The following is a 72,089-nucleotide window of genomic DNA, read 5'->3' on the forward strand; positions in this document are numbered from 1 at the left end:
AGGGACTGGATGGAAGATATGGTTGAATTTCAGAGGATCAGTTGGAGGCAAGACAGAGTCAGCATTGTGGGGGAGGGCTGGGGTGGCTACACACTGCCCATGCCTGACCATGCTGGAAGGACTGGCCAGTTATGAACCCTTCAGCACATGCAGCAAGGCCAGAGATCAAGTCTCAAAGATCCAGCTGCACAAGACATCTTGTGAGAGACCAGTGAGGACCAGGGGATTGTTTTCAAACCAAATGCCCTTCTCTTGAGGTCAGGTGAACTGTACACCAGTAGAAAATTAGAGCCGTTCCCCACTCTCCCTACCACCACCAGAGGGAGGGGGAAGAATGACTGAATATTTTTCCAGAGAGTTCTGTATTCTATGAGAGGGACTGAGTTACACCAAGAGGGACAAAATTAAGAGTATTTTCCACTATCGGTGGTAATGAGTCTTCAGAGCTTTTAACTGGTTTTAGAGAAATAAAACAGTTCCATTTTCACATATCTGAGGTGTGATGGTCCAGAAATATGCAGCTAGAAAGAGGGAAGAGAGACCAAAATCATATTAGAGCAAAAAAGCCATAATTGTGATATGTGTATGTATATAAGGAAAGTGTTAGTCGCTCAGTTGTCTGACTCTTCGCGATCCCATAGACTGGTAGCCCGCCAGGCTCCTCTGTCTGTGGAATTCTCCATATATATACATGTGTGTCTGTGTGGATGTGTGTGTTAGTCGCTTAGATCTGTGTCTGACTCTTTGTGACCCCATGGACTGTAGCCAGCCAAGCTCCTCTGTCCATAGAGTTTTCCAAAAAAGAATACTGTAGTGGCTGGCCATTTCCTTCTCCAGGGGATCTTCCTGACCCAGTGATGGAACCCAGGTCTCCTGCATTGCAGGCAGATTCTTTACCATTTGAGCTACAAGGAATGTACTTGTCACTTTCTTAAGAAGAAGAACCAGGCCTTGTAAGGGCTTTTACTGAACTACTCCTATAATTTATGGACATTTCAGGTGAAAATTAGCTGAGCTGCCAGCTGATAGTACACTTTAGATACTGCCCTGGATGTTGGAAAGGCATTTCTCAGGGAGACAGCCAGAAACCTCCCAGTCTGGAGCACAATTGCATACTGTGATTTTGAGAGTGAACAGACAGTTTGAAGACCAGCTACAGTTGAGCCAAAGGAAACGTGCTAGAGAGAGGTTAAATTTCCCTGCTGGTAAAAGACAGCACAGCTCCTGTCCTCGGGCTTTTAGTTTTTCTAACTGTGTTTACATATGTATTTTTCTCCTATTTAATTCTCACCACAGCTCTAGGAGGTGATTACTGCTATTATCCTAATTTTACAGAGAAAGTAGAGGCTTAACGAGGTCCCACAGCAGCCAGCCAGGGTTCAAACCCAGGAAGCTGGCTCCAGGGCCCACGCACCTACCTCTGCAACCCACTGCCTCCCCTAGAATGTTCTGCCACCTTGTATGTGACAGAGTGGAATTGCATCAGGGCACATGAATTCGAAGAGTCATTTTAGCAAAGCCAGAGATAGAACTGTTGCCAAGGGCAGACGATGGATCAGCCAGGTGAGCCCAAACACAGAGTGATCACGAGTTACAATGGAAGATTTGACCCATTGGTAATGAATAGGGGTCAGTGGTAAAGACAGACTCCCTCTCATTTGGTGCAGCGTGTAACACATGCGGTAATTAGTTATTTATGTACCTAAGTTCTTCATTTAGAAAGTCTGTATATAGTTACTTTCTAGGAGCCCTGTCACCTGTGCCCTGCACCATTGTATCCTTAATAGGAGTTTCTGTGGCTTGTCAATTAGTCCCTTTCACGTCACAAAAGAGGAGTGGCTTAGTAAGGAAGAGTCTGAGGCAAGCAGAAAGCTTCAAGTGTTCTGGTAACATGTGGACACTCCCAAGACTCAACAGTGGAAAATTCAACATTTGCCAAATCTCCAAGCCATGTTTATCAGCCGGATCATCTCTCCACCACCTTTATTCATGTTTTCTTTCCTTAGCAAAGTTACCATCAGTAGCAGCTTATGGTAACAATGGGATGCTGATAGTACACGTGTATAATACAGAACCGCAGAATTTATAACTCTTCATGCTGAAAAGCAAATAGGTTCAGGAATACTTCAGAACTTCTCGTTTTAACTTTCCTCCTGATAGAATCTATTTGTATCCCTGGTTTTAGCCTCGCAGACTTGGAGGGAGTGGTGAAAGATGAACGGGCTCAGCCACAAGGGGAGAAGAACGTCACCCAGCCCCTAGAATAGCAACAGCAATAAATATGGTCATGCCGCTCTTCTGCTGAGGCCAAAACGACAGACGGGATCACATTTGCGGCACCCAGCGCCTGCTGGCTCTGTGGAGCTGGCTCAGGGCTTTGGAGGAAACATGCACAGAAGTTGATGCTGACCAAGCGGCTTGATTTTGGAGCTGTGACTTAGCATACAAAGAAGAGGAGTGGGTGGCGGGGTGTACAGAGCCCACCGCAAAGCTAGGGGGACTCAGCACCCTTCTGGTCGCAGGGAGGTTCGTTCTAAATAGGCTTTCCGGACAGCTGGCTCAGGGCTCTGGAGAACTGAGCCCAGAACTTCCCCGCATGTCTGCCTGAGAACTCGCTGTTATCTGCAGCTGCCGTGGCCATCAAGGCACATGCGTAATGAGGAAGGTGAATAAGAGGGCTCTCGTTGGTCATCGGTTATTTAAAGCGCGCCCATCGGATTTCAGCCGCTTCATTGTACAGAATCAGCACCTTTGCCCGGCAGGTCTCGGAGGAAGCAGCACATCCTTGCCTTCAAACCTCCCTGGTCTCCCTTTGCAGACTGAACACTGGTTTTTCACCATTTTTGCAGCTCCGAGTGCTACATCTTCCCATGTCCCTTTTCATGGATACTTAGTTTCATATAATATATGGCCACGTCTCTGGGTGGTTGTGGTTTTGCCGTCTTTACATTCTTTGGCCACGTGGATTTGGTCAAATTGGGCTTTTCCATTTTTTGTAACTTGCATACAGCAATAGTTTTTTTTTTCAGGCTGAAAACAGTTTAAGCTTATATATGGTCCTGACTTTTTTCCATGTGTTTTAAAAACTAAACCATCACCTGAATTTGATGAGTTTTCCTTTTTCTGTTAAACTTTTTTGCTCTAAAAGGATTTCATTTCTTATATGAAGCCCAGCTCCTTCTCTCTGGATCTTTCATTTGGTCTCTCCAACCAGTCCTGAATGTCATGCAATAAGTCATTGGAAATAGGTTCACAGCGGTCATGTGTCACCTGTCTCCCTCATGTAGCTTTTTTTTTAATGTTTAATTTATTTATTTGGCTGTTCCAGGTCTTAGTTGTGGCATGCAGGATCTTCAGTTGCGGCCTGCAAACTCTTAGTTGCAGCATGTGGGGTCTAGTTCCATGCATGCTCAGGCACTCAGTTATGTCTCACTTTTTTTAAGTCCATGGACTGCAGCCCGCCAGGCTCCTCTGTCCATGGGATTTTTCCAAGTCAAAATACTGGAGTGGCTTGCCATTTCCTGCTCCAGGGGATCTTCCCAACCCAGGGACTGAACCTGAGTCTCATGCATTTCCTGCATGGGCAGGCGGATTCTTTACCACTGAGCCATCCAACCTGGGCCCCCAGCATTGGGAGCATAGAGTCTTAGCCACTGGACCACCAGGGAAGTCCCTCTTCATGTCACTTCATAAACACAGGTTCAGTTCCATGCTTTCATCTGTTTCAGTTACTGTACATGCTTAGGAGTTAAATGAATCTTTCTCTGTGGATCACAATATTGCTTTTATTCAGAAAATGCAGTATGTAAAAAGTGAAAGGAAATGTTGCTTTAGACTTTGGTATCGGAATGTAAACTTCAGCGCTGTTTTATTGTCACTATTATCTCATGCTTCTTTAGGATCTTACTAAGACTAAAGAGATAAATGAAGTAGCTTTTATAGCACTAGCTGTCATGTTTGTTCTCTCAACGTCCCTGGTGACGTTGGGTGGTTAAGAAAAAAGAACCACGCTAGTGTGTTGAAGTCGGTGCCAAAGGAACAGGGATGACAATTTGGTGCCTGGGATCTGCTGCTGCCCAGAACCTTATCTGGTCCTATTTATACATTCACAAAGCAAAATCTGACTTAGAGCAATCCTTGTAACATTAGCTTTTCTTTCTTTAAAGCTCATGTCTCTGAGCTTTAATGCCATTTTTCTCATGTGGCCAGGGACAATGCGGGCATAAATTAGCTTCTCTGCTTATTATTTAGTGACTAAAAGAACACAAAAGCAAGGACACTGGAAAAAGAAATTCCAATGTATTATTAAATATTCTAATTTGAATTACCAGGATAAATGCCAAATGATCATAAATGCCTGGAAAGAATCCTATAAATGTACAAAGAAAGTGACAGAAGGAGGTGTCCTAGAAGACAACTTGAATCATTTATTGAGAAGCAGGAAGAAAAGTATCTTCCACAGTGTATGTGCTTAGTCGCTTAGTCGTGTCTGACTCTTTGTGACGCGATGGCTTTTGCAGGCCAGTCTCCTTTGTCCATGGGATTCTCCAGGCAAGAATACTGGTGTGGGTTGCCATGCCCTCCTCCAGTGGACCTTCCCAACCCAGGGATCGAACCCAGATCTCCTGCACTGCAGGCAGATTCTTTACCATCTGATCCACCAGGGATGCCTGTCTTCCATTGAGAGGAAAGCAATTGGTTAGGATGAAAGGATGATCAGTACCTAAGCACACTGTCAATTAGTAAGAAAACATTAACTTCAGGAAACATAACTAATCAAAATGCAATTTCAGACATAAGCAGTAAGTATCCTCTATGGAATATGCTTGTTTTTTCACATCTAAATATCCTTGAGGCTTTCATCACTGCAAACATTTATGAATAGATCTCTCTATTATTGTAACATTAATGAAAGAAATGTTGGTGATACTATTCAAATACCAGTAGAGCAAGCTGCTAAGTGACTCCTTTTTCTTTTTCTCTTTGATTTCTTTGCCCTCATAAATGATATTCACTAATACTAACATAATCACCAAAGTACTTTTTTAGTGATTTACTCCAATGAGCACAATGTGAAGTCCAGAAATGAACATGGTGGGGTGGGGAGGCTAAATTGCAGTTTTGGCGCTTACTTATTTGTATGAGTTTGAAAATTTTCCTGACTTCTCTGTGCCTCAATATCCTCATTTAAAACACAGGGAGGATATCTCCCCTGCTCTAGGGGAGTTTGCAAGTGTTACAATAGAGTCCACATACAAAGTCTTCGACATAGGTCCTGATGCTGCTGCTGCTGCTAAGTCGCGTCAGTCGTGTCCGACTCTGTGCGACCCCTTAGACAGCAGCCCACCAGGCTCCCATGTCCCTGGGATTCTCCAGGCAAGAACACGAGTGGGTTGCCATTTCCTTCTCCAATGCAGGAAAGTGAAAAGTGAAAGGGAAGTCGCTCAGTCGTGGGTCCTAGTGCACAACAAACACGTCAAAAAATACTAGCAACCATATAGTGCAAATGCATCTTTGTTTTAACTGTATGTGTGCGTGCTCAGTTGCTTCAGTTGTGTCCAACTCCTTGGGACCCTATGGACTGTAGCCCACCAGGCTCCTCTGTCTGTGGGGATTCTCTAGGCAAGAATACCGTAGTGGGTTACTGTGCCCTCCTCCAGGGGATCTTCCTGATGCAGGGATTGAACCATTATCTCTTGTATCTCCTGTACTGGCAGACAGGTTCTTTACCATCTGGGAAGCCCTTTAACTGTATACTGGTCCATGTTCATGTACATTTATTCTGAAATGTACGCCATTCATCACAATAGAGGTGGGTGAGATAGGGTGGACAGACCTGTCAAATCCTTTCCATGAGAATTATAGCTCAAAACAAATTTTCTGCTGAAAAATAAAGAATTTAGTGCATTGTTAATATTAGTAGTGTTTCTTTGAGAAACTAGGAAACTAATGAAATATAAATTTACAGTAACCTCATGGTGAGATCTTCCTGAATTAGTAAGTTGCACTTGGTATTACTTATGACTCTTTGCTCTGGGATGCAAAGAGAGCCAGGGGAAGCATTTTGGAGTTTCAGAAGATGGTCTGGTCTATTCTAAGTTCATTGATGCTTTCATCTAGAAGCCCACAGTGGGTAATCTACATTTTTGGAGGGGAAAGCAAAGGAGTCTTGACATCTTGCACTTGTAAACTCTAACTGGTGGCTTGGCTTCCTGGGATCTTACCAGGCTGTTTTGTAGGAGTGGTTCCAAATTATTTTTCTCTTCCAGATACCATAAGGTATCTGGCATACAGGCACTATTCAGCTCTACAAATTTTACCAATGGGGCAAATTGGGCATTGAGAACTAAGATGGCTCATCAGTTATACACTAAACTGGTAGTTCTCAGACTTAACATGCATCAGAAAAGCCTGGAGGGCCTTTAAAAACACTCTGGGTTCCACTTTCAGAGTAGAATGTGCAGTTCTAACAAGTTTCCAGATGATACTGATCTGCTTGTCAAGGGACCATACTTTGAGAAGCACAGTAAGTATAGGAGCTGATGAGAGCTTCGTCGGTAAACTAGTTGGAACCATTGCAATTATATGATCAAATCAGTGTATTTTTGAGGAGCCCATCTTTTATCTCATTCAATTAGATAATTAGTTTTGTAGATGCTTGAGAATATCAGTTAACAGGAATTGTTCACATTTGAGATAAAAATTCTTGAAAATAATTTCTAAATAAGGACCTCTACCCCTTTTCTTATTGTAATTGTAATATATCAATTACAAATCCTATGCTATTCACATGGGTCAGAAAACTGGCAGGGGTTTTCCGAAAGGGCAGGCAAAATAGATTGTGGTTGCTTAGTAGCTATTATTAGGACAAAGTGGAGATATTCTATTTTTTACATATGTATAAAAGATTTTTTCCCCTAATTTTGGAAATTTTCATTTTGAATTAGATAGCTTAATTAGTCATATATATTCTCTGAAGAATATCGCCATTTCAGTTTTCTTATTTGTCAAGAAAAAAAACAATGGCAAGGGATTGATTATTCTTAAAAAGATAGAGACCTCTTGTGGTCATTCATAAAAGTACTTTAAAAAATAAACCTGGAGTATTTCAGTTTGTCAGGTTTCAAGATCTCTGGCTTAGTTGACATACATTAAAAAATGTTTACAAATATGTATGAATTACCTAATTAATACCTGTCAAAATAGGTAATGTCAGTAATAGAACTTTATATAATGACAACTGCATAAATATATATACATCATTCAGCTATAATAGTTCTATATGATAATTTTAAAATTGACTGAAGCATAGAACATAAAGGAAAGTGCACAAATCATTAATTGTTTAGCTCAAGAAATTTGTCCAAACTGAATAGATCTGTGTATCCAGCATATCTGGTAGATTTTCATCATAACTATAGGTAAGGTGACTCAGGTTCAGAGAGAGCATGTGATCTGTTATTTCATAGTACCAATCAAATCCATTTTAACTTCAATCATTCAGTAATATTTAAATGAATAACAAATTTCAATATACATTAACATAGGACTTCCCTGGTATTCCAGTGGTTAAGAATCTGCCAGCCAATGCAGGGTATATGGTTCGATACCTGGTCCGCACGCTGAGGGGGAACTAAGCCCGTGCGCCACAACAACCGAGCCCACGTTCTGGAGCCCACGCACTGCGATTCCGGAAGCCCCTGCGCCTGGAGCCTGTGCTCACAGCCAGAGAAGCCGCAGCAGTGAGAAGCCCTCACACTGCAACGGAGAGCAGCTCCTGCTCGCTGCAACTAGAGAAGGCTCTCGTGCAGCAATGAAGATCCCGTGTAGCCAAGAATAAATCGGGAAAAATTTAAAAGTTAACATAAAAAGCAGTCAATTTACTGAGCCATGATCCACAGTCCAGATTTGTAAGTACTGAATGTTGTCGAATGAAATTACCTTTACACAGAATCTTTAGAGCAGTAGATAGGCTACACTTTATTATTGCTGCTATCGGTGACGGCGGTTAGCTACTCTTTTTCTCAATTAATAAGAAGTTTGGGAGCATCTTTTATGTACAAAGCACTATTTTGGATTCTTGGGGGTACTAAAATGAATAATACTGAGTCTTTGACCTTCTGAGGCTCAAAGTCTAATGCTCAGGAAAGGCATGTGAGCAGTAGTTTGATAGTAGTAGTAGCAGTTGTTGGTAGTTTGTGTTCTAATAGACTTGTGTATATCTATCTATCTATGTGGACTGCTTTTCAAGAAAGTGGCTATATTTTCTCTAATGTCTACTCCAGCTGTGTAAAGCTTGAAAGTCTACAACTTTCTTTCTTTGGTGTAAAGCTAGTATAGTGTTGTAGAAAGAAATACTTGACTAGTAGTCAAAAAGTCATGTTTGAATTGTAGCTCTGTCACTTACTAGTGAAAACATTTTGAGGCCTAAAGAGAGAAGAGCAAGTGTGATGTCTTCTTAACATCATGAAGGGGCTTTTCCACAAATTTCTTTTTGCAGCAACTGCTGTTTTGTAGGCAACATGCTAAGAGCTTTTGAAATGGAGCAGGATCCTATGGTCCTTGCCTCCCATGTCCTCTGCCTACCTTTTGTCTGTGGAATAACTTGAGCCAAAGAATAAGTTTAATCAGAGAAGTGAGAACATGTAGAAACAAAGGAAAACAGTCAAAGGAAACCAAATAATAATAATAGTTTAGCCATTACGCATAGTCAAGGACCTTAGTTCTTGCTCAAGGGCTATAGATAATATTATGAGCCATATCCTGGGAGCTGTCTTATACATACTGAAACCCCTACCAGGTGGAAGGAATTAACTACATGATGACCAGACTATAACCATGACATAAGCTGCCACAATTCTGAGAACTGGTCAAGGAAATGGGAACAAACTGACCCTGAAACTGAAGATTAACTGTACTTAAAACAATCAAGATGATGTTGGTCAGACCACTGCATGACCAATTTCAAGATGACTATCAGAGATGACTGTGATGTTTTGGCATGTAGCCACCCCTCCCCACCCCTGTCCTTCTGTCTATAAAAGCTCTTGCCCCCTAAAAGGTCTTTCCCCTTGATAGTCCAGGGTGGGAGGAGGAGAGGAAGTTGGCCTTTGGACAGGTGGGCCCCTGTTTCCCACTCCCCCAAGTGTTGCAAGCATCCAGAATAAAACTAACTTTCCTTCCCACCAACCTGGCCTCTTTATTGGCTTTTGAGTGGCAAGCAGCTGGACCCCATTTTGGTTATTCTTGATACACAGTCTCTCAAGCAAATGCCATGGCACTCACATATTTTTAGACGCTAACATTTTGTACATGATGAAGTGAAGGCTCAGGAGAGTTCAGGGTAAGAGTGGAGCTGGAGTTTAAACCCCACTCTGACTGATGTCACAGTTTTGCTTTTTATTCTGCTCTGGAGTGTGAATGGATAAATAACAAATTTGGTAAGGACCACTTTTGCTGTAGCATTTGAATTCACTTAAGGGTATAAAAGGGCTTCCCTGGTAGCTCAGATGGTAAAGAATCTGCCTGCAATGTGGGAGACCTGGGTTCAATCCCTGGGTTGGGAAGATCCCCTGGAGAAGAGAACAGCTGTCCACTACAGTATTCTGGCCTGGAGAATTCCATGGACAGAGGAGCCTGGCAGGCTACAGAGTGACTTTCACTATAAAAAGGGGCTTCCTAGGTGGCACAAGTGGTAAACAACCTGCCTACCAACAAGAGGTATAAGAGACTTGAGTTGGATCCTGGGTCGGGGAATCCCCCTGGAGGAGGAAATGGCAACCTACTCCAGTATTCTTGGCTGGAGAATCCCCATGCATAGAGGAGCCTGGCAGACTGTAGTCCATAGGTTCCCAAAGAGTCGGACATGACTGAAGCAGCTTAGCATGCATGCAAGGGTATAAAGAGATACTATAAAAATCTTCAAACAGTAATTACAGAGAACAACAAATAAAGTGTTGTAAAGGAGAGGAGGGACCTCGTGAGATTTCTGTCTCTTCTAGGGGCCTTTTTTAGACCTTTCACTTCTCTTAGTACTTGTGTTTCTTCTTAAGACTGATAGTTCCCATCTCCACTGTGGTCATCTATTTATTTTGTTGTCCCTGCCACCAGACTTATATCTTGGGTGCCATGTGTGAAGAATTATACATCTTTGTATTTCCAGTGCCCAGTACAAGGCTTGGAACACAGTAGATACTCAATAAATATTTGCTGGATGAATTATAACAAGCATTCATTTCATGGTCATTTTAATACATATTCACTAAAAGAGAAATTCTGCTGATTTACTATTATGCTGAATTTTGAGAAGTATATAATAATGACTAGATTATCATAAAATTATGATTTTGACCATGGTTATAAAGAGAATGTTTATAAGGCAACTGAAATTGTACATAATATTTAGTGTCTACAATATGCTAGCCTGTTTTGAGAGTTTAACATTGTATTTAGTTATTTAATTCTCACAAAAACCTTATGGGGAAAATAGAATTATCTCTACTTCAAAAGTTGGGGAAATTGAAAAGCTAGGAAGCAAACCCAAGTAATTCTGCTCTAAAAATTCTGTGTTAATTAGCAGGTGCAAACTATTGTATATAGAAGGGGTAGACAGCAAGATCCTATTGCATAGCACAGGGAATTATATTTGATCCTGTAATAAACCATAAAAGAAATGTAAACAAGAATACACACACACACACATATGACTGAATCACTTTGCTGTGCAGCAGAAACACACACAACATTGTAAACCAACAATACTTAAATAAAATGAATTAAAAAATTTTTTAAATGGACAAAAAATTTCTGTATTTAACAACTAGACTTTTAATTCGCATTGTTAATGAGATTTATTGTTGTTGTTACGTGACCTCATAGTAGCATCTTCTAATGAAAACTCATAAATCTTTTGTCTATCAACCTTCCACCAAAGGCACAGCCTATCCATGAGGAATCCTGTGTCTCGGGAAACGGATGCTTTTGTACCTGAGCCATCTCTACTCCATCTACAAAACCTATGAGTAATTTGCAATTAACACGTTTCATTACTCATCTTAAATAATCAGGAACTCATATTTCAGATCATTTCCCCTTAAAAACGTCCAATTGTGCCTCCCAGGTGACTGCCGCGCGCAGAGACCCGGCCCCGGGTCTTTGCGGACTCGCCCCGCAGCTTTCTCGCCGGCGAAACTACACTTCCCAGTGATCTGTTCGTCCATCCGCGCGAACGCAACTTTCCCGGCTCCGGGTGGCACCCGGAAAAGCTAAACGGCTCGTTGCAGGGCAGTGTGGCTGGAGGAAGTAAAGGACCGACCGGCGAGGCCCTCCCGCGCTCGCGCACCCCGAAATGGCTCGGAGGCAGGACGAGCAGAGAGGGGGTGCGCCCTTGATGGCGGAAGGCAAGTCGGACGCAGAGGTTAAGCTCATTCTGTACCACTGGACGCATTCCTTCAGCTCTCAAAAGGTAAAGGCCTCGGCCGGGCGGGCGGCGCGGATCGGGTTTCAGCACCTGGACAGCTCCCGCTGGGTGCCGCCCGGGGAAGCCCGCCCACCTAGACCTCCAATGCCTCAACCCCTGCGGGCGGGCGCGCCCTGTGGGGCAGGGGTGCGCCTTATATGGAGGAGCAGGGAGAATCAGTCTGAGATGGAAAGGCCATGACTCAGGCACTACCACTCATGAAATGCGACAGAAAGCATCACTTTCGGCGTTGGGGAGGGAGGCTTTGTCTCCGGGGCCTTTGGAGAGTGAGGCAGAAGGAAGCGCCTTCCGGCAACCGCCGCATCCAGGGTTCCTTCTTTTACTCTTGGTTGATGCACCCTCTTCAACAGGCCTAGTGTATCTGTTTCAGGTTCTTACTATGGGGAGACACATCATAAGGTTTAGGACACAAAGAAGAGTAGTGATGAAAAGGGTGACCGTGGACTGAATATTGCCAGAATCATTCTCATTACTTATCTTTTCTAACTTATAAGATTGAGCTGCGAGAATATGTCTCACTTGTTAATTCCAGGAATAGAGTTGAAAGGAGTGTTGAAAATATTAATAACTCAGGGAAGCACAAAAAGGCTGCTTGCTGGTACCCAGGGATGTCATTTAATTAAAAGCCTACCTGTGTTTTGGTAACCAGTGTGAACTCTTCCAGGTGCGCTTGGTAATTGCTGAAAAGGCATTGAAGTGCGAGGAACATGATGTAAGTCTGCCCCTGAGTGAGCACAATGAGCCTTGGTTTATGCGTTTGAACTCAACTGGAGAAGTGCCCGTCCTTATCCACGGGGAAAACATTATTTGTGAGGCCACTCAGATCATTGATTATCTTGAACAGACTTTCCTGGATGGTAATGTTAAGGCTATTTGTGATTTCTTGGATTTACTTTCAACACAAATATATGTCTTCCCTCCTTCCTCCCATCCCTCCTCCCCTCCTTCTCTTCTTCCCTGCTTCCTATATCCTCCCTTCCTCCCCTCCTTCCTTCCTTCCTTTTGGTTTCATGATGGTGGTTTAGTGCCAACAACCTTTTCCATTTCCATAAGCACACAAATAAAAATGGGTCAATAGCATAATTTGTATAAGCCAGTGTGACTCCATCGAAACGATTTCATATAAACTACCAATTTTAATGTTGGAATTTCCCTTTTAAATTCATTGCAAGAAACCCTGCAGGTGTATGATTTGTGGTGGTGATTTATTAGCCTTGAAGTCAGATTCATATTATTAACAGCCTATTCTATGTCAGACATTTTGTAATTTCTGTTCTAGTCAGTCTTTAAAAAAAAAACAAACACCTGAGATAGGCATGGTAGATTAATTATTCCCATTTTGTACACGAGGAAACAGAAACGGGTTGCCTAAAGTAACATAGCTGTTTTATAGCAGAATGGGCTGGAATGTAAGCCTTTCAAATCCAAACCTTCCTATTACATGGACTGTCGCTCATAGTCATTGGCACTTACACATTGTCTTTGCTTCTTCCTTAATAACAAGCCTTTCAGGTAAACTGTAGCTTTAATATTTGCCCAAGATTATACAGCCAATCAACGACAGAACTGAGAACAGAACAGAGGGCTCTTAGCTTTCAGGCTAACAACTCGTCTGGAAAAGGAACTGCATGATAAGATCCAATTACTCTTCATCTGCTACCAGTTATGTGGATGTTAATTAGGCAGGATAAAACCAGACTATAACCTCAAATTACTGGAAGCTGAGAAAGGAAATTTTAAGGCAAAAAAAAAGTCTGAGGTACTTAGAAGAAAGATAGGCATAGGACCTAAATAGGGATGGGGTTTGCCCCAGGGAATTAGATTAGCAACTTCCCTGGTGGCTCAGAGGTTAAAGCATCTGCCTGCAATGTGGGAGACCTGGGTTCGATCCCTGAGCCAGGAAGATCCCTGGAGAAGGAAATGGCAATCCACTCCAGTATTCTTGCCTGGAGAATCTCATGGACAGAGGAGCCTGGTGAGCCACAGTCCACGGGGTCGCAGAGAGTCAGACACGACTGAGCGACTTAGCTACCCTTATTCTTAATCTAAGTGTTTAGTTCCCTAGGATTTTGATTGGAGTTGGCCATCTATCTAAACCAAGGAGTTTAACTTGGTGTAATGAACTTCTTTTCCATCCATCATTATTTGCTAGCCCTTATAAGTCTAAATTCTGGGGACTGTACAGAAAATGGGGGCTAATTGATTTAAGACAAATTTTCTCAATCTTGAGCTTTTTGGAAATGGACAAGTCTGTTAAATAATAATTTGTATTTCTTGGGGGAAGTGATTATAATAATGTGAATAAGACAAAATAATTGCATAAGAATTCTACTATAAGTCATCAAAACTTTAAAAAGATACAGCAAATGAAAATCATATTTAAATATTTTGTTTAGCATCCCTTGAACTATTATTACTTGCCTTTTCCGCCTCCTCTTCCTTACATTGTGTCTACTCTCAGATGTTCAGTAATGTTCAATGTTACTTCATAGTATAGTCATGTTAATGATGATTAGGCTTTATTAAATTTTTCTTTAGGCTTTTTCTTTTTCTTTGACTATGTCATAGCAAAACTGGAATGCATTCTGAGTCCTGCTCAAGGTGAATACTAAGTTCTTACTACAATTTGTTGAATCAGAGGAGAAGGCATTGTGGGCTAAACATCAAGATGAAAATATGGAAACTAAGAACTTAATTCTGGTTGTACTGATAGAGTAAACAGACAATCAAGAATCCTAACTCTTAGTCTGAAACTTGATTTTTCTTTTTGTTCTCTTGGGAACTAGGTGTGATAGTTTTATCAGTTGCAGAGATAAAGCAATCCAAACAACTCTTATTTCACTCTTTGCTGTTTCCCAAGGAGAAGAGTCATTCAGTTGGGAAGGGTTAAACAAAGGTTAAGATTAAGAGAACTAAAATCTTTAGTAGATATGAAGGCAGTAAGAAAACAATTACTTTATATAAATGAAGGCTACTCTAGTTTCTAGATAAAGTTTATCTAAAATAAAAAACTTGTAAGCATTATCACAATGATCATTAACATAATTTATATTTATTATTAAGAATTCATAGAGGTTTGGAAAAGTGCCAGACAAGAGAGAGACAAATGTTATTCACTGATAACATGTTATTTAACATGTATTCCCTTGACCAGCTTCCCTGGTGGGTCAGAGGGTAGTCTGCCTGCAATGCAAGAGACCCGGGTTTGATCCCTGGGTTGGGAAGATCCCCTGGAGAAGGAAATGGCAACCTACTCCAGTATCCTTGCCTGGAGAATCCCATGGACATAGGAGCCTGGTGGGCTACAGTCCACAGGGTTGCAAAGAGTTGGACATGACTGAGCGACTTCACTTTTACTTTCTTTCTTTCCATTGACCAGCAGCATTGGTATCACCTAGGAGCCTATTAGAAAGGCAGAATTCTAGACCCTACTGCAAGTCTCTTGAATCAGAATCTATATTTTAATAAGATTCCCAAGTGACTCATACATACATAGAAGTTTGAGAAGCAGTACTACAAATTATTTTGCATTAAGTAACTGCTTAAGCTTTAAGCAGTGCTGTAAAATATTTAAGTATGGCAGAGTTCTAGAATGTGTTGTCAGAAATTAAAAACAGTATTTTTGAGTATCTTGATTAAAAGGAACCAGCATAAGTTTTACATTACTGGCGAATGTCTCTAACACTTTAAAAAGTGGGTCTGTTGTGTGCTGGGCATAGTTCTTGGTATAGTGTTGCTTGATTTAAGTAGAGCATTTGAGATTGTGTCATATGATAGCCCTGTGGAATGAAAGAGCACGTATGGCTAGATAAGAATAATGCATATTTTCCGATGAATAAACCACCATTCTGAAGAATATTCATTTATAAATTTCTTATACCATGTTACTTATTTAGCTATATTCTCTCATTTCACTCATCCTATGATAATTCTATCACTTTCATTATTTCATTTACTGGCAGACCCTGTATGCACTGTGAAGTCAGAGACAGTGTCTGTTTCACTAACAACTACATTTCCAGTGCCTCGTATGGTGAATGTTCTCTAATGGGAGCTTAATAAATATTTTTGAATGATTAAAATGAATGAAATATTGAAAATAGATATCAACTTGGACAAGGATCTCTACTGGTGTTCTTTTAGGCTTCTGTTCTCTGATTTGAGTCTAACAATTCCATAAATGATTTGAATAAAGGCATAGAAATACTGTTACACTTGTGGATATGTAAACTGCAATAGTTAAAATGATGAGTAGCTTATGAAATGCTTTGCATGGAACAATAACTAAGATAAAGTTTAACAAGGCTAAAAGTAGTATATGAATTTTGTTTGGAAAAATCAGCTTCGTTAATGAAGGATGGGAGCCCTGGCTTGCTAATAAGTTACCAACAGCCAACAATGAAATAAAAGACAAGTGTGACCTTGAGTTGTTTCAGAAGTGTAGGTTCTATCCAGAGCATGGCTAATTGTGACCTACTACATTTGAGCTCGATGGAACATGCAGAATTTTGGTCAATTATGGATGGAACTTTGAGGAAAGTTGACAAATTAGAATGAATAACACTTGAATGAATTTCATGAGGTGTGTAGTTGCCCATGGTTGGAATGAGAGGCTTTAAGTGTATCCATTCATCTCCAGAACAGAGTGTAGTAGTCAACAGGCATTGCTTTTGCTGTTATTTGTTGGTATCTTTCATTAGTCTACCAACTGAGACTGTACTAAAAATGATGGCTTGCTGGCCTGTACACTTTTCTCAACCTTTCTGTGTAATCAGTATTTACATATTTACATTCTTATGCTTTTGGTATATTGTAATCTCTTTTAGTGAACTTTAACATGGCCACTAGATAATTAAAAAAAAAAGGTGAGCATTAAATAACTACAAAATACTAGAATGTATACTATTTATTATTGTCAAATAACTCATTGGTAACCTGGAATCAAGGGTGTCATATGGTAAATATTGAATTTTGGTAACTTAATATGTTATATAACAGTTCTCTGAAGATTATATCCCATGTCTTATGTCCATATATGTCATTTTGAATATTCTTAGGAAAAGAATTTGGTTTGGAAAGAATCCAAGTATCCTGATAGATTAAAGGATCACATATTAAGTCCAGTTAGGAAATGTAAATTTATTTTATAAATACAGTTTTATCAATAGAAAATTAATTCAGATTTAAAAAATAATATTAATTCTGAAATTACTGTTACTTTAAATAATATAAATGTAAAGGAATTTCCAATTATTGTTCAGTTCAGTTCAGTTGCTCAGTCATGTCCGACTCTTTGCAATTATTGTTAAGGTCATAGAATAAATAATTTTATGTCTGTTAATAAAAGGCTCTCATATATAATTGAGTAATATTACATAATTTTTAGCACACTATTGAAATTGCAGATTAGCTCAAAGTGTGTAACTGAATGCAGAGAAAATATGGTATATGGTAAGGAAAAGAAAAGGAGTCTTTAAAACTCCTGATTATGCCAATAAAAGTGGTTTTAAAAAGTAATTAAAAAAACTTTCTGTGATTTGTTCAGTTTTAGTGGATGCCAGGCTCCTCTGTCCATGGGCTTCTCCAGGCAAGAATATTGGAGTGGGTTCCATGCTCTCCTACAGGGGACCTTCCTGACCCAGGGATCAAACTTGCATCGCCTATGTATGTCTCCTGCATTGGCAGGCAGGTTCTTTACCACTAGTGCCACCTGGGAAGCTAAACTCTTTTTATTGTTTGCTCTTGGGGAAACTGAATGTAATTTAAAAAAAAAATCGCCCAGGGCCATTCTTAGTCTACTCAGCAATACAGGGACTTGAGGATATATGGAGCGGATGTCCCCAATTAAATGGATTACAATATGATTTTGTCCTTTCTTTCTGATTTCAAATTTTGTGCTTTTGTTTTCTCTCCTTGTGTATCGCATCTTTCTGCTTTGTGTCTATCTGCTTGTTTCTGATTTGCTGCCTAAATTTAGTCTTGCCTTTGTCCCTACTCAGTGCTTCGACAAAGTCAGGTCTTATGCCAATGTATTTGTTCTTCCAGCTGAGTCACTAATCCTGGCTTCCACTACTGCAACCCTCCTCCCCAGTGCTGGAAACTTCTTTTATTGCTTTTTCTTTAAAATCCTCTGACTGTCTCTCCTGCCACTATAACCCTTCTGTTGTTTTCTCACTCCTGACCAAGATAGACCCAGAAAAGATTTTCTTTTTTAAATATCTTAACAAAAGTGCTTTATGAAAGGACTGGAAAATAAAAGAAGAGGAGAATGAGAGAGAAGATTTTCTGTGTCACTTAAAGGAAATTCCCAATTGTATTTTGAAAAAACTCTTTTTCCAGAGGCAGCTGTCTGTTGCTGATTTGTTGCTGGTGTCAGGAAGATGCTGGTAGTACATCATCATGTGGGCAGGGTGTCCTTGAAGAGAGAGAGTGAGCTTGGAAAAGAACATGGGTTCAGCGGGTATCTGAGCCTCTGTCTGACAAAGTTGTCTTAGGAGATAGTTACATAGTTCATGGTGCACTGAGTAGAAGATTATTTTCAGGCATTCAAACATTTGGATGCAGGCTTGGCCAGATGGACCTTTCCCAGAAAGCAATTAGACATTATTTTTCCTGCTCTCATTCTCTTTCCAGGAAGGAAGTGGTATGCTCTTCTGAAGTCAAGCCCCCAGCCTGGCCCCACAAAGCAGCCAGAGCCAGTAGCCATAAATTTAACAACCTGGGAAGCATTTTAAAATGCTGCATCATTCATGGTTATTAACCTGCGGTTCTTGAACCCTCCCAGAGCAGTGGTTCTGAAACTTTAAGGTTTCAAGGCCCCTTTGTGTTAGAAGTTAATGAGGACATTTGAGAGAGCTTTTGTTTATATGGACTATCTATCAATACTTATCAAATTAGAAATTAAAATTGAGAAAAGTTTAAAATACAAGAACATACAAGTCTCATATCCCATTAACTGTCAGAGCGATGGAGTTTTTACACATTGTGTAACCTCTGGAAAATACCATTGTACACTCAAGAGAGGTTAAGAATGAAAAAGCAATGAACATCTTAGTATTACTATAAAAACAGCTTTGATTTGTAGACCCTCTGAGGGTGTCTTCAGGAAGCCCAGGTGTTTTCAGACCATACTTTGTGAACTGTTACCCCTAGTGGTTCTGTGAATAAAATCCAGGAGATTTACTATCTTAGAGGGGAAAAAAATTACATCTTTGTTTTCACTAATTTCCAAAAGAAATGGATCATTTCCTTCATTTCTAGTGTAGGGAGAATTCAAAGCAGTATCAGAAGTGCCTATGACTTTGTTCACATGTTCACATGACTGTGATGTATTAATAGCATTATTGTTATTGCAGATGTCTTAAAAATATCACTTATGCCCCTCACTACATGAAAATTATGGTAATTATTAGATCTGCTGCTAGATCTTGTTAATGTGTTAATAAAAGACACCCATATTACTATTTTATCATTTAAATTTACTCTGATAACATACTTTAATATAATCAATTTTCTTTGCAATCCTATGTATTTTGTGCATTTAAGAACATTATTTTGGAGGTCAGTGGCAAACAAAAAGTTAAGAACTCTTCAGAATTTCAAGCACCTTAGAAAGCCTCCAGTCTGTTATTCTCATGGGAATGGCTACTGTGCATTATTGGGGGTACTGGTGACATTCTGAGATCCTGAAAAGTCAGTAAGAAAGTGTGATCTAGTTGGGCAAACCCACAGTGTATGAGCAGTTTGCAGCTGACATGTGATCCTCGGTCATTCTAATGCAGACTTCAGAATTGGAGTCGCTAGCAGGGAATTAGACACTTGCCCACTGAGGAGTAATCATCTTCTTTTTTCTTAGAGAGTCAGAAATAGCCTATTCGTTTTTAAAAGCTTGTTCTTCTTGGTCTGGCATGATGAGATCTTGCCTGAAATGCTCTGCAACCAATTCTGAATTGTCAATGCTTATGAATGAGTGTGGGATGCTCAAAAGGATTCTACATTAAATAAATAACCCAAACTAAATACGTGAATAAGCAAAAAGAAATGTATAGAATAGAGGCTGTTCTTTTCAACCATTGGATTAATAAGCTTTTTGGCACTTTTTTAGAGGCAGTTTGAGAGGTAGAAGTGGGAATTGGTTCTGCAGGAACTTAGCCCTGGCCTCTGGATCACGTGGTTTATCTTTATTTTTCTTGGATAGTCTCTGAAAAGTATACCCTTTGAAGATGTTATGATGATGTAATAAAACAGAGCACTGCATTAGAAGTCCATGACTTTGGTTCTCGTTCTGCCTCTAATTAGCTGTGGGCTCTTGGGAGAATGTCTCAGCCTCTATATGTCAGTGTCGTCATTAACTGCTCCAGAGCTTCTCCAGCTCAAATATTCCTATAGCTAGCAATTTGGGGACATATTCATTAATTCATTTATTAATTGAAATTTATTGAACACCTGCTATCAGCCAAACATTATATTAGGCAACTGGGGATTCAACAAAGAATAGTACCTGATCCCTACCTTTAGGAGTCTATAGTCTAGAGTTTAACCAACAAATGAAGATTTATGTAAAACCCACTTTCCAGAGAGAAAATACCAGAATTTCCCAGTGAATTCCATGAAGACTAGCCATTCACATTCACATAGCATCAACAGGATCACTCTTTTTTAAAAAAAAAAAAAATTTTTAATTGGAGGATAATTGCTTTACACTATTGTGTTGGTTTCTACCATATACATCAACAGGATCACTCTTGGTATGTACTGGAACCTCAGAAGGTGTGGTCCCTGATCATCTTTCCACAATGAGCCTTGCTTCACTTAACCAACATTTACCGATGGCCTAAAATGAGACCTCGGTTCAAATCATGCGTTGGGAAATTCCTCTGGAGACTGGATAGTCTACCCACTCCAGTATTCTTGGGCTTCCCTGGTGGAAAGAATCCACTTGCAACGCGGAAAACCTGGGTTTGATCCCTGGGTTGGGAAGATTCCCTGGAGAAGGAGATGGCTACCCACTCCAGTATTCTAGCCTGGAAAATCCCCATGGACAGAGTAGCCTGGCGGGTTACAGTCCATGGGGTCACAAAGAGCTGGACATGACTGAGCGACTAAGCAGACATGAAATGTATGAGGCACTGTGCTGGACTCTGGATCATATGTTCTTTGCCCTGGAGGAGTTCATAGGGCAAAAAGATACAATAACTAGTTAAGGTGATAAGGGTTATGAAGGAGTTTGTACCAAGTATTTTTTGTGTACAGAGGAAGGCACACTTGACCTAGTCCGATGTCGGTAGTTGTGGGAGGTTGGAGAAGATTTCACAGAGGAGATGGCATGAAAATCTGGACCTTGAGAATAGTGATCTGCAAGTTGGAGAAGTCTGATCATGGTTTGGAATCTGGTCTAGGACATCAGTTCAAGTTTTGAATGTTGAGGCTGAGAAAATATCATCCTTTACCTCCCTTCATATAATATTGAAAATGTTAATGATGAGGGGGCTGGTATTTTTCTTTTTTGCTTTTGGTTGTAACGTCTCATTTGTAACTTTTTCTTCAATGTTTGTGTATGTGTTTGTATGTATATTTTAGAAAAAACACCCAGATTAATGCCCGATAAAGGAAGCATGTATTACCCACGGGTCCAGCATTATCGAGAACTACTTGACTCTTTGCCCATGGACGCCTATACACACGGCTGCATTTTACATCCTGAGCTAACTGTGGACTCCATGATCCCAGCTTATGCAACAACAAGGATTCGCAGTATGTAGAGATCTTAAAGACCTGCAATTCTGCCTCACGTTTCTTTTCGTTCATTTTTGACACCCAGCACATCTCAGGAAGCCCCGGGGGCGGGATTGTTGAGTTTGCTTCATGGACATGCATGTTACACATCGGTCCATGTGCCAGGCAGATGAATCTGTGCTTCCCCTGTTTGGCTGGACATTTATTGTCTTTAGGATCTGATTTTCCAGCTCTTGGCCTTGAGGACCAAGCATAGATAAAACTCAGAAGAGTGGCCTGTGGAAGAGTAAAGAATGTAACGTGTTTACAGGGACAGACAGACTAGGAATCAGAAAAGTTGGGGTCTGCAGGCAGTTGTGGGCAATGGAGTTCACATTTCTGGTCCTTTAGTTTTGTTTCATTATGTGAAGGCTGTCTTATCATTACTCTGCCTCTAAGTTCAGTGACTGGCAATCCACTGAGGTTGAGCTGTGACCACTAGCCCTCTCTTTCCTCCTGTCCTGAGCATAGGGATGGGTCTGTGTATGGGATAAGGAGCAGGAGGTGTGCTCCGTGGCCCAGGGGTGGGAAGGGAAGGGGCCGTGGTCTACTGAGGAGTGACCAGGAACACTCACACTCAGATCTCCAATTCCACCAAGCATGTTCTTCCCATGACATCATGCCTTGCTTTTAGGGTTCTCTTACGATGCTTTCCTTTCTTTTTGATGCCCTCCTCCTCAGTCTGCTCCCGTCCCGTGCTCTCCTTCCCTCCATCTTCCTCGTTTCTCTCCTGGCCTCTCACCTTCCTCATGTTCCTCCTCCTCCTCCTCATAAATACCCATCATATGGTTTGACGCAAGTATTCTGACCATAGTTCTATCATCCAGAATAAATATTTCTCTAAATAATGCTTTTTCCTTCCCTTCACAAAAAAAGTTTATTACGGAAGACTTGAAAGGTACTGAAAAGTAGGACAACTATTCTGCAGCTGGCACTCACGGTGTGCTGGACTTGGCTCTAAGCACTTTCCAAGGTGCCTCTTATTTCATCCTCAACCTGCGTGGCAGATAGTCTCATAGCTCCAATTTACAGGTGAGGAAACTGAGGCACAGAGAGGGGGGAGTCTGGGGCAGAGAGAGGGCGTGACCGCCCAGCGCGTATGCTCTTACCATCAAGTTTCCCTACTTCTCCTTGTTTCTTATATGGAAGGGAGGAAATAATTTTCTGTTTCAAAACTGATTTCATCATCAGGCCAAATTGGTAACACGGAGTCTGAACTGAAAAAACTTGCCGAAGAAAACCCAGATTTACAAGAGGCGTACATTGCAAAACAGAAGCGACTTAAAGTAAGTAAACCAGGCTGTCCTCAACTGACATCTGCTATTTGTGTTAAATGGTCCACTTTTTGTGAAGTATTGCTATTTCTTAGAATATCTTCTATTAAATATCACAAACCATCAGTGCACATGTTACCTTTGGCTTATGCTCTGCTTTTAGAAAGAATTTTTCTTTATTAGATTTGATATTCAGACCTAACGACAGTTGCTTGAGGAGCAGATATTGCTCATGCTGGTTGCCAAGGCAAGTTATAAAATGTAAAAGCAGGTTAATGAAATATCACAGGAATCTGTCATTTCAGGTGTTTTGCACTTTGAGTCAGCTGGACCTCTGTTTATGACTTTTTATACCAGTGAAGCAATCAGTGAATTTTTTCTTTTAATACTGTATATCTTCCCCTCACACCTTTCAGTTTTTTCCTTTTTACCTTTTGATCACCTTCACCCATTTCTCCTACCTCTTACCTCCTGCCTCTGGCAACCACTGGTCTATTCTCTGCATCTATGAGCTTAGTTATTTGTTTGTTTTGTTTTTAGATTCCACAAACAAGAGAGATCATATGGTGTTTGTCTTTCTCTGTCTGATTTATTTCACTTAGCATAATTCTCTCAAGGTTTAACTACATTGTTGTAAATGGCAAAATTTTTATTCTTTTTTGTAGCTGGAAAATATTCCATTCTATGTATACACATCACAATTTTTACAAATCCATTCATCTGTTGATGAACACTTAAGTTGTTCTGCTTATTGTAAATAATACTGCAAGGAACATAGGATTGGAGGAAAAGCTTTACAATGTTGTGTTGGTTTCTGCTGTACAACAATGTCAATCAACCATAAGTATACACATATCCCCTCCATCCTGAACCTTCCTCCCACCCCCTACCCCATTCCACCCTCTAGGTTGTTACGGAGCACTGGGTTGAGATCCCTGTGCTATGCAGTAGCCTCCCATTAGCTGTCTATTTCACATATGATAATGTATATGTTCCAGTGCTACTCTCTCAATTCATCCCACCCTCTCCTTACCTGCTATGTCCACAAGCCTATTCTCTGTGTCTGTGTCTCTATTCCTGCCCTGGAAATAGGTTCATCAATACCATTTTTCTAGAATCCAGATATATGCGTTATTAAGAATTTATGTTTTTGTTTTTCTTTGGCTAAATATCCAGAAGTAGAATTGCTGGATTGTATATTAGTTCTATTTTTAATTTTTTGAGGAACCTCTACACTATTTTCCATCATGGCTGTACCAGGTTACATTTCCACTAATAGAACACAAAGGTTCCCTTTTTTTCACATCCTTGTCAACACTTGAAGTTTTTGTCTTTTTGATAATAGCCATCCCAACAGGTGAGGTAGTATCTTACTGTGGTTTGGATTTGTTTTCCCTGATGAGTAAAAATGTTGAGCATCTTTTCATGTACCTATTGGCCTTTGCCTATCTTTGGAGAAATGTCTATCTAGATCTTCTGCCCATTTTTAAATTGAATTGTTTACTTGCTATTGAGTTATGTGTGTTTGCGTGCATCAGTCATGGCCAGCTCTTTGCAACCCCATGGATTGTAACCCACCAGGCTTCTCTGTCTGTGGGATTTCCCAGGCAAGGATAAGGGGGTGGGTTGCCATTTCCTCCTCCAGGGGATCTTCCCATCCCAGGGATCGAACCTGGGTCTCCTGCATTGCAGGCAGATTCTTTACCAACTGAGCCACCAGGGAAGTCACAGAGCTCTGACCCCTCAGTTATTCATTCATTGGAGACTGCTGAATTTCCATTCTTAAACTTCCTTTGTGGTCCAGTGGTTGACTCTGTGCTCCCGATGTAGGGGACATGGGTTCAATCCCTGGTCAGGGAAGATCCCACGTGCCACGTGCCACGGCCAACAAAGCAAAACAAAATCAACACAACCATCTTCAGGACTTCTCTGGCTCTCCAGTGACTGAGACTCTGCATTGCCAATGTAGAGGTTAGGAGCTCCATCCCTGGTTGGGGGACTAAGATCCCACATGCTGCTAGGTGTGGCCAAAAGATTGAAAAAAAAAAAAAAACTTAAAAAATTCCATTCTTGAATTGGACGTGAAAGGAATCTCTCTTTTTTTAAACTTTTTATTTTGTACTGGGGTAAAGCCGATTAACAAACAGTGTTGTGATAGTTTCAGGTGAACAGCAGAGGGACTCAGCCATACATATGCGTGCATCTATTCTCCCCCAAACTCCCCTCCCAGTGAAAGGAGTCTCTTTGTGCCCCTCATATTCTCTGTACTCTCTGATCCTTCGGTCCCACAGGAGTTGCCAGTGGACAGTGAGTCTGGCCCCTGGGATAATTTCACAGCCAGGGCCTTTCCCCTCAGATTTGCTTCTGCTTTAGTTATTGTTTCTTCTCATTGTCTAGAATAAACAGACTCCCACTGTGTAAAAATTTATATCTTCTCTACTCTACGCTGATTATTTTTACAGGCATAAATAACCTACTTAGTTATTTTTGTTAATTAGTCAAAGCTCCTTGACCATGACAATGTCAAATATTTGAAGAAAATTCTTGATGAATTGGAGAAAGTCTTGGATCAGGTTGAAACTGAGTTGCAAAGAAGAAATGAAGAAACCCCAGGTAGGTTCTCATTTGTGTTCTTTTTGTCTTTTTCTGTATACCAGGGGTATTTATGGGAACATTCTTAGATTTCACCCAAAACATTCTGTAACCTACTTTTAACTGTTAGTACTCATGGACAGTTTGACTTACGATAGCAACAGTAATACTGAATTCAACAAAACCAAGGTGTCTAGTTGTAATTGCATTTATATGAAATACAGCCAGTGAAGAATTTTTTTTTGCACAACTTAAGTTATGGTTGGTAGATTCCTACCTGGCCTGTTTCACAAGTTTTAATTACAGTGGTTAGTTTGGGAGTGTTCTACTTGCTAGAACATTCCCTCTAGTTTTTTCCTTAGGTGGGGGAAAAATTGCAAATTCAAGTAAAGTATAACATGGGTGGGCTTCCCAGGTGATGCTAGTGGTAAGGAACCCACCTGCCAGTACTGAACATATGAGACATGGGTTCAGTCTCTGGGTCAGGAAGATCCCTTGGGGGAGGACATGGCAACCCACTCCAGTATTCTTGCCTGGAGAATCCCATGGACAGAAGAGCCTGGGGCAGGGAGAGGTGGGGGCTACACTCCACAGGGTTGCGAAGAGTCGGGCACAACTGAAGTAACTTAGCATAACATGGGAGTGAGCCTGTGAGTATGTGCAGGCTGGCTGGTGAGCACCCGTTTTCCGTACCTGTGAAAATGAATTAATGGTGAAGCCCAAGTGCAGACACATGGACTGTTTGCACTATTCTGACTGACCACAAAGTTGAAGACCATGTTACCTGCAACTTGCTTCACAACAGGGATTTTCTTCTGTTTTAAATAAGTAACAATTAACAAAGCAGCAACTACTGAGTGACATTTTAGACCCAACCTTATAGATTTTCCTCAAGTACACGTGTCATTTTTTTTAACCCACGAGGAAATATCTGTTAACTCTGTTGGCTTGGAGGCGTGATAGACAGGCTTCGAGCTGAAGTAGCTCTAGCGGCGCCTAGGGACCCGGGTGCCTGTCAGGTGTCAAGAAATTGTCCCTTAGCTTTGGGATGGATTATTTTGATGTGGACCATTTTTAAAGTCTTTATTGAATTCGGTACAATATCACTTCTGATTTATGTTATGATTTTTTTTTTGGCTGAGAGGCGTGTGGGATCATTTATTCCCTACCAGGGATTGACCCTGCACTCCCTGCATTGGAAGGTGAAGTCCCGTAGCTTGGGATACATTTGCTCCTCCTTTTTTTAAGCATAGAATTACTCGCTGAGTGTGATTGTCAAGAAAATGTACCATGGCCTCCATCTTTTGCTATACTCACCCTTGCCCTCAGCACTAAGAGCAGAGATGCCAACCAGAGTCTGTCTGTACAGTGCATGGATGTGTGCTCAGTAACTCAGCCGTGTCTGACTCTCTGTGACCCTATGGACTGTAGCTCACCAGGCTCTTTGTCCATGGATTCTCCAGGCAAGAATACTGGAGTAGGTTGCTATGCCCTCCTCCAGGGGATCTTCCCAATCCAGGGACTGAACCTGTGTCTCTTACATCTCCTGCATGGGGAGGCAGGTTCTTTCCCACTAGCACCACCTGGAAAGCCCTCTTGGTACAGCGCTTGCCCTTAACCCACCGTGTCCCTTTCTCCAATTAGAAGAAGGCCGCCAGCCATGGCTCTGCGGGGAGTCCTTCACTCTGGCGGACGTATCGCTTGCTGTTACACTGCATCGACTGAAGTTCCTGGGGTTTGCGAGGAGAAACTGGGGAAATGGAAAGCGACCCAACCTGGAAACCTATTATGAGCGTGTCTTGAAGAGGAAAACATTTAACAAGGTTTTGGGACATGTCAACAATATATTAATCTCTGCGGTGCTGCCAACTGCATTCCGAGTGGCCAAGAAAAGGGCCCCAAAGGTTCTTGGCACCACCCTTGTGGTTGGTTTGCTTGCCGGAATGGGATATTTTGCATTTATGCTTTTCAGAAAGAGACTTGGCAGCATGATATTAGCGCTTAGACCGAGACCAAATTACTTCTAGGTGGGTGGGATCTAGTGGTGGCCATTCATCCAGCCATTCAGCTAGACCCTTCTCCACTCTTCCAGGTCCAGGGAAGAATGACCCTGGGCAACTAGTAAAAAGCATAATTGACTTTACTCTTTGGCTAGCTTATGTGAGCAAAGGAGGTAACAAAGATGTTTTTGTGCGCTGGTAACTCTGACAGGACTTATTTGCAAACCTCTTCTAATTCATCCTTAAAACATGCACAAAGTCAAGACAGGTGAATACCGACAGGTAGAGGAGAGACATTTAACCCAAAATTCCAGTTCAAGTTCTGGGTTATTTGGGGGGAGAACATTATTATTATGAGCAGACCGTAATGATAACCTATGATTGCCCATAACTCTTCATCTGTGACTATCTGGGTGTGTTGAGTGGTGAATAGTTTGCAGTGTTTTCTCCTAGAATTCAGAAATCATCTTTGTTACTCACCCCAGGTGTTCAGACATCAGAAGGGCACAGCAGTGCTTCATACTCTCAGCTTTAGGCTGAAATAAGGGAGGCAAAGGGACAAAGGAGGGGGGAAAGGGAGATGAAGTCTATATGATGATGGCAATGGGATGCAACCTCCATGTGCCTCCAGTGCCACGCATGGCTGCCTGTCCCCCTAGTAACCATTACATTTGACTGCTTGTGGGTACAGCCCATGCATCCTCGAGTAACCGAGGACCTTGGAAAAAGAGGACTAGACAGTCACTGGGGGGAGTTGGCTGGAGAAAACTCTGGGCTTTAAACTTACAGCACCTCACCTTAGTGTTAATTTGAAATGCACATAAATCACAGTCATTAATAAAACTCACTGCTTATCTATTTGGGCAAGAGATACCTCCTGGAACATGTCTTGATTAACATTTCCATGAAAATCTTAAATGGCACTAAAATTTCTTCTTGGTTCCCCAATTTGAAGGTACCTATGAGATGTCAGTCCTGTGGACTGTTGCAAACAGTCACTGGAAGCCTTGGCCTCTCCTACCCTTTTGTGCACACAAGTGGCATTTTGGTGAATGTCCCAGGTAGTCACTGACATGGCATGTGGCTGGGGAGGGGATAGTTTGATGATCTGAGAGTGGTAAGTAGGCTCATTTTTCTTGTGGAGAGGCTGGTGGTATGTTAACACAAAAACTATTGTCTAAGCCTTGCATCTATTTATTGTCTTCAGCAGAACCTTAAAAGGTTACAGGGAGGGAGAAAGTCTAGTCTTGGTCCTTGGCAATAAAATACCAGGGAGATGAAATAAGTCAATAGATAGTGATTCCACCTACATTCATTCATGTATGTCTTGGCACTGTGGGGGTGCCTCAGTCCATCTGGAAGGGATAATTCCAGTATGTCCCATCAACAACAATGGGGTTTGTGCTCAGGAAAAATCTTTCCTGGTACGGGAAGGTGGAGTTTCTCTGGAGTTGGCCAGAAAGACATGGGGAACAGTGTTGGGTCTGATGGGAAGTATGTGTAATAAACAGAGCTAAGGTTCCAGCAAAGAGCAAAAGCTTGCTTGGACTGCCTCAGATCGACTGTGCAAATGGCTAAAAAATGTACTGATTTTTTCACTAATAGGAAACAGTCCTACTTACTAAACAATGACTTTGATGGTAAAGTGATTCTATAATTCATGTATCAGTTGTTTCAGAAAAGCTTGATGAACTCGATATTCCCTACTGACAAAAAATTTATAAAATGTCCAGTATAAATTCCATCCAACAAGAATTAACAGACTGGCAGCTTTTATAATGTCCTGATTTTGAGCCTTAGTGCACTGTTGTATAGAGTGTTTAATTTTGTTGCTGGGACATTCCAATCCATGTATTCATAAAAGAGCCACAAAGCTGATCATTCAGTAGTTCAGAGTGTTTCAGAGTTCTTTATGTCATCCTACAATTAGCAAGAACCCAAACATGAAGAAATCAAAACTGGATTTTTATAAAAATCTACAAAGGCAAAGGGTTGTTGATTAAAGATTTTAAGGTCAATGCTGGCTTTTCCTTACAATTTATATTATTACTGATCAATAGAAAAGTTAATGAAAGTATTTGTGATTTTCAGATTAAATTTCATTGGAAATAGGCTCTTCTGTCACATTTAAAGGGGATGCATTTGTGGCAATTTCTTGGATACCCTTAAGTTAATACTTTTAAGATATTTGTTTAGGAGTATAATGACCACTAGGTGTCGCTGTTCCTCCAGTAGTTTGAGATTGGGCTTTCTCTAGGTTCAGCAAGCCTTCTGAATGTTTCAAGGGAAGATAAACATTAATGACCTTAGTTTCTGAGATGAGGGCATCTTCATCAGATCATTCATCTGTAAAAGAGCTTGAGGCACATGTAGTATTGATCTATAATGCTTTGAAGGGATAACTGTACCACACAATGTCAAGCTAAAGAGCTGAACATATCCTATTAGCAAAATAGGCACTTTTACATATTCTGTCTTTCATGATCATTAGTAGACTGGCCAGTGTGCTCAATTTAATTTCCAAAATTTGTGTAAATACCACAATTAGAAAAATGCCTGAGGTACTACATTTACGTTGGCTATTTATGTCTTAACACAAATACTATTTTATTGTTACTGCTGTTATATGCCTTTTGGATCCACTTTCCTTAATTGAAGATAGTTGTAAATTGCTTGCTCGATTTTTAGTAATTATTGATTTTGACACCAGAGCTGTAGATTTTTTGGTGTTGTTGAATGTAATAGAGATCAAGATACTACTCTGCCTGTAAGATCAATAAAATTAATTGGAAAATAAACATGCATACTGAAAGTACTAATTTTGTAATCTTTTTAAGAAATCGGATTGTGTTTTTCATTTAATGTCAAAGCATAATGTCATAATTAGAGTAAAGTAAGCAAAAGTCAGTTATTAAAAATATTTAGTTATAGGATGTTTTATTTGTAACATAAAAATTACTGACTTGATTTACTTAAATATAGATAATTTTCTGGTTAAAATGAATGGTGGCTTAAAAACATATTTGATACTGATTATTAAAGGAATTTTTGCAGACCTGATAAGGTATGAAGCATGAAAATGAAAAACGCAATTTTTTTTTTTCAAAAGTTTTGTTACATGTTTGTGTGCATGTTCAATCGCTTAGTCATGTCCTATTCTTCGCTGCCCTGTGGACTACAGCCCACCAGGTTCCTCTGTCCATGGAATTTCCCAGGCAAGAATACTGGAATGGGTTGCCATTTCCTTTCTAGGGAGTCTTCCTGACCCATGGGTCAAACCCACATCTCTTGTGTCTCCTGCACTGGCAGGTGAAGTCTTTATACCTGGGAAGTCACATGTTTACTGTTTTTCAAATATAACTCTTTTTATGATATTTATGTATTCCTTTTATTGAATCATGGATTATGAATAATTCAAATTACTATCCATATTTCTAATCTTGTTGAGTTTAGCCATTATTCTGATCATTAAATAGAAGTTGAGTGCTACTTTTGTTTTACATTGAACAAAACCAACTGAATAAGAATCAAATTGACCTCATTTTCCCTGAGTTTGCAAATAAAAGGCAACAATCTTGAATGTCATGGAATGTCAGATGCATATACCACTCTATAGTCTGCTCAGAAAGAAAAAAACACTGTAAGGACAGAAAAATCAAATTAATACAATGAATAAATTAGTATTTAGACATAATCTTCATCTTGTTGTGCTAAATATTTGGCCTGTTTATACTGTTGTTTTCTACTTAGTCCTACCAGAATGTCTTGATTTTCTAATTTTCCAGAACACCAGTGATTTGCTCAGTAGGGTACCTGCGTGCATATCTGCATGCTAAGTCACTTCAGTCATGTCCAACTCTTCACGACCCTGTGGAATGTAACCTGCTAGGCTCTCCTGTCAATAGGATTCTTCTGGCAAGAATACTGCAGTGGGTTACTAAGTAGGATAGTAGATTCCAAACCAAGTGATGAAGTATAATTTCCAAGAGGGGATAATAGTTTTGTTTTAAATCGTGTATTACATTATGAAAGTGAAGAGAGGGAGACAGGAGAACTCATGTTATAGGTTAGGAAGGCAGTACACTGATGAAAACAGTATACTGTCTTACTTGTGCCTGAGTTGAGCCCTCAATTTTGTTTTGGAAGATCGACATATGTGTCAGGAGGCCATGGGGCACAGCAGGCTATGAGGTGCAAGGCAACACTACCACATAGCATTTGAGACATCTCATGCCCACCATGGACTTTAATATCCTCTGATTCAAGTAAGGTGGCATATCTCATCCATGGTACCTTGTCAAAACTCCTTTGGGAAGGATAGACTTTTTTTTTGTCTTAAGCCTTTACTTTGAAAAGTGAAAGTGAAAGTAGCTCAGTTGTGTCCGACTCTTTGCAACCCCATGGCCTATGCAGTCCATGGAATTCTCCAGGCCAGAATGCTGGAGTGGGTAGCCTTTTACTTCTCCAGGGGATCTTCCCAATGCAGGGATAGAATCCAGGTCTCCCGCATTGCAGGTGGATTCTTTACCAGCTGAGCCACAAGGGAAGCCCAAGAATACTGAAGTGGGTAACCTATCTCTTCTCCAGCAGATCGTCCCAACCCAGGACTCGAACCAGGGTCTCCTGCATTGCAGGCAGACTCTTTACCAACTGAGCTATAAGGGAAGCCCAAAGCCTTTACTTTATTCATTCTTTATATATTGGCTACTTAATTACAATGTACTGTCTTTGAATACCCTTACTAAGAGGAAACCAATTATATGGGTAAAAATATAGAGATGTTAATGCAATGTAGTTCAAAGGGTCAGGTAATTTTTCAAGCATATGGGCAGCATGTATAAGTCTTTGTATTATGACATTAACCTGTCCTTTGAATATAAGTTTCTGATATTCAATAAAATCACACAAACACATCATCATATATGCATCCTATTAAAAATATAATGAAGATATAATCTCAGAAAATCTGTATTTACTAAGTTCAATGCTCAAAAGAAAGTAAAGGTTTGCATTTAGAAAATTAAGTGAACTAAAATTTATTAGCAGTAAAAGCAGAGGTAATTATGTTGTAGAAATAGTCACAAATTCTTTTCATTTCTCTACTCATTTCCTTTCAGTCTTGCCTTCAAAAATAGCATCTGCAGAGCATGACTATTAACAGCTTACTAGAGAGTAACCTACCGGAGATATTAGATGTCAAGTAGTGAATGAAATCACTGGAGGTCCATTCCAGGCAGAGCGGCAGGTCTCCTGAACACCTCGTTACCAGGCAGACCATGCCCTAGTGAAAGCCCTGAGGTAGGCCTGGGCTTTTCAGTCTTGGCACTATTGATGTGCAGGATGGATCATCCTTGTTAGACCTGTTTCAGTGTTGTAGGCTGTTTACCACTCTCCCTGACCTCTATCCACTAAATGCCGGTAACTCCCCTTTGCTCCCCTGCTGTGTCAACCAAAACTGTCTTCAGGTATTTCCATGTGTCATCTGGGGGGAAATTCACCTCCTGACAAAGGCCGCTGCTCTATACCAACCCTGTGTGTGCATGTGCTAAATCACTTCAGTCATGTCTCTTTGCAACCCTGTGGACCTTAGCCCCCTAGGCTCCTCTGGAGTCCATGGGATTCTCCAAGCAAGACTACTGGAGTGGGATTTCCTGCCCTCCTCCAGGGGATCTTCTTGACCCAGGGATCAAACCCGCGTCTCCTGTGGCTCCTGCACTGCAGGCAGATTCTTTCCTGCTGAGCCACTGGGGAAGCCCCACACCTACCCTGACAAAGTCCAAAACCAAGCCTTGACAAGACCTGCAGGAGAGACAGGTTTTGGAGGTTGAGTCTTGTCAAGTTAGAGGTGGTTGGCGAACATCATGGGTTTCCACTTATCCACTATAACAGGAGTCCCCAACCCCCTGGGCCATGGACTTGTACTGGTCCGTGGCCTGTTATCAACTGGGCCACAAAGCGGGAGATGAGTGGCCGGTGAGCAAGCCAAGTGAAGCTTCCTCTCTATATAGAGTTGCTCCCTCTCGCTTGCATTACTGCCTGAGCCCCGCCTCTTGGCAGATCAGCAGTGGCATTAGATTCTCATAGGAGCACAAACCCTACTGTGAACTGCACATGCGAGGGATCCAGGTTACGTGCTCCTTATGAGAATCATCCTAAAACCATCCACACCCTCCTACCAGCGCCCTGTCCATGAAAAAGCTGTCTTCTGTGAAACTGGATCCTGGTGCCTAAAAGGTTGGGGACTGCTGCCCTATAACAAAGCATTAAACTGAACCTATACAGTATAAAGGTTATTAGCCAGTAAATGAACTGCCTACTAGAACAAGTCAAAGTCCTTTAAAGGAAACATAACAGAAAAGATCCAGAGTCTATAATGTATCACTAACAACGTCCAGTGCACAGAAAAAAAAAAAAAAGTAAACCAGACATGCAAAAATCAAGAAAATAAGGCCTATATAGTCAATCAAAAAAAAGTAATTGTAAATAGAAACAATGTGATGTGACTCAAATGTTAGAGTTAGCACAGATTTTAAAGCAGCTAAAGACCAATACATGTTTAATTCTTTTAATGGAATTAAAGGAGAATGATGGTTCAGTGGTAAAGAATCTGCCTGTAATGCAGGAGATGCAAGTTTGATTCCTGGATTGTGAAGATCCCCTGGAGGATGGCATGGCAACCCACTGCAGTATTCTTGCCTGGAGAATCCCACAGAATGAGGATTTTGGTGGGCTATAGTCCATAGGGTCTCAAAGAATTGGACACGACTGAAGTGACTAAGCAGACACATGCATAGTCTGTTTGAGTCAATAGATAAGGAATCATAGTAGAGAAATAAAAAACATAAAAAGGACCAAATGGAAGCTCTAAAATAGAAAAGTGCTATAACTGATGTGAAAAAATTCATTGGATAAGCTTCACAAGCAAATAGGAGATTGTAAAGGAAAGACAAAGGGACAGAATTTCAGGGACAGATGGATAATATCAGCTGGTCTAATACGTGTGTTATTCGAGTCCTAGAAAGAGAAGAAGGTAAGGATGAGGCAGGAAAAATATATAATTAAAATAATGCCAAATTTTCCCAAATTTGATGGAAAACATTTACTGACAATCTAAGAAAATGGAACACTATGGAAGATAAATACCAAGAAACCTGCACCTGGACACATCATGAAGGACTGCTGAAAATGAAACACAAAAATAAAATCTTTAAAGCAGTCAGAGGGTAAAAAGGACATACAATATACAAGTGAACAACAATAAGAATGTCTGCCTAGTTTTTATCAGAAACTCTGGAAGTCAGAAGAGAGTAGAAATGTACTTCAAGTGCAAATGGGGAGAAAACTTTCAGAATTCTATACCCAGAGAAAAATTTCTAAAAAATTGAGTGAAATAAAGACACTTTCAGATAAATGGAAGCTGAGGGAACTGGCTCTAGCAACCCTGCAAGATAAAAAGATTTGAAAGGCATTCTTGAGACTGATGAGGGAATGACATCAGAATGAAAATCTAAATCTACGCAAGGCAGGAAAACTATGTCCAAATAAAAGATCATTTTTATCACTTCCTAATTTCCTTAAGAGGTAACATCCAAAAATGACAACATCCTAAGGTGGATTTTACAGTATGGGTAGAAGTAAATATATGACAAAAAAGCAAACTATTTTGGAGTGATGGATAAATGGAATTATATCATTGTAAGGCTATTAGATTTGTGGAGTGTAAAGTATGAAGTGGGAAGAGGGATATTTCAAGTGTCAAGGAAAAAGTGGGCAGTGTGAAGAAGGAAGTCCTGTCAAGTGTAATGGGTGAAATTGTACAATTTTGATTCTAACCAGACTCTATTAGAATGCATTGCTAACCCTGAAAGAATACTAAAAATTTGTAAAAAGAGCTAAGAAACCAATAGGAATAAAAACAAAATATCAATGAAATGAGAAACAAAATGAAAAAATAAAAGAGAGAAATAGAAAATAAATAGCAAGGTGTAGACTGGAGCAGGAAATGACAGCTCACTCCAGTATTCTTGCCAGGGAATCCTATGGACAGAGGATCCTGGTGGGCTACAGTCCGCAGGGTCACAAAAGAATCAGACATAACTGAGTGAGCACAGCACAGCACTAACTTAAATGCACTGTAGCAGAGAAGGCAATGGCACCCCACTCCAGTACTCTTGCCTAGGAAATCCCATGGACGGAGGAGACTGGTAGGCTGCAGTCCATGGGGTCGCAAAGAGTCGGACACCACTGAGCGACTTCACTCTCACTTTTCACTTTCATGCATTGGAGAAGGAAATGGCAACCCACTCCAGTGTTCTTGCCTGGAGAATCCCAGGGATGGCGGAGCCTGGTGGGCTGCCGTCTATGCGGTCGCACAGAGTCAGACACGACTGACGTGACTTAGCAGCAATAATTATATTAAATGTAAATGTAGTGTAAATTACATTACATCTAATTTCCACTGAAGGTCAAAGACTGTCAGATTAGATAAGAATGAAAGACACAAGTATATGCATCTATTAAATATACATTTTACATTTCAAAAAATATATAACTTGAAGATAAAAACACAAAAAGCAATATGCCAACCAAATGGCATAAGAAAGGTGGTACAGCTATGTTAATTTTAGAAAGAGTAGACTTTAAGACAAAGTATTTTGTCAAGACAAGAGATAAAAGAGACATTCACAAATCAAAAGAGGACCAATTCATTCGGAAGACATAATCATAGATGTATACATCTACTCACAAAGCTTAAAATTCATGAAACAAAAATTTTACAGAACAAATGGAAAATCATGGGAGTGTGGAACACCACTTTCTCAGTGATTAGTAAACAAGTAGACAAAAATTAGTGAGATATAGAAGATCTGAGCACACTATCTTGAACTAATTGACATTTACAAAACATTTTACTCAACTGTGGAATAAACATTCAAGAGCATGTGGAACGTTCATCAGAGTAGACATACTAGATTTCATAAAAGAAATCTCAATACATTTCCAAAGATTTGTGTATTACAGATTGTATTCTGTGATCATAATAGAATTGTATCAGAAATCAATAATGAAAATATTTAGAAAATGTCCAAACATCTGGTCATTAAATAGTACATGTCTAAATAACCCATGTCTCAAAGATGAAATCACATGAGAATAATAAAATGTTCTGAGTTGAATGATAATAAAAATAAAACATCAAAATTTGTGGGATACAGAACATGCAGTGCTTTAGAGGGAAATTTATAGCTTTAAAAATTTATAATGGAAGAGAGGAAAAATTTTAAAAATTGACATAAGTTTCCATTCTAAGGGGTAAAAAAAAGTAAATTAAACCTAAAATAAGTTTGGTAAGGTTGTTAAATTCTGAAGCAACCATATGAATTTATGATGTATGTTTTCAAAAAATATTTCCCAACTCTGTCCACCAAAAAGGCTTGAAACCAATGACCAACCCAGCAGCAATAGCATCTCTAGTGCTCAGATTATGGTCTCTAAATGCCTTTTCTCACTAAAAGGAATCAAGACTCTTTGGACAAACAGGTGTTTCAGAGTTTTGGGCAGGGAATTTATAAGATGACTCTGGAATATCGTGCTACTGCAAAAACTGAGCTGCTTTCAAAGACTGGTCGATTTATGTCAAAAAGACTAGGAGCTAATTTGAAAAGCTCCCATGCAACAAAAATGGAAAAAATGTGTGCAACAATATGAATAAAACTGCCATGGGTTGAACAACAACAACAAAAAAGAAAAAATAATCAAGTCAGTACAGAACTCTATGATTTAGAAACAGAAAAATGTATATAGCTCAAATTTCATTCTTTGAAAGATTAATAAAATCAGTAAGCTCCAACAGGACAAACCAAGAATTAGATAAATATAAATTACCAATATTACAAATAAAAGAAGAAATACTATTACAAACCTTAATGATTTTAATAGGAAAATAAAAGATTAGGAACAAATGGTGCCAACAGATTTGGCAAGTAGATGAAATAAGTTTTTTAAAAGCAAATCTTTTCAAAAGTGACTCAAAAAGAAGTGGACAACTGGAATAGCCATATAACTATTCAATACATTGAATTTATAATAGTAATCAAAGAACTTTTCACAAAACTCAAGGCCAGATAGTTTCACTGTTAAATTACATAATGCACAAAGTAAGAAATAATAACAATAATGTATAAACTCTCCTTCAAAATGTAGAGAGAGGAATGCTTCCCAAGTCATTTTACATGATCACTATAATCCTAATACCAAGATCAGACAAAGGTTTATAAGAGAAGAGGCCAGAGACTATAATGGACAGACTGTCCTTCTCCATTCTCTGTTCAGATTCATGTGTTGAAAGCTTATATCCCTGATGTGATGGTACTAGAAGGTGGCCTTTGGGAGTTAATTAGTAATAGATGAGGTCAGAAAGGGGTCAGAGTTCGCATAATGTCTGCTTTCCACCACATGAGGATATAAGGAGAAGTTGGCACTCTGCAAATGTAAGAGGGCTCTCGCCAGAACTCAACCATCTGACATCTTGACCTTGAACTTTCAGCCTCCAGAACTGTGAGAAGTAAATTTCTGTTGTATACAAGCCACTAGTCTATGGTCTTTTACAGCAGCCTGAATTGAATAAGAGACAAGTATCCCTCATGGACACATTAAAAAATCCTCAACCAAGTAGTAGCAAATAAACCCAGTTCAGTTCAGTCACTCAGTCGTGTCTGACTCTTTGCGACCCCATGAACTGCAGCATGCCAGGCCTCCCTGTCCATCACCAATTCCCGGAGTCCACCCAAACCCATGTCCATTGTGTCGGTGATGCCATCTAACCATCTCATCCTCTGTCATCCCCTTCTCCTGCCCTCAATCTTTCCCAGCATCAGGGTCTTTTCAAATGAGTCAGTTCTTCGCATCAGGTGGCCAAAGTATTGGAGTTTCAGCTTCAGCATCAGTCCCTCCAATGAACACCCAGGACTGATCTCCTTTAGGATGGATTTGTTGGATCTCCTTGCAGTCCAAGGGACTCTCAAGAGTCTTCTCCAACACCACAGTTCAAAAGCATAAATAAACCCATTATATACACAAAAGGATACATCTACATTATGGCCAAGTAGGGTTTCAGGAATGCAAGCTTGTTTTAATGTTTGAAAATCACCCAACATAGCTAACTGCATTAACTGAATAAAGATGAAACATTATATGGTCATCTCAGTAAATACGGAAAAAGATTTTGGTATAATTCAATACATATTCAAGATAAAAACATTCAGCCTAGTAGAAAGAGAAGGAAACTTTCTCACCCTGAAAAAGGCATCTACAAAGAATCCAAGTTAATATCATTTAATGGTGAAAAATTGATATTTTCTCTCTTAGATCAGAAATAGAAATAAACTAAAGATGTCACTGCCATCATTTCTATTCATTATCCTACTGGAATAATAGCCAGTGCAATAAGACAACTTCTAAATGAAATAAAAGGCATAAAACTGGAAGGGAAGGAAAAATCTTGCTTCTGTTTGCAATGGATATGATTGTCTATATAGAAATTCCTAAGGATTCATCTAAAAAAATTAAAAATATTAAGTGAAGTTATCAAGGTCACAGAATGCAAGATTAATATGAAAAACTCAGTTTTATTTATATGTACTATACATTTGAAAATGGAATAAAAATTCCTTTTATAATATGTCTAAAAGATATAATACTTAGGTTTAACAGAAGATGTGCAAACAGCTACACTGAAAGCCTCAAATATTTGATAAGAAAAGTTATGAAGATCTCATTCAATATTGTTAAGAAGCCCATTCTCCCTAGATTTTTCTATAGGTTCAATGGAGTACCAACTGACCTCCCAGTAACCTTTCTCCCCTGTTAAAAGGGAATCGATAATCTTACACTAAAATTTGCACAAAAATGTAAAGGACCCAGAAGAACCAAAACAATTTTGAGATAGAACAAAGCTGGAGGGAGAACTTACATTATCTTTTTCAGAAATGAGGAGAAAAGTACAGCTTCAACTTAGTGTGGTGCTGGCATAAAGGTAGAAATACAGATCAGTGACACAGTGTAGAGAATCCAGAAGATACTTTCATGTATGGCCACCTTTTTTTTTTTTTTTTTAAAGCATAGGAGCCAACACTTTTCAATGGAGGAAAAACAGTCTCTTCAAAAATGATGCTGGAATATCTAGATAAATATATAAAATATTTACTTCAACACTAAGAGAGTTGGACTGTGAAGAAGGCTGAGCGCCGAAGAATTGATGCTTTTGAACTGTGGTGTTGGAGAAGACTCTTGAAAGTCCCTTGGACTGCAAGGAGATCAACCCGGGGATTTCTTTGGAAGGAATGATGCTAAAGCTGAAACTCCACTATTTTGGCCACCTCATGTGAAGAGTTGACTCATTGGAGAAGACTTTGATGCTGGGAGGGATTGGGGGCAGGAGGAGAAGGGGACAACCGAGGATGAGATGGCTGGATGGCATCACTGACTCGATGGATGCGACTCTGAGTGAACTCCGGGAGTTGGTGATGGACAGGGAGGCCTGGCGTGCTGCGATTCATGGGATTGCAAAGAGTTGGACATGACTGAGCGACTGAACTGAACTGAATCTCAAACAGTACACAAAAATTACTTTCCAATATATCACAGACCTAAATATAGAAGCTACAAACTATGAATCTTCTAGAGAAAGATACAAGAGAAAACTTTTGGTACTTTGAGATAGGCAAAGACTCCTGAGAGAGAGAAAGAGGACACAGAACACTCATCATAAAAAGTGATACATTAGACTTCATCAAAGCTAAAACTTCCTACTTTCCAAAAGATACCATTAAGAAAAAAAAAAAAGGCAAACTACAAAATGGAAGAAAATATTCACAATATTTGTATCTAAGAAAAGACTTAAAGCAAGAATATATAAAGAATTCTTACAATGCAATAGCAGCAAATAGTTCAATTTGAAAATAACTGAAAAAATACTTCATAAAAAATACATGAATGGTCAATAAGCACATGAAAAGATGCTCAACATAATGTCATAAAATCCAATGAGACAGTTGGATTCAATTGGAAATAAACCAATTATTATACCAATTATGCCATTATACTAATATATAGAAACTATTAACATTTTACAGTCTAAGCTAAATCCAAATTAAAATCACAAGGAGGTACTACTTCATATCCTCTAGAAGGACCAAAATTAAGAAGACTGATGATACTGATTCTTGGCAAGGATATGGAGCAACTTTTATAAATTATAATTTGGAGGTAAATTTTACATCCACTTTGGAAAACAGTTTCATAGTATCTTATATATTAAACATGCACTTTACATATCTAACAATTCCTCTCAGGTATTTATCCCAATGAAATGACAACCAATATCCACATTTATGTAGGGGATCCCAGGTGGCTCAGTGGTAAAGAATCTACCTGCCAGTGCAGGAGATGCGAGTTTGATCGCTGAGTTGGGAAGATCTCTTGGAGGAGGAAATAGCAACCCACTTCAGTATTCTCGCCTGGAGAATCCCATGGACAGAGGAGCCTGGTGGGCTACAGTCCACGGGGTCACAAAGAGTCAGACGTGACTGAAGCCACTAAGCATGCATGCATGCACACATCCAGATTTATGTACAAGGCCTACACACTGTTTATAGCAGCTTTGATAATCCTAGCCAATTATGGGAAACCACTGAAACAGATGTCATAGATGGATAAACTGTGCTATATTCACACACTAGAATATAATTCATTAATAAAAAGAATGAACTGATACATACACTAACATAGATGATCTCAGAATCACACTATGTGAAAGAAGGCATGGGCTCACACTTGCGACTTAACCGAAGAGTAACCATCACTGGCCAAGAGCCCTGAACTTGTCCTGTGTCTGACGTGAGTGAGGGTCACCCCAAGTCAGTGTGTCAGCACTATCCTGGTGACCCGACCTCAAGTGATCCTGTGGAAGAAGAACTGTACTGGTCAGTGGGGGTCACTGGCCTTGTAGGCCCCTCTCCTAGAACTGGGATCGGCCCTGGAAAGTCTCATAAGTCTGGATTATGCGGCTTCTCAGGGCATCTAGTGGTCCGAGATGTAGAGTAGGTGGTTGGAGAGTGTCCTGGAACAGGAGAAAGAGGGATATAAGTCCAGCTCCAAGCGGGAGGCTCCACCTGTATGAAGCTGCTGGCCATAGCCAGTACAGGCACTTGAGGAGAACTCAGAAAGATCTGAAGAAACCCCCTTAAAATGCAGGCTGTCCCGGCGCTGTACCCTGGAGGTACCCAGACTTCTTGCTTGTGTTTAAGGGCAATGCTGATAAGATGTGAGAATTTCAGGAGTGGCTATCCTTGATTGATAAGGCTTTACAGTATTTTGAAGATACTGCCATCAAACTATCACAGTGTCCTCAAATTTGTATCAATTCCAAAGGATTCTGAACCAACAGAGGCTAGGTGGTAGCATTTAACCAATAGAGGAAAAGGCATACATAATCACCAAAATGGGGAGCAATTTGGAATCACAGCTGTTGACCCACAAGGATCTGTTGTGCAGTGAATAGACCATGTGTTCCCAGAGGATACTCTAAGGGAAGCCCGCTAGGGGGTCACTTTGCTTGTACAACTAGAAAAAATTGAGAGCTGGTGAAAAGTCTAACAGCTATTGTAGTGGAAAATCATGGCCGTTCACTTAGATTCCATAGGTAAAGAAATCCTTAGAACCAGAGTTTGTATGTGAAAGAGATGCTATGGTCCTTTAAGAAAGAAATATGCAGTTTCACCTTAAGAGTACATGATAAATATTTTGGGACCTGTGGCCAGGCCTACTTCTTTCCTTACAAAAATGGTATAGAAATATAGATGGTGCTAGTGGTAAAGAACTCACCTAGAATCCCAGGGATGGGGGAACCTGGTGGGCTGCTGTCTATGGGGTCACACAGAGTCGGACATGACTGAAGCGACTTAGCAGCAGCAGCAGCAGCAGCAATGAAGAAGACATAAGAGGAGCGGGTTCTATCCCTGGTTCGGGAAGATCCCGTGGAGGAAAGCATGGCAACCCACTTCAGTATTCTTGCCTGGAGAATCCCATGGACAGAGGAGCCTGGTGGGCTACAGTCCATAGGGTGGCAAAGAGTTGGACATGGCTGGAGCAACTTAGCACACTCACACACAAATAGTATAGAGCAAGTATGCAAATGGTAGCTGTTGGGTCAAGGTCCATGCTTCTTAGAAAGTGTTTAAGTACTTCAATTTATTACAGTTTACTTCCTTTTTTTGGTAGTAAAAGTTTAAAGTCATTTGATATTGTTCGAAAGATAAAATAAGAACAAGGACCTACTGTATAGCACAGGGAACTCTGCTCAATATTCTGTAATAACCTAAATGGGAAAAGAATTTGAAAAAGCATACTTGTGTATGTATAACTGAATCATTTTGGTATATAGCTGAAACTAACACAACATTGTGAATCACTATACCCCAGGATAAAATAAAAATTAAAAAAGTAAGGTGATTTATGATTTCATATAATCAAGAAAAAATACATAGCACGATTTTTCTATTCTAAGTATTACATTTGTTTCCTAAATTTGAATGTCTTTTTCTTCTTAAGGTTTTCTCTTAACAGGTGCTATAGATGAATTGTCTGTATCCCTGCCTAAGTTCATACATTGAAATCCTAACCCCAGTGTGGTGGTACTAGGAGGCGGGGCATTGAGGAGGTGATTTGGTCATGAGGGCAGAGTCCTCATGAATGGGATTAGTGCCCTTATAAAAAGGCCTGAGAGAGCTTCCTTGTCCCTTCTACCTTATGAAGTTACAATGAGAAGATAGTCTTCAATGAAGAAATGGACTCTCATTAGTCATTGAGTATGTTAGTGCCTTGATCTTGGACTTCCCAGCCTCCAAAACTATAAGAAATAAATTTCTGTTGTTCACAAGCCATCCAGGCTACAATGTTTTGTTATAGTAGCCTGAATGGATTAAGGCAGAAACTGGTGCTGAGAAGTTGAGGTGTTGCTGTAACAAATACCTAAAAATGTGGAAGAGGCTTTGAACCTGGATAATGGATAGAGGTTGGAAGAGTTTTGAGGTACATAATAGGAAAAGCCTCTATTGCAGTGAACAGACTATAGAGCGCAATTTTAGCGAGAGCCCAGAAATAGAAGAGGAAGGCTGTAGCCAGTCTTAGAGAATACCTAAGTAATCTTAACAGGTTTTTTTTGGTAGGCATATGGACAGTGAAGACCACTGCAATGAGGTCCAGGTGGAAATGTGCTAAGGTGCTAAGTCACTTCAGTCATGTCTGACTCCTTGCAACCCCATAGACTGTAACGCACCAGGCTCCTCTGTCCATGGGATTCTCCAGGCAAGAATACTGGAGTGGGTTGCCATTCCTTTCGCCAAGGTGGAAATGAGGGGTGCCTTATTGGACAGTAGAGGAAAGGCCATCCTTGTTATAAAACAGCCAAGAACCCGGCTGGATTATGTTTGGGTTCTCATAGTTTTTAGAAGGTGGAACTTGTGAGCAATGAAATTGGTTATTTGCGTGAGGAAATTTCTAGGCCCAGTGTTGAAGGTGTGTCTTGGCTTCTCTTGACTGCTTACAGTAAAGTGAGAGAAGAGAGAAAAGACCTAAAGATGTAATTGTTAATCAGAAAGGAAACAGACATTAAACACTTGGGAAATTCTCAGTCTGTTCATAATGAAAGGAATGAAAAAGACTGGGAGAGAACTCAAAGAAGTGTGCAAAAACCCATCTGAGACAATGGGTTTATATCAACTACACTTGATGTAATTACTTTAAATAATTGCCAATTAGAATCTCTTATTTTTCCACTGTTTTTCTCAGCAAATGCATCACAGACTTGAGAATGCAACAGTACATTTCCTCACCCACTAACATATGTAGCCAGCTGATTTTAGACAAACATTCAGAAGTAATTCAGTGGCAATGTTAGTCTTTCAACAAGCGATGCTGGAATAGTGGATATCTATGCAAAGAAAGCACTTTGCTCCAAACCTGATACATATAAAAAAATCAGCTCAAAATAGTTTATATTCCTGAATATACAAGCTAAAACTATACAACTGCTAGAAGAAAACATAACAGAAAATCCTTGTGACATTGTATTTGGTAAAGATTTCTTAGTATTAATAACTATCCAAAGCACAATCTGTAACAGAACAGTTGATAAATTAGACTTCATCCATCAAGAACTGCTTTAAAAAAATACTTTTAGAGACTTCCTTGGTGGTCCACTGGCTAAGATGCTGCACTCCCAATTCAGGTTCTATCCCTGGTGAGGGAACTAGATTCTACATGCAGCAATGAAGAGTTCATAAGCCGTAATGAAAAGATCTTTCATACTGCAATGAAGATGGAAGATCTCACATGCTGCAGCCAAGACCCAGTGCAGTCAAATACATAAATATTCTAAAATGTTAAAAAATTTTAAAATATTTATATCAGAATGGAAAAATAAGACCCAAACTGCAAAAATATTTGCAACTCTCATATCTTGTAAAGGATTTCTATCCTAAATATTCAAAGTTTTAAATGGGAAAACAGTCCAACAAAAATAAAAGATTTTAACTGACATTTTATCAAAGAAGATATATGGATGATAAATAACTACACAAAAAGGTGTTCAGTGTCATTAGTCTTAAAGGAAATGCAAAGTAAAACCACAATAAGATACTCTTACACAACTACTGGAATGTCTAAAATTAAAAAGACTGATAATACCAAATGGTGATGAGGTTGTGCAGCAACTGGAATTTTCATATGCTTCTGGTGAAAATATAGAGTAAACGCTGTTTGACAGTTTCTTAAAACATCTGGTAGGTATGTATCAACTGTTTGATTCCTATGCATTTAACCAGAAGAAATTAAAGTATATTCTCTACAAAGACTTGTAAATGAATGTTGATAGCAGCTTTATATGTAATAATAGCCCCAAACCAGAAAAGATCTAAATGTTCATCAGTAGATGAATGGATAAACAAATTGTTATGTGGGGTTACAATACAATGTTACTCAATAATACAAAGGGACAAATTATCAATGCATGCAGCAACATGGATGCATATAAAATATTTAAGCTGAGTAAAAGCCACCAAAGAAAAAGTTTACTTCCTTTATGATTCCATTTATATAAAATTCTAGAAAACTCAGACTAATCTATAGCATGACCAAGATGGCCTTAATGTTTCCTCTCAGTATGATGAAACTTTTAGACAGATTTCTTCCTCACAATAGGCTCCTGACCTTCCTTTTTCTGGAGAAGATAGTGAAGGACAGGGAAGCCTGGTGTGCTGCAGTCAATGGGGTTGCAGAGAGCTGGACACAACTGAGTAACTGAACAACATACTGTAGAAAACTTGTAATTAAAAAACATTTTTTCCCCCCTTTCGGATATAAATCTTCTCCCAGCCTCTCATCAGTTTTACAACCCAGGACTAACTATCTCTCAAAGACCTGGGTGCCACCTCTTTGAAATACAATCATCAAGAAAGACAGGGCTGAGGGGTATCTTTGAATCTTGTTTATTGCTTGCTTTACTGTACAAAAGCTTTTAAGTTTAGTTAGGTCCCATTTGTTTATTTTTGTATTTATTTAAGAGGTGAGTCCAAGAGGATCTTGTGATTTATGTCAAAGAATGTACTGCCTATGTTTTCGTCTAAGAGCTTTATAGTTTCTGGCCTTACACTTAAATCTTTAATCCATTTTATTTTTGTGTATGGAGTTAGGAAGTATTCTAGCTTCATTCTTTTACATATAGCTGTCTCGTTTTCCCAGCACCACTTATTGAAGAGGTTGTCTTTTCTCCATTGTATATTTTGGCCTCGTTTGTCAAATAAGATGCCCATAGATGCATCGGTTTGATAATTGCAAATGGAACAACTGACAAAGGATTAGGCTTCAAAATGTATAAGCAGTGCATATAGCTCAATATTAGAAAAACAAACAGCCCAATCAAAAAATGGGCAGAAAATGTAAACAGACATTTCTCCAAAGAATACATACAGATGGCCAAGAGGCACATGAAAAGATGTTCAACATCATTAGTTATTAGAGAAATACAAATTAAAACTACAATGAAGTATCAAAAAATCTACAGATAATAAATGCTGTAAATAATGTGGAGAAAAGGGAACCCACCTGTACTGTTGTGGGAATATAATCTGATAACAGCCATTATGGGAAACAGTATGGAGATTCCTTAAAAAACTGGGAATAAAACTACCATATGACCCAGCAATCCCACTACTGGGCATATACCCTGAGAAAACCACAATTCTAAAAGACACATGTACCCCAATGTTTACTGTAGCAGTATTTACGATAGCTAGTACATGGAAGCTATTTACAACAGCCATTTACAGATGAATGGATAAAGAAGATGTAGAATATACACACAAAGAAATATTACTCAGCCATAAAAAGGAACAAATTTGAGTCAGTGGTAGTGAGGTCAATGAAGCTAGAGCTTGTCATACAGAGTGAAGTAAGTTAGAAAGAGAAAAACAAATATTGTATATTAACACATATATATGGAATCTAGAGAAATGGTATTGATGTACCTATTTGCAGGGAAGGAATGGAGACTCAGATGTAGAGAATGGACTTGTGGACCCAGTGGAGGAAGAAGAGGGTGGGATGAATGGAAAAGTAACATTGACACATACACACTATCATGGAAAGGGGTGGGACTGCGGGAATGGAGGGAGGCTTAAGAGGGAGGAGATATATATATTTATGCTGATTCACATTGTTATGTGGTAGAAACCAACACAACATTGTAAAGCAATCCTCCTCCAGTTAAAAAAAAAAAAAAGACAGGGCTTTATCTCCCAGTCCTTATAGGAGGGTAGAAGCCTGGATTGGGTAAGCACCACTTAAACACAGACAGACTAATCATATTAACCAGCCTCCCCTGATCTTCCTTTAGTATTTTTTCTACAACTCACACCAATGCTTAAAAAACTATCCTGCCTTTTTCAGTGGGGTTGTGTTTAATCTGTCTTCACTACTGAAATAATTTTTACCTCTACTGCAATACTCTTGAATAAAGCCTTCCTAGCTTGTTTAACTCAGTCTGATGCAATTTCATTTGACAAGTGACAGAAAGCAAATAGTGACCACTTGGGGACTGGGGAAGGCATGGAAGAGAGGGATTACCAAGGGGCATGAGAAAACATGGGAGTGATGAATATGTTTTGCATGTGTGTGTGGGCATTGATGACTTCATAAGGGTATTCTTATGTCAAAAATTATTACACTGTATATTTATTTATATTAATTATATTCAAAAAAGTCTATCAAAAGGCTATTGCATGTATCATCTAACCCAATTATTTTACTTTTAAGAGTCCATTTTATTAAAACAATTGCATATGAATAAAAAGATGTATGAATAAGGTTTTGCATCATAGCAGAGTTGTCTTTAAACAGTCTTTAAAAGGACTGAAAAGAATCTTGATTATCAATAAGAGAATTAGTAAACAAATTATGGCACATCTGTAATAGTATGAGTGGAAGGATACTCGAGTAAACTGAAGATTAGTGTATGTATATTACTATGTGTGATTCCATTTATGTACAGAAGTATGTAAGCACATATGAAAAAATTAATACTAAAGCTCTTAATAGTGATTGAATCTGCAGAGGTAATTGGAATTGTGAAAGGGTATGTGAGGGAGATTAAGAAGGAAATGGCAAACCACTCCAGTATCCTTGCCTGGAAAATCCCATGGAGCGGGGAGCCTGGTGGGCTGCAGTCCATGAGGTCACAAAGAGTTGGGCAGGACTGAGTGACTAACAGACAGATGTGAGGGAGAGGACTTAAACTTTTTACTTTACCTTCTGTATTTTATATCAGTAGCTTGCTTATCTTTGAGATCTCTATTCTCTGCTTGTCCCTTCATATCCTAATATTGGCTACCATGCTGGAGTGCACATTAACAACTAAAAGCTTGGTTCTTAATTATTTTCCAGTTTTCAAAATAGTGGATTTGTTTCCTAGTATTCTCCAAAGATGAACAATGAAGGATTTTGGTAATATTATGTAGGTGTTTAAACATATTACATGGATTTTAATTAATTGCCTTTATTATCTTACTAATGCTCATATTGTTCTGTCATTGGCCGCTGTAAACCTATTCAAGTTGGCTTCTGAGTTCTTATGTATATAGTATAATGTGATAGTTCCCTTGATTTGTGGCATGATAAAATGCTTCAAGTACATGTTTTACATTTCCTGTCCCAGATATGGAATCAGCCTTTTATTTTTTTTTTAAAAAGCCACAGATCCTGTTAATAATAAATTGATGTGAGAGTTGGCTATTGCCATTGGATTGACATTTTTTTTCTAGATCTTTTCAGTGGACAGAACTTGATATGTTCTAAAGGTATGAAGTCCATTTAGGATTTGGTATCTTGCTAACACCTTGTTAGATATCGTGAGTACTTCAAAAATATCTTCAATAAGTTTACAGTTTAATAGGAGTTTACTGATTCTGCCTAAGAATTTAAAAATGTTGAATAACATGCTTTGTATTAATCCCAAATTATCCTTTTTTTAAAATAGATGAATATAGCTTTTGAGTTCTCTTTATCAGTGCTGGGTTCAGATAGTTATATAACGATTTAGTTAGAAAAATAATTAATGAGGGGAAAATGACAGGTTGGATTTTTGTTATCAATAATCTAGATAAATTGTAACAAATGTTTTCTGTCTAGAATTCTATTATTTTCTTCTATGTATGTATCTGCTTAGGAGATTGAATTATCCAAGTGGAGAATTTTTAAATTATTAATTCTGCTTACCTTTCATTTGAATTATTCTCTATTTGTAATCTCTTCTTTCCAGCAGTTCTAAGCTTTTCACTCCCAGTTACTGAATTAAGGACTTAGAATTTATGAAATCTAAATTCCATTTAGATTTAAACTTACATTTAAACTAAAAAAAACAAACAAAAATAGGCTTCTTCCTCAATTTGCTTAAAAATCAATCAGCTCACAAAATGTAAAACCTGCCTTTTACAAACCTGAATTAAGCCTGGGTCTTTTCAGGATATGGCTTTCAAATAAAGCAAAGTTTCACAAAACATGACAGTTTGTTTCCCTGGGTATTTGCATACAAACTTATTTAAACAAACCCAAATCCACAAAAAACATTTACTACTTAGGCTAGTCCTTCCAAAACTGAATCAGGGGAAATCTTAAAAATCAATTCAAATTAGCTTATTTTGTTAAATTTCACCTGTTTGCAGGTTTCTGATGGCTTTCATCCCTGCCTTTAACCCAGTCCAGCTTTATTTGAAAGCCAAATGCACTACCTTTAGAACTGACCTGAGCTTGTTCCAAATGGATCTCATTCAAATTGCAGCCCAGGTCCAAAATGTATCTCTAGAAATCTCTCTCTCTCTCTTTTTTTTTTTCCTCTTGGGAGACAAGAATCTAATTGAATCTTGAGGAGTAGAACTGATTTCAGAAATTTTAGATTTAATAGCCCGTTTTTGAATTTTTGGAGTTTCCCTTTTATCTCATTCGGTAGAGAATCTGCCTGCAATGCAGGAGACTGGGGTTCACTTCCTGGGTCAGGAAGATCCCCTGGAAAAGGAGATGGCAACCCATTCCAGTATTCTTGCCTGGAGAATCTCATGGACAGAGAAGCCTTTTTAACAGCTATTTCCATTCTTAGTTTAAAAATCTGTTTTGCTGACACAAGACAACACAGAACACAGTAGTGGATAAGCCATGACAGAAGTCTTCTCATGTCTAAGTCTGTCTCTTTCTCTTCCCCAGGCGGGGGAGCTTAATCAACCCTTTAGCTATATCCTCTGACATTCATGATCCGTACCTCGTTTCCACACTCTTTGCATATAATTGGAAGCAGTTATTTTTTTCTCTTAGTTTTTCAGTTTACCAGTTTTTTTCAGCTATACCTCTTAAAAATTCACTTCTTCCATGAAGCTTTCTAATCAAAATCTCTAAAAAGCCAAAAGGAAAAGCATAACCTCACAAATATAAGTTTCCTTCAACCATGTGAATCAACCCAGATCGTGGTAGTAGTTGCTGTCTGAGCAATAAGGTTGTAAGGTTCACATTATCACATAGTATACACAAATTCAACCCTTAACACAAAGTAGCAGATTTCCTGTCTTTGAAATGATGAGAATAATTATTTCATTTATTTACCTCCCAGGAATTTATTATTTGGAATACAACCAGCTGAATTCAGACAATGCACTAATAACTGCTTTTCAAAACATTCTGCTTATTTTAAAAGCAACTTGTTGAATTTTGTCTATTAATATATGACTTATGTTAACATTTTCTTGCTCAAGATTATGTGTGTCAACACCTCTTATAGCTTCTGGGAATTCATTTCAGTAGTGAGCATAACAACCAGTGGTAACATACGGTATTACAGAATTTCTTTAAATTCCTTTCAAGCAACCTCTTTTCAACCACGATGTTTTGTTTCAGAGCCCATGCATGAACAGTTTTTATATTTTCCAAAGTAAAAGTTGTTTTCTCCAGGTCTTTCCACTAGGAAGTCATGATTTCCCTGTGAATGAATGGAACTTAAAGCCCAATTGTTCAATTCAAAATTCAAAAGCCACAGAATTTGGCCTAAAGTAAACAAAGCATATTTATTCTCTTGTTCCTAATTGCTTGAAATTTTATCCAGGTTTTCTGAAAGTTGATTGCATCTTACCAACATTTTCTATGAACCACACATGGATTTGGAGTTTATAGAAAAACCCAAACCTTTAGAATCCAAACCCCGCATCAAGAAAGTTTCATTTGGTTTCAAGTTTCAGTACAAAAATCTAATATAACTGTATTAAAAAAGCACTAAGCAATACTAGATGAAGTGATCTGTTTCCAGCAAAATGCCATGCTTACATATCATTGCATACTGGTACTAATTTGTGTCTTTAAGTCTTGAATGAAGTCCTCTTTATGTTTTGAAGTAAATGCAACTATGCACATTTTATTTGTAGATAAAATTCAAATATTGACTTTTCATCTTGAAATTACACAAAACAGAGTACTAAAGAACAGCATTATATGGATTTGGATCTATTCTAAACCATAGTTAAATGATTAGATCTAGAAAGACAAGTGATACGGATGCTCATTTTTGTTGTTTAGTTGCTTAGTCATGTCTGAAGTCAGCCAGGCTCCTCTGTCTATGGGATTTTTCAGGCAAGAATACTAGAATGAGTTGCTATTTCCTTCTCTGAGGGATCTTCCTGATCCAGGGATCAAACATGTTTTCTGCATTGCAGGCGGATTCTTTACCACTGAGCCACCTGGGAAACCCATGGGTGCTAACTAGCTAAATATTAATCTATCAACTTTCAAAAGATCTAGAATCACAGAAGTAAAAGGCATTGTTTGGTTTTTACCATGGTACTTCTTCTGCAGGTAGGTTGTGAAAGTGAAGTCTCTCAGTTGTGTCTGACTCTTTGCGACCCCATGGACTGCAGCCTCCCAAGCTCCTCCATCAATGGGATTTTCCAGGCAAGAGTACTGGAGTGGGTTGCCATTTCCTTCTCCAGGGGATCTTCCCAACTCAGAGATTGAACCTGGGTCTCCCGCATTGCAGGCAAATGATTTACCCTCTAAGCCAGGTAGGTTAGATATTACCAAATACAAGTGACATATGCCACAAAGAGACTTGGCCTTCACAAATCTTCCTTGATCCTTCCCACATCCTTTCTCCTCTCACTGGAACAGACACAGATGTTAAAAGCTCAGAGAATGGCAGAGTCAAAAGACAGGAGGAGATAAGCAGGCTGGAGGAAATTTGCTGCTGATCAGGACACCCACACTGAACTTATTAGCAAGAAAAATCTACAGGTTTAAGACATGAACATTTGGGTGTTTCTTTATTGCAGAGGCTTCCCTGGTGGCTTAAAGGGTAAAGCATCTGCCCACAATGCGGGAGACCCGGGTTCAATCCCTGAGTTGGGAAGATCCCCTGGAGAAGGAAATGGCAACCCACTCCAGTACTCTTGCTTGGAAAATCACATGGATGGAGGAGCCTGGGAGGCTGCAGTCCATGGGGTCGCAAAGAGTTGGACACGACTGAGACACTTCACTTTCCTTCTTTCTTTTCACTTTTGTTGCAGATGTTAGCCTTATTTTTACGAATACAGAAGGTATTTTGACACTCAGTCTTTATGTGAGTTATTTTTAGCATACTAAAAATATTAAGGCATTAAACAGAACTTTAAATTTTTAGGGAGAAAGTGTGATATAATCAGCAGTGTCTTAGAATTGCATCATCTACTGTAGTATTTTTAACCATGAGAATTATAGTGCCTAGACCATCTTTAGATATCCTAGTTCATCTTTAGATATCCTAGTTGGAGCTGTATAATTTAAACAACTTAAGTAATGGCTGCTTTCTAGTAAAGAGCCTGACAACAACACGAAAGAAAAACTACAACTTACTGTCTTAGACAAAAAGTGAGAGAAAACCTATTTTTTTTACCCCTACTCTCCACTTTCTCCACTACTTGCTTTAAAAACTTGCCTTGTTGTTTCCCTCTCTTTTGCTGTGTGAACTGAGTAAGTTTGGGATAAGGGGTAATGGCCATAAGGGATGAATAAAAGGCCTCAGGAAATTGTAGATGAAAAACTTTGGCCCCCAGTTTTTGTTTAATGCATACAAACTATGTGAAATATTCTGGATTAAAATGTCCTGAACAGCCTAGAAATATGGTTCGGACTATTTTAGGTCTTTTTATTAGTACCAAAGAAAGAAAAAAATATGGGGCTGAAATAAAAAATAAATTTCCATGTATTTTGACTGTTCAAGTATCTATTGATCTAGGAAATAACAAAACGTATTTTGATTTAAAAAGTAAACTCCTGTCAACAAAAAATAGATCATTAAATATTGCCATCACCAATCATTTAAAAATTATTATAACATTCTCAATTAACACAAGTGCAATTAAATGGGGGCTAAAGTCATTCAACAAGATGCAAGTGTGAAATAACTCTTTAGCTACTGAGAGATGTACCTGAAGAAAGTAGAATCATCAAGTGGTGATCACACTATTGGATATTTTTTGAAGTCTATTTTTCTCCTCCTTGCATTCCCCCTTCTCCCTCACTCTTCTATGACTGTGCTTTTTCCATAGCACATTCTGATATAATCCTCATGTGAATGTTCGCCTTGAATGATGTGAGTTAATCAACTAGTCTAGATAGAATCTTATCTTTGTTCTTGCAGTATGTCTTCTTACAGGTCCTCTTTTCCTCAGCCTCATTGTTCAGGTTAACTGCACACTTTGATTTTTCCAGGCAGAGTTAATCATTCCTTCTTCTGTTTCTATAGTGTTTGATTCTTTTCTTAAAAAAAAACAAATTATATATTTACTTGGCTGCACCAGGTCTTAGTTGTGGCATGTAGGATCTAGTTCCCTGACCAGGGCTCGAACCCAGGCCCCCTGCATTGGGAGTGAGGAATCTTAACCATTGGACCACTAGGGAAGTCCCTAAACCATTTGATTCTTACCTCTATTATCCACACACTCCCACATATGCATTGATGTTGACTGGAGGATTGGTTACAAATGAGGTGATGACTCAGAGAGAACACTAAGAGGTTGGTAGAATTGAGCTGAGCTGGGGACCAGAACTGATACTGCTGACGAAGAGCCAGAAGACAAAAGAGCCCAATTTCATCTGGAAATAGGGATTCAAAGAATGTGCAAACCTGGAGGAGCTGTCATGGTAACAGGGTCAGGTCAGGAAGTAAAATCATGAAACCCAAAATGGAACAATCCCTGAAGTTCTATCAGTTGCAGAGAAAATGCATGCATGGGGCCCAGAGAAAACGCATGCATGGGGTCCAGATATTGCTTAATTAGGCTTTGCTTCTTGGTTCATCCCTGTTGGGGGTTCTTTGATCACACGTCTTTTCTGCTAGCCTGTGAAATTCTACTGCATCTTCAGTTCACAGTGCTTATTTTACAGGTGATACACCTAGAGGTTGATCAAAGCTTTTAAGCACGTTAGTGAGCATGGACATGGCTTCAGTGATACTTTAGTTAGAATGTGGTGCAACTTTGTGACTTCCAATCTTACTTAAGTACAGGGATCCAATTTTGCCTTATAAGTACTGTATCTAAGGGGGGACAGAAGATGAGATGATTGGATGGCATCACTGACACAATGGACATAAGTCTGAGCAAACTCCAGGAGATGGTGAAGGACAGGGAAGCCTGGCTTGCTGCAGTCCATGGGGTTGCAAAAAGTCAGACAAGACTGAGCAACTGAACAACAATGTTTATGTAAAGGCACCAGTATGTGTCAGTGAAGCATCCAAAGTCAGAGGTAGATTAAATGCAGAGAAGACAGGAATCTTAATTTTATGTCCTCCCTTCTTTCACAGAGCAATGACTGAAATGGGTGAGGAGAAAAAAATAATCTCTTTTGTACACAAGAGTTTCACTGTGCAGCAAGTCCTAAGACCATGTTGTTGAAAGTGTGGATGACACAGTCACATAATCCTGTTTTCCAATGAATGATACTGGTACATTGCCTTTGGTAATTTTCTGATGCCATATTGCACGTGGGCATAAGACTCCAATACTTTGACCACTGCAGTGGGTTTAACTGCATCTTCAGTCAAGCCTAACTAAAGCAAATTTTTTTTTTTTTTTACCATGCCTGTACTTGTATCTCTAGTCATTCAGTCTTAGGCTTATTTAAAGTTTGTTTAAAAAACTATATATGCACACATGAACACAGCATCTATATATGTACCACATTGTTTTAAGTTTTATAGTGATAGAGAAATAGCTTAAAAGAACTAAAAGACTTAGTTCAGTAAGGCAGCATTTTCAAGCCAGTGGTAACAACCTAGTACTGAATAGTGAAATTTATTAATTCACTAGAATGTGATTGGCATTGAAAAAGAAAGGAAACAGTATAGAATAAAACAGAAGAATAAACAGAAAGCCTCCTAGGTCATAAGGAGAAATGTATTTTTTCCACATATGCATGCCTGTGTGCACTGCGTCATAATGTAAGATTCTTCAGTGTATATCATAATCAAAAGAGTTTAGGAATCACTGCTTAAGGTGTTCTGCTATAGAAACCCTAGAATTTACAATACATGACAATATTTTGGGTACTAAAGACTCTCTATCCAGGTATTTATTGTTGAAATTCCTAAGAAGATCTTTTAAAATATCAAATTGAAACAAAATCCATGCAATTATTGGTTTTCACAATTTCAATGTAAAATTCTCTCACAGAATTAAAAAAAGACTTCTCATTTTTGTGCTAAAAGCAAAAATAATTTTTCCTCAAAAATACAAATGAGTTCTGCAATGAAATGTCTTGAAATTAATCTTTAAAACTTTTAATAGAAATCAATCTGCCATAAAATTGTCTATCAAAACATATCTGAAAGGATACACTGTCTTTTCCTTATTCTTTTTTTTTTTTTTTTGATTGAGCTTGGTTTAAGTAAAGAAAGTTTTGGTCAGAATGTATAGGATTCTTCAAAAGCTCATGGAAAAAAGAGTTAATAAAATATGTAGAAATTTATATGAATAGAGAAACCTCTATAATATAGTGATAGACATTTTCATTACAAATATTAATACATATATGACCATACTAGCAAAGAATGTGTTAAAATATAAGACATTTTATTCCTTGAAATCGTGGGAGAGAGTCATTTACTGAGTATCTATTGTTTATCAGAAACATTTGAATATTTTAAATTTGGTTGCATGTAGATATTTTTTAATGATACATATGCATGCTTAGTCACTCAGTCTTATCCATCTCTTGAGACCCCATGGATTTTCTGCCAGGCTCCTCTGTTCATGGAACTTTCTTTGCAAAAATACTGGAGTGGGTTGTCATTTCTTCCTCTAAGGGATCGTCCCAACTCAGGGATCAAACCTGTGTCTTCCATGTCTCCTGTATTGCAGGCAGATTCTTTACTGCCAAGCCATGCAGGAAGCCCAATGATACATATGGTTTAGCTTAATAGTTTCAGTTTTATTAGTGTTTGATTCTTCATCTATTTTTGTGATAGTATGGAATACATTTTATTGCTTCATTTGAATAAAATTTAAAGGAAGATATACCAGAAGGAAACATTACAAATAGATTTAAAAGTTTAATTCTTAATTTTTTCCCATCCAGTCAGGAAAAGGACAGGGCATGTTTACATGTTTTGTTTGGGTAACTCTCTTGGTCTAGCATTCTACCTGGGAGAGGGTTAAAGCTGCAAACGAACCCAGAGAATGGAATTTTCCTACTAAACAAGGCTGCCAAATACTTATGTTTTACATGATTACATTTTAGCTTTTGCTGATGAAGCATATCCACTGAATTTCACCAGAACGTCCAGTAAAAATACATGGATTATGGTTAGCAGGATTTGGGTAAGACATCTGGGCGAGTTTCCCAAGTTGCAGCTCTCTGCTGTGTATGCTTGAGTAACTCTTAGGGACCACCGGATAGAAGAGTCAGGATGAACTGACTGGCACAGCCTATGTTTAAACATAAACCCTGATGGAGCTGCTTTTTAATTCAAATTCAACTGAGATTTAACAACTCAACACCTTAACTAACGTGGTGCTATGTATAAGGTTTTAAGACCTATGATACCTGGAAAATTTTGATTTTTAGTCTCTTTATTAAAAATTTACAATGAGCAATCTTTAAATATTGAGGATTGAGAAGATGCAAGAAAGGTTTAACAAGGACCTAGAAGAAATAAAAAAGAGTCAATATATAATGAATAACACAATAAATGAGGTCAGAAACACTCTGGAGGCAACAAATAGTAGAATAATGGAGGCAGAAGATAGGATTAGTGAAATAGAAGATAGAATGGTAGAAATAAATGAATCAGAGAGGAAACAAGAAAAATGAATTAAAAGAAATGAGGACAATCTCAGAGACCTCCAGGACAATATGAAATGCTCCAACATTTGAATTATAGGAGTCCCAGAAGAAGACAAAAAGAAAGGCCATGAGAAAATCCTTGAGGAGATAATAGTTGAAAACTTCCCTAAAATAGGGAAGGAAATAATCACCCAAGTCCAAGAAACCCGGAGAGTTCCAAATAGGATAAACCCAAGGCAAAACACCCCAAGACACATATTAATCAAATTAACAAAGATCAAACACAAAGAACAAATATTAAAAGCAGCAAGGGAAAAACAACAAATAACACACAAGGGGAATCCTATAAGGATAACAGCTGATCTTTCAATAGAAACTCTTCAGGCCAGGAGGGAATGGCAAGACATACTTAAAGTGATGAAAGAAAATAACCTACAGCCCAGATTACTGTACCCAGCAAGGATCTCATTCAAATACGAAGGAGAAATCAAAAGCTTTACAGACAAGCAAAAGCTGAGAGAATTCAGCACCACCAAACCAGCTCTCCAACAATTGCTAAAGGATATTCTCTAGACAGGAAACACAAAAAGGGTGTATAAACCCGAACCCAAAACAATAAAGTAAATGGTAATGGGATCATACTTATCAATAATTACCTTAAACATAAATGGGTTGAATGCCCCAACCAAAAGGCAAAGACTGGCTGAATAGATACAAAAACAAGACCCCTCTATATGCTGCTTACAAGAGACTCACCTCAAAACAAGGGACACATACAGACTGAAAGTGAAGGGCTGGAAAAAGATATTCCACGCAAATAGAGACCAAAAGAAAGCAGGAGTGGCAATACTCATATCTGATAAAATAGACTTTAAAACAAAGGCTGTGAAAAGAGACAAAGAAGGCCACTACATAATGATCAAAGGAGCAATCCAAGAAGGAGATATAACAATTATAAATATATATGCACCCAATATAGGGGCACCACAATATGTAAGACAAATGCTAACAAGTATGAAAGGGGAAATTAACAATAGCACAATAATAGCGGGAGACTTACACCTATGGACAGATCAACTAAACAGAAAATTACAAAGAAACACAAACTTTAAATGATACAATAGACCAGTTAGACCTAATTGATATCTATAGGGCATTTCACCCCAAAACAATGAATTTCACCTTTTTCTCAAGTGCTCACAGAACCTTCTCCAGGATAGATCACATCCTGGGCCATAAATCTAACCTTCATAAATTTAAAAAAATTGAAATCATTCCAAGCATCTTTTCTGACCATAATGCATTAAGATTAGATCTCAATTACAGGAGAAAAGCTACTAAAAATTCCAACATATGGAGGCTGAACAACACAGTTCTGAATAACCAACAAATCACAGAAGAAATCAAAAAAGAAATCAAAATATGCATAAAAACTAATGAAAATGAAAACACAACAACCCAAAACCTGTGGGACACTATAAAAGTAGTGCTAAGAGGAAAGTTCATAGCAATACAGGCATACCTCAAGAAACAAGAAAAAAGTCAAATAAATAACCTGACTCTACACCTAAAGCAACTAGAAAAGGAAGAAATGGAGAACCCTGGAGTTAGTAGAAGGAAAGAAATCTTAAAAATTAGGGCAGAAATAAATGCAAAAGAAACAAAAGAGACCATAGCAAAAATCAACAAAGCCAAAAGCTGGTTCTTTGAAAGGATAAATAAAATTGACAAACAGTTAGCCAGACTCATCAAGAAACAAAGAGAGAAAAATCAAATCAATAAAATTAGAAATGAAAATGGAGAGATCACAACAGACAACACAGAAATACAAAGGATCATGAGACTACTATCAGCAATTATATACCAATAAAATGGACAACTTGGAAGAAATGGACAAATTCTTAGAAAAGTCCAACTTTCCAAAACTGAACCAGGAAGAAATAGAAAATCTTAACAGACCCATCACAAGAACAGAAATTGAAACTGTAATCAGAAATCTTCCAGCAAACAAAAGCCCAGGTCCAGACGGCTTCACAGCTGAATTCTACCAAAAATTTCAAGAGCTAACACCTATCCTACTCAAACTCTTTCAGAAAATTGCAGAGGAAGGTAAACTTCCAAACTCATTCTATGAGGCCACCATCAACTTAATACCAAAACCTGACAAAGATGCTACAAAAAAAGAAAACTACAGGCCAATATCACTGATGAACATAGATGCCAAAATCATTAACAAAATTCTAGCAATCAGAATCCAACTACACATTAAAAAGATCATACACCATGACCAAGTGGGCTTTATCCCAGGGATGCAAGGATTCTTCAATATCCACAAATCAATCAGTGTAATTCACCACATTAACAAATTGAAAAATAAAAGCCATATGATTATCTCAATAGATGCAGAGAAGGCCTTTGACAAAATTCAACATCCATTTATGATAAAAACTCTCCAGAAAGCAGGAATAGAAGGAACATACCTCAACATAATAAAAGCTATATATGACAAACCCACAGCAAACATTATCCACAATGGTGAAAAATTGAAAGCATTTCCCCTAAAGTCAGGAACAAGACAAGGGTGCCCACTTTCACCACTACTATTCAACATAGTTCTGGAAGTTTTGGCCACAGCAATCAGAGCAGAAAAAGAAATAAAAGGAATCCAAATTGGAAAAGAAGAAGTAAAACTCTCACTGTTTGCAGATGACATGATCCTCTACATGGAAAACCCTAAAGACTCCACCAGAAAATTACTAGAGCTCATCAATGAATATAGTAAAGTTGCAGGATATAAAATCAACACACAGAAATCCCTTGCATTCCTATACACTAATAATGAGAAAATAGAAAAAGAAATTAAGGAAACAATTCCATTCACCATCACAACGAAAAGAATAAAATACTTAGGAATATATCTACCCAAAGAAACTAAAGACCTATATATAGAAAACTATAAAACACTGATGAAAGAAATCAAAGAGGACACTAATAGATGGAGAAATATACCATGTTCATGGATTGGAAGAATCAATATAGTGAAAATGAGTATACTACCCAAAGCAATCTACAAATTCAATGCAATCCCTATCAAGCTACCAGCGATATTTTCCATAGAACTAGAACAAATAATTTCAAGATTTGTATGGAAATACAAAAAAACCTCGAATAGTCAAAGCAATCTTGAGAAAGAAGAATGGAACTGGAGGAATCAACTTGCCTGACTTCAGGCTCTACTACAAAGCCACAGTCATCAAGACAGTATGGTACTGGCACAAAGACAGAAATATAGATCAATGGAACAAAATAGAAAGCCCAGAGATAAATCCACACACCTATGGACACCTTATCTTCGAAAAAGGAGGCAAGAATACACAATGGAGTAAAGACAATCTCTTTAACAAGTGGTGCTGGGAAAACTGGTCAACCACTTATAAAAGAATGAAACTGGATCACTTTCTAACACCATACACAAAAATAAACTCAAAATGGATTAAAGATCTAAATGTAAGATCAGAAACTATAAAACTCCTAGAGGAGAACATAGGCAAAACACTCTCTGACATAAATCACAGCAGGATCCTCTATGATCCACCTCCCAGAATTCTGGAAATAAAAGCAAAAATAAACAAATGGGATCTAATTAAAATTAAAAGCTTCTGCACAACAAAGGAAAATATAAGCAAGGTGAAAAGACAGCCTTCTGAATGGGAGAAAATAATAGCAAATGAAGCAACTGACAAACAACTAATCTCAAAAATATACAAGCAACTTATGCAGCTCAATTCCAGAAAAAAAAAAAAAAAACCGACCCAATCAAAAAATGGGCCAAAGAACTAAATAGACATTTCTCCAAAGAGACATATGGATGGCTAACAAACACATGAAAAGATGCTCAACATCACTCATTATTAGAGAAATGCAAATCAAAACCACAATGAGGTACCACTTCACACCAGTCAGAATGTCTGCAATCCAAAAGTCTACAAGCAATAAATGCTGGAGAGGGTGTGGAGAAAAGAGAACCCTCCTACACTGTTGGTGGGAATGCAAATTAGTACAGCCACTATGGAGAACAGTGTGGAGATTCCTTTAAAAATTGCAAATAGAACTGCCTTATGACCCAGCAATCCCACTGCTGGGCATACACACCGAGGAAACCAGAATTGAAAGAGACACATGTACCCCAATGTTCATCACAGCACCGTTTATAATAGCCAGGACATGGAAACAACCTAGATGTCCATCAGCAGATGAATGGATAAGAAAGCTGTGGTACATATACACAATGGAGTATTACTCAGCCATTAAAAAGAATACATTTGAATCAGTTCTAATGAGGTGGATGAATCTGGAGCCTATTATACAGAGTGAAGTAAGCCAGAAAGAAAAACACCAATACAGTATACTAACACATATATATGGAATTTAGAAAGATGGCAATGATGACCCTGTATGCAAGACAGCAAAAGAGACACAAATGTGTAGAGCAGACTTTTGGACTCTGAGGGAGAGGGAGAGGGTGGGATGATTTGGGAGAATGGCATTGAAACATGTATATTATCATGTAAGAAACAAATTGCCAGTCTATGTTTGATGCAGGATACAGGATGCTTGGGGCTGGTGCACAGGGATGACCCAGAGAAATGTTATGGGGAGGGAGGTTGGGAAGAGGGTTCATGTTTGGGAACTCAGGTACACCCATGGAGGATTCATGTCAATGTATGGCAAAACCAATACAGTATTGTAAAGTAAAATAAAGTAAAAATAAAAATTAAAAAAAAAAAATAAAAATTTACAGTGAGCAATCTTTAAATATGAACCATTTAAAAAAAGAAAAAAAGATAGTGAGTGTTTGGAGTTTATACAGTATAAATTGCTAAGAATGTAAATCTTTATGAAGATTAGGAGACAATGAGATATTAATTTGTGATCAACAAATGTGACAATGGTCATTTCTTTTTTTAATTGACATACAGTTGACTTATAATACTGTGTTAGTTTCATGTGTATAGCAAAATAATTCAGTTTCATATATTTGTATATATGAATATATGTACATGTATAATTGAATCACTTTGCTGTACACCTGAAACTAACACAACATTGTAAATCAATTCTATCCCAATAAAATTAAAATAGAAAAGGAATTTTATTTTAAAAAGTTTACTATTGCCCATGTTGGCCTTGGGGCCCTTTTTTATGCTTTTCATGTCTTTAATATCTGCATTTACCAGTGTTGGCTATTGTAGTATGTGGACTTCATTGCTGTGAATTTTCAAATGATATTCTTTTAAAGTAAATAGTCACATTATTTTAAAAATTGCTACACCAATCTTGATTGATAGAGCAAAGCTGAAGTATATTAGTAAATCCTGACATTGAGAAGGGAAGAGATTGAAGGACTAAACATGAGTGAGCCTCTTAATGGCAAAAATCTACCCAAAGGAATATAATTTTAACATTTCAGCACTTGAGGCCAGTCATGAATATGACATGGAGAACATTAGAAGGAGCTGTTGGGGTACAAGATGGTGTGTTCTGGCAAAGAATAGATGTCTGAGGAGGAATTCCAAATTGTGAAAATTTACACATGGGATACTTTCCAAGGAGCCAAAAATATATTGGAATCAATAAATGTCAATTGCTTACACAGGCTTTTAAACCGTTTTAGTGTAGGAATATAAAGCCCTTGGCATAAACAGAGCTGATTGCTTAGCCAGTTTCATATGCCTTGTATCATCCAAGACACTCACCTGACCTTGTCTTAGTTGAAATCCTGTTTTTAATTACCACTGAGTTGCAATTCTTAGATGCTGAAAGGCAGATGAGGTAAAAATGTGTGGAGCACATGTCTTTTCAGCAACATGGCAATACATTGAGAATATTTATGGCTCAAATTAAAATTTAGGACAGTCAGTGCCATTTAATGGATTTTCTGTTAGTAATGATACATAAACAGTGACTCAGTAACAATGTTTATTTTCTGCCCTTGAGACTTTATTTTGGGGTGGGTCCTGTAAACAGATATGCACTTCTCACAGGACTGGCATTAACATAATATTCTGTGATACCAAGAAAGTCTGGTTTGTAACATCAGCCTTTCCTTAGATGAACAGCTCCCTTCACTTCTTATTATAAGAAACCATGGGAAATTATCCTTACAGCAGCAGCCTGATTTCAAGAGTTTCTATATTAGGTATACTCTTTAGATTGCTTAATAACTTCTGCAACTATATCTCAGATGGAAGATAGAGTGCACTGTCCATCTCCTAATTACTTTTCAACTTGGTGAAATACCACTTCATCCTTTAGATCTACTGCTGATTCTCATAATGAACTGTGACTTTGACCAATAATTGTCCAAACTGGTACTCGTGAAGTCAAGAAGTTAACTCACTGTGAGATAATTCATGTTTCAAAGCTATAGCAGGGTTTTCATAAAGTACCAGTTGGTAATTGTGTGCAATTAATTTATAAGGAAAGTTTTGATTAGAATCATGACTGTTGATCACCAGGTCCCTTGGCTGCTTATTCATAAAGTCTTCATAATACAATTTTGTCTGCTGATGTAATGCTTAATTGCCACTGTCATAATTAAGAGAAAACTTCTGTATCAGTTCCTCTTGTCTCATGACATTTTAAGGCTTTGATCAATAGAAAATACCAAGGAAAAGTGCCTATATTCCATTCAATCAGAGAAATTGTGGCTCTCAGAAATATCTTTCTAGAGCAACTTCAATGGTGACACCCGGGCCAATGGAGTTTTTATCCCCAGGAACAACTTCTGCCTTCCTTCCCTGTTCCTTTATTCTGCTGGCAAATTGGTGGCTATAATAAGAAAAGTACTTCTCTCTTTACCTCTTTCCTTAAAATCAGAACTGATTGCTGAAAAACTTTTATGGTTCCTCTGGATTTGAGCCTTAGCAACTTTCTAAGCTTTCCAGAATCAAATGGACTTCCCCAAGTCCATTCAGACACACCCTACTAAAATCACTGCAGATGGTAATTGCGGCCATGAAATTAAAAGATGCTTATATCAATCCCAAGGAAAGGTAATGCCAAAGAATGATCAGACTACCACACAATTGCACTCATCTCACACACTAGTAAAGTAACACTCAAAATTCTCCAAGCCAGGCTTCAGCAATATGTGAATTGTGAACTTCCAGATATTCAAGCTGGTTTTAGAAAAGACAGAGGAACCAAAGATCAAATTGCCAACATCTGCCGGATCATCAAAAAAGCAAGAGAGTTCCAAAAAAACATCTATTTCTGCTTTATTGACTATGCCAAAGCCTTTGACTGTGTGGATCACAACAAACTGTGGAAAATTCTGAAAGAGATGGGAATACCAGACCATCTGACTTGCCTCTTGAGAAACCTGTATGTAGGTTGGGAAGCAACAGTTAGAACTGGATATGGAACAACAGACTGGTTCCAAATAGAAAAAGGAGTACATCAAGGCTGTATACTGTCACCCTGCTTATTTAACTTCTATGCAGAGTACATCATGAGAAACGCTGGGCTGGAGGAAGCACAAGCTGGAATTAAGATTGCCAGGAGAAATATCAATAACCTCAGATATGCAGATGACACCACCCCTTATGGCAGAAAGTGAAGAAGAACTAAAGAGCCTCTTGATGAAAGTGAAAGAGGAATGTAAAAATTGGCTTAAAGCTCAACATTTGGAAAATTAAGATCATGGCATCTGGTTCCATCACTTCATGGCAAATAGATGGGGAAACAGTGGCTGACTTTATTTTTGGGGGCTCCAAAATCACTGCGGATGGTGATTGCAGCGATGAAAGATGCTTTACTCCTTGGAAGGAAAGTTATGACCAACCTAGACGGCATATTCAAAAGCAGAGACATTACTTTGCCAACAAAGGTCCGTCTAATGAAGGCTATGGTTTTTCCAGTAGTCATGTATGGATGTGAGAGTTGGACTATAAAGTTGGAGTATAAAGCTGAGCACAGAAGAACTGATGCTTTTGAACTGTGGTCTTGGAGAAGACTCTTGCAAGTCCCTTGGGCTGCAAGGAGATCCAACCAGTTCGTTCTAAAAGAGATCAGTCCTGGGTGTTCATTGGAAGGACTGATGTTGAAACTGAAACTCCAATACTTTGGTCACCTGATGCAAAGAGCTAACTCATTTGACTCATTCCCCTGATGCTGGGAAGGATTGAGGGCAGGAGGAGAGGGGTACAGCAGAGGATGAGATGATTGGATGGCATTGCTGACTCAACGGACATGGGTTTGGGTGAACTCTGGGAGTTGGTGATGGACAGGGAAGCCTGGCATGCTGTGGTTCATGGGGTCGCAAAGAGTTGGACTTGACTGAGTGACTGACCTGAACTCCTTGGAAGGAAAGTTATGACCAACCTAGACAGGATATTGAAAAGCAAAGACATTACTTTGTCAACAAAGGTCCATCTAGTCAAGGCTTGGTCATGTATGGATGTGAGAGTTGGACTATAAAGAAAACTGAGCCCCAAAGAATTGATGCTTTTGAACTGTGGTGTTGGAGAAGACTCTTGAGAGTCCCTTGGACTGCAAGGAGATCCAACCAGTCCATCCTAAAAGAGATCAGTCCTGGGTGTTCATTGGAAGGACTGATGTTGAAGCTGAAACTCCAATACTTTTGCCACCTGATGCAAAGAGCTGACTCATTGGAAAAGACCCTGATTCTGGGAAAGATTGAGGGCAGGAAGAGAAGGGGATGACGGAGGATGAGATGGTTGGATGGCATCATCGACTTAATGATCATGGGTTTGGGTGAACTCCTGGAGTTGTTGATGGACAGGGAGGCCCGGTGTGCTGAGGTTCATGGGGTTGCGAAGAGTTGGACATGACTGAGCGACTGAACTGAACTGAACTGAACTACTAAGTATCCTTCTTATTTTGAATCCTTTTACAAGTCTGAGCAACTCAAATCACTCACAGTCTAGGCCTGTGATGCTTCAAAATAAGACAAGATGGGAAGAGAGGGGAATATATCTACTTCTTTATTTTTTTTACATTGAAGTATAGTTAACTTACAACATGATATTACTTTCAGGAGTATAACACTGATTTAGTATTTTTACAGATTACGCTCTGTATAAAGTTAATTATAAAGTATTAGCTGAATTCCCTGTGCTCTACATTACATGCTTGTGTCTTATTTATTTTATACCTAGTAGTTTGTCCCTCTTATCCCATATTCCTCTTTTGCCCCTCAGCCCTTCCATCTCCCCACTGGTGACTAATATTTTGTTCTTTGTATCTGTAAATCTGTTTCTATTTTATTATATACATTTGTTTTGCTTTTTAGATTTCATATATAAGTGAAAATATACAGTATTTGTCTTTCTCTATCTGGCCAGTTTCACTAAGCATAAATGTGTGTAAGTGAAAGTTGCTCAGTCGTGTCTGACTCTTTGAGACCCCATGGACTATACAGTCCATGGAATCTCCAGGCCAGATACTGAAGTGGGTAGCCTTTCCCCTCTCCAGGGGATCTTCCCAATGCAGGGACCAAACCCAGGTCTCCCACATTGCAGAAGAATTCTTTACAAGCTGAGCCAAAGCGGAAGCCCTTCACTAAGTATAATACCCTCCAGTTCCATCCATTTGATCGCAAATGGCAAAATTTCATTCATTCCTTTTTATGGCTAAGTAATATCGCTTTGTGTGTGTGTGTATATATATGCAATATATACATATAAATACACAATTTATATATATACACAATATGTACATATAATATGTATATATCATTATATATAGTGTATATATATATATATATAAATTGTATATGTATATAGTGTGTGTGTGTATGTGTATGTACACACACCTACCACATCTTTTTTATCTGTTCATCTGTTGATGGACACTTAGGTTATTTTTATATCTTGGGTATCATAACTAACATTGCTATGGACACTGGGGTTCAAGTATGTTTTTGAATGTTTTGTTTTCTTTGGATATATGCCCAGAAGTGGGATTGCTGGATCATATAGTAACTCTTCTTTTACTTTCTTGAGGAACCTCTATACTGTTTTTTTGTAGTCAATGCAACAGGTTACATTCCCACCAAAAATGTACTAGGGTTCTTTTTTCTCCACATCCTTGCCAACCTTTGTTATTTTTTGTCTTTGCTTCTTTCTCTTCTTGGAAGATAGACTTAAAAAAAAATCTTTATTACATCTGGACAATGTTGGTTTGCATTCTGATGGTGGTTTGTAATGCCCTCTGCACTGAATATTATTTAATTCTCTCAGGGTGTCTCCTAGTGGAGGTGGGCGAAGGTTAGAATCGTTCTCTCAGTTCTGTTCCCTGTCTTGATTTCAGGACTTGTTTGTTAGTATCATCTCAAACAAAAGGGCCAGCATGGAACCCCAGTTCCTGACTCCTTCTGAGGCGGCCATGGGTGACCCCAGTAGGATCATGAAGGATACACAGTACAGGCACTAAGCAAATGCACCCTTTATTACTGGCTATACATTTGGGCTTCCCTGGTGGCTCAGATAATAAAGAGTCTGCCTGCAAAGTTGGAGACCCAGGTTTGATCCCTGGTCAGGAAGTTCCCTTGGAGAAGTAAATGGCAACCCATTCTAGTATTCTTACCTGGAGAATCCCATGGGCAGAGGAGCCTGGCAGACTGTAGCCCATGGGGTCGCAAAGAGTTGGACACGACTTCGTGACTTCACTTGCTTACTTATAAACTTGGTCTGTAATCCCTATCCGATGCTCTTACCAGGTGAATTGAGAATGTTCCCTTGTAGAGCTTCAAGAATAATGTTTGGACCCAGGTTCCCTGCATCAGAGTCATTTGGGGAAGCTGTAAACGTGAAGATTTCTGGACTTCATCTTAGAGTTACTTTATCTCCAGCACTGGAACTTAGAAAATGTATGGTAAAAAAAAAAAAGTCTCACAGGCAATTCTGATGTGCAACAAGAATTCTGAACCTTGTGCAGGAGGCAAAATTAGAAGCAGATATGACTAGCTAGTTTAGTTCAATGTTCCATCTCCCTTTGCTCTTCTAATATTTGATTCATCTACTAAAGTAAATATATCCCCAACTTTGTGTATTTGTATCCACATTACTACAGAGATGTGAATAAGGAAAGATATAAGAGAAAATTGTCATTGAAAGAGTATGACACATGGTAGATCTACCTGTCTCTTGAATTGGTTATGCACAGTCACCAGTGGGACATTCTGATATTAATTCTTTTATGAACTTAGCCACCAGGACCTCAATATGTAGCCAAGAAATTATGAAGCCTGGTGAAAAATCTGTGGGGGTAAGAGAGCAAAGAGATTAAGGGGAAAGTCTGAATTGATTGATTTTGTCCATATTTGTGACCAGAAGTAATTGGGATACCTTGATGAGTTTGAGTAAACTCCGGGAGTTGGTGATGGACAGGGAGGCCTGGCATACTGCAGTTCATGGGGTCGCAAAGAGTTGGACACTACTGAGTGACTGAAATGAACTGAACTGAACTGAACTGGCAAAGTTCAATTCCCTTACTGTCAGCAGAAATGGAGACTTGGGTGCTAAGTCAGATTTAAAGACAGAGTTCAGAGTCCATGATCATGAAATATTAGACCAGATAAAATTTAAAACATATATTTATAGTTCTATATTAGTCTTTCCATGTGGAAATTCCTTCTAAAAGTTTCTTGGGATAGTTAAATGATCTGTTTTTTTAAAATCCTGAGAAAACTCAGTAGAGAAATGGGGAAAATAGGGGGCAATGTATTGTAATTCACTGCAAGAATTAAAGTTTAACAGGCAAAAGAGCAACAATGCTGGTTCAAAGAAATTCACTGATGTTACGTCAAAAGTAAGAGTAGAACATACAGACATTCAGAGCCCAGAGTTAAGGTGGACAAGGGCGGGAACCTGGGTGGGAGCAAGCACGTAGGGGAGGAGCAGTTAGGTGGTCAGGACTGAATAAGGCTTGCTTCTAGCTGTTGCTGTGTTATAAGTGTGTGCTTCGGGCCCTGAGTGCTGGTAATGGTGAGCCATTCCTGTAGATTAATTAAATATTAATATGTTTTTATACATAGTATATTTTATAAAACTCCTATGAATGGTGTTCTAAGAAATCACAAATTGGGAAGCAAAATAGGTTCTCATATTGGAAATTTTGACTTATGATTCTGTGTAGTGTTGCTAACTCTATTAGGAGATCCAAATGTTATATTATAAAAACACTATTCAATAACATTTTCTATAGGCTACAGTTCCTTGTAAAATTATTATTAAAGCAGTTTTAATATAGCCACAAAGTAAATGAAGAGCATGAAAATGTTAAAAGTATTTTAAGACTATTTATGATTTTGAGAATTTAAGTGTTTCATTCCTGAATCTGAAACAATAATATCTGTCAGGAATTTGGAAACACTAGGAGAGTGCCTTTTTTAAAAAGGCATTAAAAAATTGAGATAAAATCCAGGGTATTTCCTTTATCATTCAGGATTCCTACAAGTAAAACTTCATCAGTAAGTTCACAGTCTGCAGTTATACAATATAACAATAGGTGTCAGAGTCATACGCATTGAATAGATTGAAAAGCAGATTATAGTTAGCTAAAGGGAAAATTATTAATGGAAAATATATCTGAATAATTCTGCAAAAGTAACACAAAGATACATAGAAATGTGAAATATTAAAGAGGTATGAAATATGGAGTGAAGAAGTCTATCATATGAAAGTCAGTTTGAAGTTCTAGAAGCACTAGAGAGGAGTGGGGAAGGGGCAATATTGGAAAAGATAATACCTCTGAATGTCCAGAAAACACTAAAGATACTTTCTCAGCCTCAGGAAGCACAGCAAGTCTCAATGAAAGACAGAATAAGGTTTTAAGAACAAAAATAGAGAAAAGCATGTCATTCATAAGGGAAAAATTAAACTGATAGCAGGTATGTCAACAAAAGGAAATAGAAGATGGCAGTAAAACAATAGCTTCAAACACTGAGAGAAATTATTGTCAATCATGAATTTAAAACTGAAGGTAAAACAAATTTTCATTCTAACAAAAACTAAGAGCAAAGGAATGGCAAGGTAGCATAATAAGATGAAATAAACACTGGTAAACATTATATAAGATGGGAGGGGTGATCAAAGATCAAGATTTCTGAAGCTCTTGTATGTATTAACCATATTGTTCGTTGTTCAGATGCTAAGTCATGTCTGATTTTTTACAACCCTATGGATGGAGAGCAGCACACCAGGCTTCCCTGTCCTTCACTAATTCCTGGAATTTTCTCAAGCTCATGTCCATTGCGTCCATGATGCCATCCAGTTGTCTCATCCTCTGTCGTCCCCATCTCCTCCTGCCTTCAATCTTTCCCAGCACCAGGGTCTATTCCATTGAGTCAGTTCTTTGCATCAGGTGGCCAAAGTATTTGGGCTTCAGCTTCAGCACAGTCCTTCTAGTGAATATTCAGGATTGATTTCCTTTAGGATTGACTGGTTTGATCTCCTTGCTGTCCAATGGACCATCAGTTCAGTTGCTCAGTCATGTCCGACTCTTTGCGACCCCATGGACCATAGTATGCCAGGCCTCCCTGTCCATCACCAACTCCCGGAGTTTACCCAAACTTATGTCTGTCGAGTTGGTGATGCCATACAACCATCTCATCCTCTGTCGTACCCTTCTCTGCCTGCCCTCAGTCTTTCCCAGCATCAGGGTCTTTTCAAATGAGTCAGCTCTTTGCATCAGGTGGCCAAAGTACTGGCGTTTCACCTTTAACATCAGTCCTTCCAATGAACACTCAGCACTGATCTCCTTTAGGATGGACTGGTTGGAACTCCTTGCAGTCCAAGGGACTCTTAAGAGTCTTCTCCAACACCACAGTTCGAAAGCATCAATTCTTTGGCGTTTAGCTTTCTTTATAGTCCAACTGTCATATCCATACATGACCATAGCCTTGACTAGACGGAACTTTGTTGGCAAAGTAATGTCTCTGCTTTTGAATAGGCTATCTAGGTTGGTCATAACTTTTCTTCCAAGGAGTAAGCGTCTTTTAATTTCATGGCTGTAGTCACCATCTGCAGTGATTCTGGAGCCCCAAAAAATAAAGTCTGACGCTGTTTCCACTCTTTCCCCATCTATTTGCCATGAAGTGATGGAACTGGATGCCATGATCTTAGTTTTCTGAATGTTGAGCGTTAAGCCAACTTTTTCACTCTCTTCTTTCACTTTCATCAAGAGGCTCTTTAGTTCTTCAGTTTCTGCCATAAGAGTGGTATCATCTGCATATCTGAGGTTATTGATATTTCTCCTGGCAGTCTTGATTCCAGCTTGTGCTTCCTCCAGCCCAGCGTTTCTCATGATGTACTCTGCATATAAGTTACATAAGCAGGGTGACAATATACAACCTTCACATACTCCTTTCCCGATTTGGAACCAGTCTGTTGTTCCATGTCCACTTCTAACTGTTGCTTCCTGACCTGCATACAGGTTTCTCAAGAGGCAGGTCAGGTGGTCTGGTATTCCCATCTCTTGAAGAATTCTCCACAGTTTATTGTGATCCACACAGTCAAAGGCTTTGGCATAGTCAATAAAGCAGAAATAGATATTTTTCTGGAACTCTCTTGCTTTTTTGATGATCTAGCGGATGTTGGTCGGAGAAGGCAATGGCAACCCACTCCAGTACTCTTGCCTGGAAAATCCCATGGACGGAGGAGCCTGGCAGGTTTCAGTCCATGGGGTGGCTAAGAGTCAGACACGACTGAGAGACTTCACTTTCACTTTTCACTTTCATGCATTGGACAAGGAAATGACAACCTACTCCAGTGTTCTGGCCTTGAGAATCCCAGGGACGGGGAAGACTAGTGGGCTGCCGTCTATGGGGTCACACAGAGTAGGACACGACTGAAGTGACTTAGCAGAAGCAGCAGCAGCAGATGTTGGCAATTTGATCTCTGGTTCCTCTGCCTTTTCTAAAACCAGCCTGAACATCTGGAAGTTCACATTTCACATATTGTTGAAGACTGGCTTGGAGAATTTTGAGCATTACTTTACTAGTGTGTGAGATGAGTGCAATTGTGTGGTAGTTTGAGCATT

The 72,089-nt window shown here is 38.9% G+C and overlaps 1 protein-coding gene across 2 annotated transcripts; it reads left to right on the forward strand.

The window, feature by feature from the left end:
- The first annotated feature begins 11,347 nt into the window (after positions 1 to 11,347).
- On the forward strand, positions 11,348 to 27,146 carry GDAP1 (ganglioside induced differentiation associated protein 1). Of its 2 annotated transcripts, XM_068983819.1 has the most exons (6): positions 11,348 to 11,464; positions 12,144 to 12,336; positions 21,059 to 21,232; positions 22,445 to 22,539; positions 25,026 to 25,140; positions 26,764 to 27,146. In XM_068983819.1, exons 1-6 carry the CDS (start codon positions 11,348 to 11,350, stop codon positions 27,144 to 27,146), a joined length of 1,077 nt encoding a protein of 358 aa, XP_068839920.1. The 2 variants fall into 2 exon arrangements, with proteins under 2 accessions (XP_068839920.1, XP_068839921.1); XM_068983820.1 differs by lacking the exon at positions 21,059 to 21,232.
- The last annotated feature ends 44,943 nt before the right edge of the window (positions 27,147 to 72,089 follow it).

This window comes from Capricornis sumatraensis, chromosome 11 (assembly GCF_032405125.1).
Source record: "Capricornis sumatraensis isolate serow.1 chromosome 11, serow.2, whole genome shotgun sequence".
NCBI classification, from domain to species: Eukaryota; Metazoa; Chordata; class Mammalia; order Artiodactyla; family Bovidae; genus Capricornis; species Capricornis sumatraensis.

Excerpts from the sequence above, each read along its gene's own strand:
- GDAP1 (XM_068983819.1), top strand. The coding sequence starts at position 11,348 with ATGGCTCGGAGGCAGGACGAGCAGAGAGGGGGTGCGCCCTTGATGGCG. Across the intron at positions 21,233-22,444 it reads TGCAACAACAAGGATTCGCA|GCCAAATTGGTAACACGGAG; the intron begins GTATGTAGAGAT and ends TTTCATCATCAG. Across the intron at positions 22,540-25,025 it reads CAAAACAGAAGCGACTTAAA|TCAAAGCTCCTTGACCATGA; the intron begins GTAAGTAAACCA and ends TTTGTTAATTAG.